General features: G+C 35.1%; 1 protein-coding gene and 1 pseudogene across 1 annotated transcript; one reads left to right on the forward strand and one right to left on the reverse strand.

Moving 5' to 3' along the window:
• Positions 1-6,529: 6,529 nt before the first annotated feature.
• Positions 6,530-47,791, reverse strand: LOC143611065 (dicarboxylate transporter 2.1, chloroplastic-like; annotated as a pseudogene).
• Positions 47,792-62,603: 14,812 nt separating this feature from the next.
• LOC143611066 (uncharacterized) lies at positions 62,604-63,197 on the forward strand. Its single transcript, XM_077085374.1, has one exon. The coding sequence runs from the start codon at positions 62,604-62,606 to the stop codon at positions 63,195-63,197; it is 594 nt and encodes a 197-aa protein (XP_076941489.1).
• Positions 63,198-72,089: the final 8,892 nt, after the last annotated feature.

Consider the following 72,089-nt stretch of genomic DNA (forward strand, 5'->3'; position numbering starts at 1 on the left):
ACAGGTTGTCTAAAAATCAAATCAACCATCCATAGTGATTGAGCTTAGATTTTATTAATTTTCATAACAAAACAAACATAAAGTAAAAATTTTCTTCTTTGAAATTTGAAATTCATTATCTTATCTGAATCAACGTGAAAATCGTTACTTAGACTATCAGGTGTGGGCATCGTTATACCGTTGAAGAGCTGAGGTGGCGGGCGGTGCCGGCGGCAAACACCGCCCCAGTGTTGTTGGTGCCGCCCAACGGCAAAACTCTTGGGGATATTTCACACCGCTCAAATCCTCTCCCTCCCTTTAATTTCTTAATTATTATTATCAAACCCAAGTTCAATTGACAAAAATTCATCTGCAATTGCCACAAAATTATTGAAGCTCCGACGACGTAAGGAATTGAAAGACGGTGGATTCCGGAAAGGTAATTAAGGAACTAAACCGAGATGATAAATTCCGGCAATTGTTCAAGTGGTAGCGTAAAACAAGTGGTGGCGAACTGAAGGTGGTGAACTGATGGTGGTGGCGAGGCTTTGTGGAAGATGGGTGAGTAGGTGACGGTGGGTGGATGGGTTTGGAGAAAACGTTTGGTACATTTAATATTATATTCAATATTATGTTTTTTTGTTTAATATTATATTTTTAAATTTATATGATGTTTTGAGAAGATCATAAAAAACGAAATCGATGGAAACATGCCAAATCTGGTTATAATCTGATTAAAGTAATGGTGGTTCCGATGGATAAACGATGGCAAATCTGAGGTTGTTTGGTTTCAGCTATTAACAAAGTGGATGGCAAATAGCAATACGTGGAAAGATATATATGAATAATTACTTGTACACGGAGATATGGCTGAGGGGAGTTAGCATACGTGTGTACACACGTGTAGGGTTAATAAGGCAAACAAATAAGCACAAAATATAAAGCCTTGTTTACAACATGTAAAGCAGTCAGATAAAAGGAATAGTAGAAACCCCTCGGATGAGATGTTTGCAATTTAATATATATAATAATTTAAATATAATTTAATGTCTTTGTTTTAAATTTAATAAGTATTATTTTTATATATTTTTTTTACTTTTCAAAGAAAGAGTATCATGATTTTTATTTAATATTATAAATATAATCTAATGTTTTTTAGATTTAATTAATATTATGTTTTTTATTTAATATTTTAAATGTTATATTAATGTTATGTTTTTATTTAATATTTAAACATATAAAATTATTTTATTTGAAAAATGAGAAAGTGATAAATTGGTGACCATTTCCATGATATTGTGGAAGATAGTGAAGTGAACTGAGATATGATATGGTGCTTACATGACACTGTAAAATGGAAAGTAAAATGGCATGCACACTCTTTAGTCTTATAAAAGCTTAATATTAATAACTAATATAATACATTTGTATAGGGTCCTGCTAGGGACACCCACCACACGCACCCAATACATCGCGTATAGCGCTATACGCGGCGTATTAGGGTACGATTTGACGTCCTAGCTAGCCTAATACGTCGCGTATAGCTCTATACGCGGCGTATTGTGTTTTTTATATTATTGGAGCCCGGCTCCCTCCCCTCCCTCTCCATCCTTTCTCTTTTATTTTTTTTTTTACCTCACCCTCACCTTCACCATCTTCATTCAACTAACAACGCAATTTTTGGTATATGTAAATGTCGTGGTTCAACCATTTATTTCGGAGTCGAACGAGGAGGAGCCGGGTTACGTCGGAGTCGGACGAGGAGTAGCCGGGGTACGTCGGAGTCGGACGAGGAGGAGCCGGGGTACGCCGCTAACGATCAGTCGGACTTGAACCAGGTTTCGTTTTATCTTTATTTAGTATGAAGTCAGTAGTTGTACATGTTAGGACAGAGATTTGGTGACTGATTTAGTTTTGTTATGTGAGATCAAGAGAGACGGTTTATACTTTATAGGGATTTTTGATAAACTAAACTATATTTAATTGGAATTTGGGTTCCGTTATGATAACGATTTGAAATTTTTCTAGGCACTGACTGTTATACTACACCATGCCTACTATATAGACACCACCTATATGAGCCTGAACAGTTTTACGGTAACCCTAGTTCGCTGGGCCTCCCAAATTTAAACCAGGTTTCTCGTACTATTACCGTTATTGTTAAATTTTTTATTATATTATTACTATTAATATTATTATTAAAATATTATTATTGTTTTTATTAAAATATTATTGTTAATAAAATATTATTATTGTATTTATTAAAATATTATTATTATTAAAATAATATTATTCTAAATATATAATCATGTTATTATTATTTTGATATTATGATTATTATTAAAATATTAATTTTTATATTAGTATTCGTATTAAAATATTATTATGATTAGGTATCTGATATAAGCCAGAGATTCAGATTAGAGTGCCAGGCGCCGACAAAACACGTTCGGAGGTGCGTTCTTAAAGTGTATTGTATTATATTATATTATATTATATTATATTATATCATATCAAACGGGTGCTGGTTATATTGGTGGGTTTTTTTAGAAAAACCCGGAAAAACCCACCAGTTTTGTTTTGTTATGTTTTTTTTTTCTTTCTTTTCTTTTCTTTTGTTATTATTATTGTTATTTATGATTATTATTATTATTATTTATATTATTTATTTATCAATAATATATTATTATTCGAAATTCGGCAAAGGGCGTTCGGTTGCATGGCTTATTTGGAAAAATTGACATTGCGAAACGAACTTTCAATTTATTGGATGGTTTCGTTGTGGGCATCTTGAATCAGTTACAGGGGCTTACTAGGAAAAACTGGCATTTCCAAACGAACTTTCAATTTATTGGTTGCTTTCGTTATCGACATCTTGAATCTCGCTCTTTGATTTTTTTCAAACTCCAACTGTCTTGACCGTCGGCCACCACCACCAACCGTAGTTGTCTTCACTTCAACACATATCTGTTGTTACTAAGCTTAAGCTTATTATTATTTTTATGTTTAGATGTGGGTATTATAAGTTGATCATCTTCTGTATATTAAAGAATTATCGGCTTATATATATACATATATATAACTCTTATACTAACAACGGTGTTTTAATATTCTTGTGTAGTAGATGTGCAGTATAAGAATTCATTGCTCCAACATAATCAGCACCAGATCGAGATATTACGTAAGGCCCCCGATACTTTCACACTGGTTAGATTTACTCATCCACATAATTCGTAAAATCAGAGTTAATTAAAACATTTCGCGGAAATAAAATTCATTCATTCATACATCACATAAACATCTTGTCTTAAAATATCATAACATAGGTCTTTAAACATAAAACATAAATGACACGATAGTCTTCTTCAAAGCGATGCCGGTCTTTCTCTTATTGCCACGTGTCCTCATCAAGGAACTTGTCTCATTCTACTTGCCTGCGTGCATACTAAAAGTCAACTACGCTGAGTGAATTTTAGTTAATTAACATACATTACGTTAACTTACTTACTAATACCTGTCCGAAGATACGTATTAATACTTACCTGTTCATCCATTATTCAAACATACATACATACATTTATATTCTTATTGACTACATACCTCGAATACTATAAAGATCCGGTCTTCACATACCCTGGATATTATAAGGGTCCAGACCCTACATACCTCGGAATTAATAAGGATCTTGTGTCCTACATACCTTGGATATCCTCATAGTCCAGTCCCTACTTACCTTGGATATTATAAGGGTCCAGTGCCCTACATACCTCGGTTATTATTAGGGCCCGGTGCCCTCTAACATACCATACAACTCTACCTTCGTTACATTTTCTTTCTACTTCCTTCAATCATAACTAATATGATAACTACGTGCGTACTAGTTAAACAATCCAGATTATTCATATTCATACGCAAACATATATCTAATATACACTTACCATTAGCTAAGTGTATAACTCTAAACACATCGTAGTATGCACACAGCCCCGAAAACATAACACATAAAAGGGGGCTAGAATTCACCTGAATCCTGTTACGTTCACCGTTAATAGTAATTCCCTTCCTGAGTTGTGAACGGCTAACTGTTTAACATATATATATTCATTAATTAACCGTTTGCTAACTAACATAATTATTTAAATTTGTATTTTATAAATCTAGCGTACTTGATCAGCTAGGCTCGTTTGTTTGGGCTAACGAATCAAACGGGATTACTCTGTTTAACGACGGTCTTTATTTCACGTTCACATTCTCCAATTATATATATATATATATATATATATATATTTCTACCCTTTATAATAATATGTTTCTTTCCTTTAATATATTATTATGTGTGTGCGTGTGTGTGTGTATATGTGTACCTTTCTTTTAATTTAATATTATATATATATAAATATATTTCTTTTCTTTACTGGATCATCTAGCTTAAAAATATATTGGGTTATACAGAGGTGACGAGGTTGGTTGGTTTATTTTGTTGGTTCATCTTGGATTAGCTAGAGAATAGGCCTATTTAGCTCTTGGGCTTGGCTAGATCAGGCCCAACAGAATTATATTAGTATCTGGTCCAATTCCATTCGCATGGGCCCATTTCGCATCGCATTTTAAAAATAATCTACTAAAGGTGGGATTTGAACCTACAACCTCTCATTCCAACATTAATGCCTTAACCACTCCACCAACTAAACTTGATGATTGAAAACCCTTCCATATTAATTATATACTCTTTTAATTGGCTTTCTTTCCTTTCCCTCTTTCTTTTCTTTCTCTTTTCCTTTCTTTTTCTTTCTTCTTTCTTCTTTTCTTCCTTTGTTACGAGAGTTATTATTATTATATTATTATTATTATTATTATATTATTATTATTAGTATTATTATTATTCATACTTTTGTTAATTATTTCTATTAATATTAACAACTAAAATATAAACTTGGTTAGATTCAAGCTTCAAATATTTTATTCAAGGCTTACAAAGAGCCAAACTCGCGTTAGATCTACAAGTCATGAACGAGCTGAACTTAACTAACGAGTTAAACATATTTGACCCTCCAAGTTCACATTTTTACGTCAAGTTTATATTTTTATTAACCCTTAGGTCCCGATTTATGGTTCTACCAATTTTCATGGAGAACCGACACCAAATGAACCATCTTTACACTACAAACGTATCTCTAGCGAAATTCGTTTTAGAGCTTAATCTTGACACGAGCTAGATCTTGATTCTACTTGTTGTTTGGATGCGAAAATCACTAAAACAACTTGGATCTCGTTCTCGGGTTTCCAAATAAGGAGAATGTGTGTTGTAAAAGTGGAAAGTATGGAATTATGAGATCTAGGGTTTTAGGAAAGGTTTAAGGGGTACTTATACCCTTAGCTTATGGACCTTAGGCCCATTAATTTACTAAGTCCATGTTTTATTGTTAAGTTCATATCCATTTAAGCCTACCATCTCTCATTTTAATTTATTGTTTATTCTATGGAAATTAAATAACAAAGTTTATTTAAATGTTACTTTATTTATTATTTCAAAAAAAGTCGCGTGTTACATATTAGTTTGATGAGTTTGAATATATCGAATCCGCGGTATTCGCTAACGGCAGCGATAACGGGAGTCCATAATTTGAACAGTGAAATGGAAATTTGGTCATTGCTCCAACATAACGAGCACCAGATTGAGATATTAGTTCGGACTTACCTGAACCGATTAACACGTTTGATGACGTGGATTTAGGTTCGGTGTAGATGCTAATATTAACACGTTTGCTTACAGCTATCATTATCACCGGCATATTACACAATAAAAGCACAAACTCAAACAGCAATCCATGCATTAGCATATCTCTCCATTCTTTTTCTCATCTTCATGTTCTAATGAAGAAGAGAAAAAGAATGGAGAGAATTGCTAATGCATGGATTGCTGTTTGAGTTTGTGCTTTTATTGTGTATTATGCCGGTGATAATGATAGCTGTAAGCAAACGTGTTAATATTAGCATCTACACCGAACCTAAATCCACGTCATCAAACGTGTTAACCGGTTCAGGTAAGTCCGAACTAATATCTCAATCTATGATCGAATTTCCATTTCACTGTTCAAATTATGGACTCCCGTTATCGCTGAAGTTAGCGGATACCGCGGATCCGAAAGATTCAAACTCATTAAACTAATATCTCGATCTGGTGCTGGTTATGTTGGAGCATTGAATTCTTATACTGCACATCGACTAGACAAGAATATTAAAACACCGTTGTTAGGATAAGAGTTATATATATATATATATATATATATATGTATATATATAAGCCGATAATTCTTTAATATACAGAAGATGATCAACTTACAATACCCCCATCTAAACATAAAAATAATAATAAGCTTAAGCTTAGTGAAAAAGGATATGTGTTGAAGTGAAGACAACTACGGTTGGTGGTGTGGCCGACGGTCAAGACAGTTGGAGTTTGAAGAAATCGAAGAGCCAAATTTGAGATGTCGATACTGAAAGAACCCAAGAAAGGGTTCGTTTGGCACTGTCAGTTTTCCCAAGATAATCACTGTAACTGATTCAAGTTGTCCATAACGACAGCAGCCAATAAATTGAAAGTTCGTTTCGCAATGTCAATTTTCTCAAATAAGCCCTGCAACTGAATGCCCTTTGCTGAATTCTGAATAATAATATATTATTCATAAATAAAATAATATTAATAATAATAATAATTATTATAAATAATAATAAATAACAAAAACAAAGAAAAGAAAAAAAAAGAAAAAAAAAAACAAACAACATAATAAGACAAACTGGTGGGTTTTTCTAGAAACACCCCATAATACGCCGCGTATAGAGCTATACGCGCCCTATACGTGTCGCGTATAGCTCTATACGCGGCGTATTAAGGGGGTTTTTTAGCAAAAGAGGGGGTGTCTCTAGAAAACCCGTTTATTTAAAACTAAAGAATACATTTATGTTTGGTATTAAAATTTTTAATTAAAAAAACAATTAGGTGGGTTCTACGTGACCCGGGTTCGATTCCTAGTGGTGGTGGAGTAATAATGAAGAGACTTGGTGTTCCATGTGACACAGGTTCAATTCCTACCTCCAGCATTTAGTTTCAGAGGCATCAGGGTGATGATGATAGACTAGGCGCTTAGGTGGCTTTCGTTAGTTGGATCTTTGAACTAACGAGATTTATCTCACCGCACCGTCGTGCCTTTGTGCAAGTGTTGGCGTTGGCCTTAGGCGAGGGTTGTTCCCAGATCGAAAAACGAATGCATCCTGATGTGTTGAATTTAGCCAGTAGCCTATTTGGAGGATCGTTGGCCAAAAAAATTATCAAAAGAGAAAAAATAGATTAAAAAGAAAAAGAAAAGTTAAATATAAAACTATTAATAAGAAAGATAAATGCATTTAATAAAAGAAGGATGTGAGAAAATTTTGTAAGAATGCATCTTGTGTGATACCATATGACATTGAGAAACCTTTATTTACTGTATAGTCCATATAGATTTATGTTTTCTTAGTTTATTTCATGTAAATTGTTGTGATATCATATGAAATTGAGAAACATTTATTTACTATATAGTATAGATTTATGTTTTCTTAGTTTATTTCATGTAAATTGTTTTTATATTGTAATCAATATTAATAAAAAGGGAAAATCTCATAGAATAGTAATCAACTTTCAAAAGTGTTCAAATTAGGCCACTGATGCATATTTTCCCCAAATCGGGTCACTAAATCTTCAAATCAAGTCTCACCGATTTTTGTGTACGTCAAGAAAGAAATGGATGATAAGATGTGGGTGTCGGAATTTGCAATATATGTAGTTAAATTTAAAAATTTTAAAAAAATGTTAATTATATTAAAATTTAAAAATAAAAAATAAAATTCACGTCGCCACTCAACGTCAACTTCAAAAAAAAGATAAAAAGATTTCCTATGTGAAACAGAAAAGAAATTAGCTAAAAAAACATGTTAAAACTTTTAATTTAATCAAACACGAAAATTGAGTGACCTAATTGGAACACTTTTTAAAGTTAAGTGACCTAATTGAAACACTTTTAAAAGTTGGTTACTATTCTATGAAGTTGCTCCTAAAACTTTATTATTATGCTTTAATTTTACGAACGGTGGTTCCACATAAAACATAGTCATGATGAACCCAATTCTAAATACACCTGGGAGCTCAACATAACCGGCTGTTGATTAAAAAAATAAAAAGTTAATTATAATGCACCAAAGGAACTTTCAAAGTCAAACATAATAATACTTCACTTGCTCATATGGGTAATGATCATAAGAGAACCATTGGCAAATTGAAAACTTTGAGAACCATTTTGGACCACTAAAAAATCATCTAAAAAAATATTAAAAAAATTATAAAACAAACAAAACCGAAAATTTTTAAAAAGTAAAAAAACCAAAATTCTTATATTTCATTCCGGTTTCATTAAAAAAAAACCGAATTTTTTTTCTTTTTAATTCGTATTATACATATACACATATGTATACTTTCATTTAATCTCTAGTTACGTAATATACACATATCTACATTATCATTTACCTTAAATTATACATATGTGTATAGGAAAAAACATGTGTGTACATATTATACATATATGTATAATAAAAAAAACCGATTTTTTTTCTTTTTAATTCGTATTATACATATACACATATGTATACTTTCATTTAATCTCTAGTTATGTAATGTACACATATGTACATTATCATTTACCTTAAATTATACATATGTGTATAGGAAAAAAACATGTGTACATATATGTACATATTATACATATATGTATATGTATAATTTAGCTAAACCGAGAATTTTTTTTTAGAAACCGGGATGATAAATAAGAACTTTGGTTTTTTTACTTTTTTTATTTTTATGTTTTTTTTTTGTTTTATGATTTTTTTAATTTTTGGGTTTTTTTATGGTCCAAAATGGTTCTCATAGTTCTCAATTCCCAAAAAGTTCTTACATGATCCTGATTGCTCATATTACACATGGATCTTATTGTTTTCGATATTAGTTTTCGCATTGAATTTTACTTCGTTTGACCTCAATTCAAACTGTAATCACTGCTTGGCAGTTGGCAAAATGCGTAAGTTGGGTAACAAGCCAAATCAGGTGTAGATAGAAACGAGCCCCTGTCATATCGGGTTGATACGTAATCACTTTTCTGGCAGCTTAAACTTCTATAATTAATAAATATCTACAATTATGAATAAAAAAGTACAGTGATTTTAACAAGTTTAATCTATTATCTCTAACCAACACTTCTAGATCTGACCCGTTAAAGTTTTGAAAAAAGAAAAAAAAAACAACTTCGCAGTCTCACAAAACCGTAAAAATAGACAGTTCGGTTTTATGTTTGAAAAAAAAAAGATTTTTCAAAGATTTTTCAGTTCGATTTTGATTTTGCGTTAACCAAAAATTGAAAAAACCAATTTCAACTTTAAAGTAATTTATAAAGAGCAAAGAATGGTGTAATCAAAAAAATTCCAAGTCCAAAGATGTAATAAGTATTAATTAACAAAAAAAACTATACTCAAGTTTCAAGCGGATTATTAGGGCCATAAAATTTCATACAAAAAATTTTAAGCTCAAATGGTAAAACCTAATAAATCGAAACCGAACCCATTACGGAAATTAAAAACCGAAACCAAATAGTTTTCAGAACCTCAAAAACCGAATTTTCGGTTCGGTTTGAGCCAAAAACTGATCCAAACACACCCCTAACGGACCCGCTCATAAGCAAACCAGTCATGACCGCTACTATAACTTTCCATCAACTTAATAAAAATATTACCATTACGTCCAATGTAAACCGCGGGTTGACCACTACTATAATGAGTCTGAGCACCAAAAGTTTGTATTATAAGCCAACGCAAGAGCCGCCAGCACACTTGGAACCCCGGCTGCCAAATGCATAGCAAGAAATGCCGAATATATGGTGCCTACGTGATCCGTTTGACTAGCAAACATGCAGTGGATTAAAAAGTAAGCTCCTTGAAGAACACTGTATGCATCGGGCCAACCTTAAAGAGAAAGAAGGAATTTGACGATTTGGCGACACAATTAGACATCCATGTTACTAATCCAAGATTTGTTAACTGGTCCGCCATCCCCACGAGTGCTGCAAACCAAGCCAATGTATCCCATGCGGATTTTTCACTTAGACAATCGTCCCAATTAAGAACTCCAAATAATAATAATATTGATAGTCCCAACATTGCGGTAACGACACTCGGTATTAAAATAGCATCCCTGTGTATTGAATAAACCACATTAGAACAAATGGGTAATTTTGCTATGGGTCTAAACTGGTCGGGGTGGATTGTGTTAGTCAAAACATATTTGTCCAAATCGTTTTTGTAAATAATTAGCTTGTCAAATATTTTTACAAGTAGCAATACAATTTCATGATCATAATCTACTTTTGTATCAAATGATTTAGGAGGTTAATTTTATGCATTAAAACTACATTTTTGGGTGAATTGTTACTGCATTCGACCCATGTGTTTTAAGAAATACACATTTTTATTTAGCCCGTTTGCCATTGACACATTGATAAGTAGCAGGATCGAAATTGCCACCTCAAGTCCTCAATACCCTAAAAAAAAAATACTATTCAGCCAATTACCTCTTAACTAGTAATCAGTTTGTCAAATATGATAACACTAATAATCTGCTTTTTGTATCAGATTATTAGAAGCCTTTAAGCATTAAAATCACGATTTGGGTGACTTTTTACTTATTTGACCCATTTCTTTTAAAAAGTACGCATTTTCATTCTTTTACTTCTAATTACCAAATGGGATCAGTTTTCTCATGTAACATAACCACATTCCACAAAATAAAAAATGTTAATAGTCTACCAAATGCCACATACACGAATACCCAAAGCGAGACAACAAGAAGCATAGTGCCAATCATAACCCACTCGTTAGTTGTAACAGGAGCCATTGCTTGAAGCCTCTTTTCAGCCATTGCTGGTGCTGCGGTGCATCAGGTGTATCTGTTGTTTCAGGTGGATAAATATTGTACAAAATGTATGAGGTTTAAAGATGAGGCAATAGCCGGTAAACTAGCAGCCTTGAACCATGAAACCCACAGGCTTGCAATCACCAACGCGAGTTCCTCGGCCAGCAGACACAACAGGTTTTGTTCTGCAGCCGTTAAAAAAAGCGCACTAGAATTGCCAGCACACTATCAATGCCAAAAATATGTACATAAATCATCAAGCTTTGTGCATCAATTCTTTACTTTCGTATTTTAAATTGTGCAACAAAACCTAATCGTTACTAGCGATGTGATACAAACAACTTTTAACGTGAGAAGTGTAAGAAGAATTAGAATAAGTATGCTAAAGCTAGAGTAGCTACTATTAGTGAAAATCCCCAAAATTGTCATTTTTTGACCAACCTTTTCCAATTTCAGCGATGATTTTGAAAAAAAAAACCCAAAAAACTAGCAATTTTTGTAGGAATCCGTTCGCGTATAAAACTAAAACACTTTTAATAAAAAGATTACAATACAAGGAATCAAACCTATCTAGGAAAGCAAGTAAATTACAATACGAATTACACCAGAAAAAATCAAAATTACAATACAATTGAAATAAAATAATGCAAGAAAGGTGTAGAAGAATGGTGTGGCCGAGGATTGTGTTTTACACGGGGCCCTTAAAACAAATTCCGGTCTCTTCCCGTTTTGTTTCCTAGGGTACAGCGGGCTAAGCAATATATACTGCCGGAGAGGGCTCTAGCACCCGAATAGTACCTTAAAGAAAATGATGAAGATGATCAAGAATGTTGGAATTCTTTAGGGAGAAAGTTGGAGAAAACACAAGAGAGAATGTGTTATTTGGTGTTTTTTGTGTGTCTGCAACCAAAGACCTCCTTTGGTATTTATACTAGTAGAAAGTTGAAACCATTCAACCATCATTAAAGAAAAAAGTGAAACACCCCAATCAACATTAATCAATGTATTTAAGTTTTGACCAAAACTTAATGACATGTTGAATGGTTTTGACTAAATCAAAGGAGTTTCAACTAATCATATAAAATAAAAAAATTCACAATTAAAAAATATATTATTTACACAAAATTTTTCAACAATCCCCACATGTGAAAATAAAACTCATTCATTTCCACACATTTTCCAACAACCCCCCACATGTGAAAACAAAACTCATTCATTTTCACATTGAGAGCAATCCATACATGCAAGTTTCTTAGATTCAATTCAACCGTTAAGCATTGCAAGATAGGTAGGTGTTACCATTTGAACCTTCCTTTGTGAAGCATACTTAGTCTTCTAGCGGTGTGTAGACACGATGTCTTTGAACATACCCCATTTATGTAGACGACAATACACTTCACACAACACTCTCCCTGGTCTGGCCAACCCCTCACTGTATATTATGGTCCTGGAACACTAGCCTGGTTCTGTGAGAGCTCTAGGATTTTTACCCCAAAATCCATTCAAACTGACCCTAGTTCTCTCTCACGTAGGTGATTCTCGCTCGAATCATTAAAGCAATAGGTTTGTTGATTTCCACAAATCATTAACCTTTATTATGCTTATCCTAAAAATTGTCACTACTTATTGTAGGTATAGACTAGGACATATTTAAACACCCTTATAGTTTAGGGGGTATATATTATAAAATATACTAGTTGTCCTATTGAATCTAGATCTTGGCATCTCCAAACAACTAGGTTAGGTTACCTCCATATATTTTTTTCCATGGGCTTTAGTCTCATTCCATAACTTGATCTCTCATCAACCCTCAGGTTGTTGGATCCATAGACATTATCTTTGACTTTGTAAAGTCAACAACGATAATTTGTAATTGAGATAAATTGTTTTAACGTGTTATTGACTCACAAGTCATTTTTGCCATTTGTCATTCCTAAGACTATAACTCATAATCTCTACCTGGATCTAGTTACATCGTTTAGTCTTTAGAATTACATGAAACGCTCTTCAAGGCTCAACACGTTTCCATCATGCCTTTGGTAAATTATATCAGAAATCTACCAAGATTCTGAATGTTACCAATTGGCATCCATATCTAATATTCTAGATAGACTTGTTATAACCTTGTATACTCCACTTGGTCACATGTTTGCAGTCTTTAATTGGATTACCAACATCTTTATTGCCAAACATTCCACATTCTTATCAAATTGCAAGTTACCCCCACATTTAAGTCTTATTGGATAAACTTTTCCAAGGATAAACTTATTCAATCAATAAGAGGGGTAATGAAAGGTTCTCCCTTTCACGCGAGGATTGAGAAAGCATTCTCAAAGACCATTTCAACATACCATAATGGGTTGTTTCTTAAATGGCTCATCCCCCACATTGCTTGCACTTTGATCCAGTTTAGGCAAATATGCCTTAATGTGAGCTTCCAACATTTACTAGCGTATACTCATGATTTAGTTATTCCGTTTTGACTTAATGAAGTTATACTTATGGTTTAGCCCATATAAGAATTCCTTCTTGTGTGTACCCATGTTATGAATGCTTTCTAAGTTAATTTAATCTCCACGGAGCATATAAATTAACAACTACTAGTCTAGCATGCTTTAGACTACAATACTTTAGCTTGCGAACAGAAGATGCATCATTCTGATTCTTCACAGCCTCAAGAGATACTGCACTATCTCTTGCCAATATTCATATCTTGGTTTAGACAAATTAATGAGACTTTATTCATCATCCCAACACCTTGGTATTAGGAAAGTCTCAAAAGTTAAAGTACATTACGCAAACATACTTAACTTCATTAGTCAAATTAAGATATATACTTTTGTTCTCCAAAAGCTTTACCATTACTCATAAGAACTTTAAACACGAGTCTTAAAACGAGTTAGTTTGGTGAACACATTCAACATAATGAATGTTACCCGTATAAGATCACTAAAATTTGAAATATAGTCAAGTATATTGACTATCAAACAAGATAGTTGCATGTGCCTAAAATGATGTATACATTTCCGCTGTTTGTTTCGTGGAACCCATGTATTGAGATACTCTCCTAAAATGAAGGATAAATCCTCTACATAGTTCAAACAACATTGATGGTGGTAGACGCAACTACAAATCCATCTTTATTGTAAGTCTCCTATAATAAATCACACACGGTTTATTAATCATTTACAATAGTACCATATATTTCTTTCATATGTTATAATTCACAAATGTGAATCTTCACAATGTTGATACTCTCAAAATATCTTGTATCCATGTTAATACACTCATCACATGGTGTGTGATGTCTCATCCTTGACATTTAATCATGGTGACAACTCACAAATTGTCTTTGTGCAAATATCTTCTTTCACTATTCGTTATACTATAAACATTTAATTAATTTCTATGTATGGGTAATCCGAAGATATTGAACCCAAACAATATTTGAAAGAAAATCAATAAACTGCTATAGTTCAACGAGTATCCATCTCTAGTAAGCTTACTAGAAAATATTATACCCTTTTGAGACGTTTGGGAACATATAAATTAACTCTCAAAATTAGGATACTTAATGTAGATAACCCAGTTCTACATTTTCCTATTGATGTCCAACGACCATCAATAAGTATCATGCTTCTCTTAGCAAGAAGATAGTTCTTAATTTTGAATCATTTTTCATAACAGAATACATGCTTCAAACAATAAGAACTATCCACGAACACCAAATGCCCACATGATTTCGTACATATCCGAAATCGTTCCCATGATGTCTTCAAGTGATGCAATTAGGCTCCCCCGCACAAGAGCTCTATGCAATCACAACATCACTCATTTGAGGTTCTCCCTAAGTGGTTCTCTCACATTGAACAACTATTAACTACATGCACATAGTTACATTTGAACAATTTAATTTGTTCACAACAACATCAAGTTGTTTAAAACCGTTCTAACGCCTTTGGGTTAATAAAAATTATTATGTAACGTGCTCGTTTTAATATTTATGCAACTTCTAACATGCTCGTTAGAATATTAACGGATTTGACAAAACCATTTTTTAAGACCCTTTGGTTTATACAATAAACTGCGTCTAACACGCTCGTTAGAAAATTAAACGCTTTAAACGAAACATATTGAAGCCTTTAAATCGTTTCTAACACACTCATTAAAAATAAAATAAACGTTTTTATAATTTTGGTTTTACAAAATCAAACCCTTCTAACATTAACATGCTCGTTAGAATATTAACCAATTTCTTATACAAATATAATTGTTTCTAACACGCTCGTTAGAGAATATAAATGCTTAGACAAAACGATTTTCAAGGCCTTTGGTTTATAAAATAAACTGTTTCTAATGCGCTCGTAAGAAAATAAGATGTCTTATACAAATATAATCCTTTCTAACACGCTCGTTAGAAAATATAATATATTTAAACAAAACCATTTCAAGGCGTTCGATTTATAAAACAAACCACTTCTAACCCGCTCGTTAGAAAATTAAACGCTTAGATAAAACATTTCTAAACTTTGGTTAATATAAATTAACCATTTCTAATATGCTCATTAGAAAATTAGCATTTAGATATCAACGTTTTAAAACTAAACCGTTTCTAACACGCTCGTTAGAAAAGTTAAATATTTAGACAAATATTTTAAGGCTTCGATTTATAAAATAATACTTATTTAACACTCCTGTTAAAATCGTTGACGTTTACACAAAACGTTCATTTATTTTATAACATTGTCAAACGTTTACAAAACATTTTAACCAATGTGGGTTATAAAAATACATAATTTTTAACACGCTTATTAGAGAGTAAAAGTGTATAAGCCTTTATTATTTTACAATAATGATATTTTTAAAATGTTTGTTAAAACTAAACGTACGCAAACGTTTTATGGTTTAGAAAATATCTTTTCTAAGACGCACATTAGAAAATACATGTTCCAAAACATTTGAAACCAATATTATTTAGTAAATAATAATTTCTAACACACTTGTTAGAAAGATAAAACATTGACAAATGTTTTATTATATGGGTTTTCAAAAAATACATTTTTCTAACATACTCATTAAAAAAAAACTCAATTGATTCAAAATGCATTTTGAAACATTTATATATTTTTATATATGATTCGACTTAACGAAACATAACCAAAACCCATAACTCGAATGTGTTTAATCAAAACATTCATTTTCGGATTCTATGTTGTTCTCCAATAGTTAATCCGACTCATTTTTATGCATACATGATTTATTTGAAAAATTATAATGAAAGCTTTTCAAATAACATATATTTTTAACCATTATGATAATCCAAGATCCTCATATTGTTATTACTTGAAAATAATAGATTGTTCTAAGAATTCAAGATCCTCAGATTCTTAAAATAATGTTACTCGATTACGATGACGTAATTTTTTCTGAAAAATAAACTATGCTAAGTTAGTTTTCGGAAATATTAATAGTGGTCGCTCCCACTAAATTAAGGTTACGCAAAACTTTTTAATCCGAACACTTGAATTAACCCACCGAAGGTGTTCTAAGTCCAACTTTGAAGGACCAAACAATGGGTTTTTCCTAGAGTTTAGCATTAAAAAATACGACTTGTAACCGGTTTCCGTTTCTACAAAGTCGCTCCTTTGATTAGAAACGAAAAAAATGTTTTTTAAAAACACAACCACGTGAAACAAAACTAGTTTGAGTCACACGAGAATGTTTTGAATACAAGAACGGATTTTTTTTAAAAAAAAATTTGTTTTAAGATTATAGGAATAAATTTGCGTATAAAAATAAAACACTTTTAATAAAATAATTACAATACAAGGAATCAAATGTATCTAGGAAAGCAAGTAAATTACAATACTAATTACACCGGAAAAAATCAAAATTACAATACAATTTAAATAAAATAATGCAAGAAAGGTGTAGAAGAAGAATGGTGTCGTGGTCTTTGTGGCTGAGGATTGTGTTTTACATGGGGCCCTTAAAACAAATTCGGGGTCTCTCTCCGTTTTGTTTCCCAGGGTACAACGGGCTAAGCAGTATGTACTGCCCGGGAGGGCTCTAGCACCCGAATAGTACCTTAAAGAAAATGATGAAGATGATCAAGAATGTTGGAATTCTTTAGGGAGAAAGTTGGAGAAAACACAAGAGAGAATGTGTTATTTGGTGTTTTTTGTGTGTCTACAACCAAGGACCTCCCTTGGTATTTATACCAGTAGAAAGTTGAAACCATTCAACCATCATTAAAGAAAAAAGTGAAACACCCCAATCAACATTAATCAATGCATTTAAGTTTTGATCAAACCTTAATGACATGTTTAATGGTCTTGACTAAATCAAAGGAGTTTCAACTAATCATATAAAATAAAAGAATTCACAATTAAAAAATATTTTATTTACACAAAATTTTCCAACAATTTTTTTCTCGTCGGGTCCAACATAAATGTCTCCGACGGATTAGATGGGCCTCTAAAATCTCGCAATATGTCATGATGTCTGGTCAACTGACGAAACACAAAGCTGTTTCGTCGTATGACATAAAACTTTTTCGTCGTTCGACGTAAAACTTCTTGTCTTCCGACGTAAAACTTCATCTTCCGACGTAATACTTCATATCAAAGGAGTTTTGACCAAAACTCCTTTGATCAAAACTTTTTCGTCGTATGACGTAAAACTTTTTCGTCGTCCGACATAAAACTTCTTGTCTTCCGACGTAAAACTTCATCTTCCGACGTAATACTTCATCTTCTGACGTAATCAATGCATTTAAGTTTTGACCAAAACTTAATAACATGTTTAATGGTCTTGACTAAATCAAACGAGTTTCAACTAATCATATAAAATAAAAGAATTCACAATTAAAAAATATTTTATTTACACAAAATTTTCCAACAATTTTTTCCCGTCGGGTCCAACATAAATGTCTCCGACGGATTAGATGGGCCTCTAAAATCTCGCAATGTGTCATGATGTCTGGTCAACTGACGAAACACAAAGTTGTTTCGTCGTATGACGTAAAACTTTTTCGTCGTCCGACGTAAAACTTCTTGTCTTTCGACGTAAAACTTCATCTTCCAACGTCACACTTCATATTCTACCTCTCAAACCCCTAAACCTTCATCTCCAAATTACTTATTTCTTCACATAGCCTTGCCTAGGATGGTGGATAATGGCCCCAAAATCGCCCAAATATGTTAGGGTATGGAGCATAATCGTTCTAGGGCTTTACCGGGCTTAAATATGGAAGAAAAAAACCTAAAATTCACGTTTTTCCGCCCAGGCGGCCATAAGCTACGGTCTCCCCACCGTAGGCTACGGTGGGACCGTAGCCTACGGTCTCTGCCCGCTGCCTTACGGTGGCAGTCCCACCGTACTGTTTTGCCCATAACTTCTTTGCTATAGTTCCGTTTTACGCCCCGTTTTCGGCCACGTCTTCGTCTTCAAATTCTCTATCATTCCATGCAATAAAATCTTCATTTCCACTCCATCTCATATGCTCCAATTTAGCTCCTTTAAGCTCCACTCACCTGCAAACATAAAAACACTCAAAGTAATCGTGTCCAAGACATATAAACACAGTAAATACACGATATAACTTACTTTACACACAATATTTCACTAACACATCATATTCCCACACTTATCCTTTTTCATCCCGAAAAAGATGTACAATGAAATCAGAACCGGAAACTGTTTTTACTAAATACTCAATTTATTTTTATTATTAGCAGATAACACAAAAACCGCGATTGTCGATATTGCTATCCACTTAAACCCATGCCCTAATTCTTACCGGGAAAAATAAGGTGCGACAAATTCATTAGTTTATATGATTAAGTGGAACCCACACATCAAAGCCCTGAAGCCGCCTTACCATGCTTCATTATGGTTTTACCAAGCTAAGCCACCCCAACTTGACTTATACCTTAAAGTCAGATGATCAAAACTATGCACAACCAGATGTACGATTTTAAGCCCATATGTAATAGCTAAAACAATCAAGGATATTATCGTCCAACCTAAACTTAAGCATCAAAGTTTACCAGAATGGCCATTAGATACAATTAAGGTGCAATTAGATAACTATTTAGCAAATGGTCCCCACTACATGGCATACTCCCGTTATCAAGCAACACCCCAAAGTCCATCTCCATAGGTGAATATGCACGAATTCATCTGTAGGGCTTACATATGATGTTTCCCTTGCGGTCTGTTTCTTAATGGTAATAAGACGCGAGCAAGGGTACCTCATATGACTAACAGCGTGGATGATCAAGTCAGTAGTGTAATTGTACTTTAAAAGCATGTAATGATCATGTTTAATGACTTATATTTGGAAGAAAAACTGCGGGTTTGCGCTTTGAGCTCTTTTAATATTCATAAATCCATTTAGGAGATATGAATACCCAGATGATATACCGCATAAAGACCCATGGTCTCCGTACCCTAGAGCATCCCATCAGTACAGGATTTAAGGTTATAAAACCATACATCTAAGAAGCGTTAACATCTTAAACTAAAAGCATTTTTATTTATGTTTATATCACAAGCCACCTGGCTACTCTAACGTTAAGCTTATCCAAGCATCGCTCAATAGTCTATTCATATTTAAAAATTTTCTTTTGGTGATCAAATCTAACAAAAGGCTTGAGTATGGCCCGACCTTTCATCCCAGTCCTTACACAGGCTTAGCTAAACAAACAAGACCCAAAGATGTTTCCCACTAAAATCAAACAATTAAAAGTTCAATTAAGCCAACAACCAAACCCTCCTTTCATTCTTAAAGGCTGAGCCTACCGACACATCCCAAATTAAGTGTATTATTGTTATTTTATTATTATTAATATTATTGTAATTTATTTGCTTTTTTCTTATTTTTAAAAATTTTGTTTTATATATATATTTTTTACTATTATTTTATTATATTTTTTACAAACAGTTCCATGTTTTCAATCATTTTCCATTGTGTGCACAAATTTAAATTCGAGACATTTTTAGCATTTTTCACATTTTCAACTCCAATCCCGTGTCCCCACACTTAGTTACATTGTCCCCAATGTAATTTTTCATTTAAAATTCGAGTGTGATACATGGGAACTTAAACATTTTAACAACCAAAGTAAAGGAAAGAGACACATGCACCTGATTCGAATCTCTCTTGTCAAACGGGTCCTGCTGAAAAGTATTGTTGCATACTTGACCCGAACTCCTTGAACTTTGATGCTACACTATATACTCCACCGAATCTTGACTAGACCACCATGAACTTCCCCACACATAGGGTTTAGTATGACTGCTAAACACAAACAAAAAGTAAAATGCAAAAAGAAAAACAAAAATAAAGAAAAACATAAAAAAAGGTCGGGTTGCCACCTGGTCAGCGCTAAGTTTTTGTTAAGGTTTTCAGCCAGACCGTTACCTGATTTGGCAGTTATGGTGATCTAATGGAACATTTACCTATCGAATTTCCTATAAAAGCTAGATAGTTGACGAGTCTCAACCCTGCTTCTTTCTTCGTGTTCATCAAGTCTGATGAATAAATACAGGCCGGTGTGAATGCTCATTTACCTTTGGAGTTTGCAACATATGCATGGTATTTAACAAGTCTAGCCCACACCCTCTTTCTTATCTTCGTAAAGTCAAATGTTGATTGGGGCTGAACCGAACATTTTCCCATCGAGTTTCCCATGCAAGCTCGGTATTTGACTTGTCGTGCCCAGACTTGCATCCTCATGCTTGACACATCTATAGTACCCATGTGAGACCACTTCTTACCATGTTGCCCAATATTCTTCATCTTCACCTTCCTTTTATTCGCATCCAAATCATCATACCATTCTTTATCAATATGAATAATGTGTAATGGAGGATGATTGGGATAATCTGAAACTATCTTAGTCTTTGATTCTTTAGCGGGTGATACCTCTTTGACTAGGTTTAAGTATTCAACTCTATGCTCCAACAACTCGGGATCCTCTCTTACTACATCATAATCATCAAACACGACCTGGGTTACTTCCATAACTAGTTCTTCAACAGTTTCTATGTCTTCAACATGGTCTAAACTTTCAATTTCATGCTCAAAAAAATCTGAACTCTCTCCCTCTATATCATCATTTTCAACCACAACCACGGCACTCTTTTACTCTTCAATGATTGACAGATTTGATGTGGTATTAATCTCCATAACCTCTTCTTCCACTTAGTGCTCTAAAATCCCTTGAACCTCATCTATCACTTCATTATCTACCATGGCATCACTAGCCAACTTCCTCGTTCTCGTTTAATTTGGGCCACCTCCTCTAATAGTTGACTCATTAGTTCATCTTGGGCAGCATTTGTTAGTACATGATTAACGAATGGGATCATGTAGACTTAACGAATGAGGGTGCATGTTGACTTAACGAATGGGCTGCATGATATGTAACGCATGGGATGTTAGTTTTAACGAATGAGCTTGTAGTATATATAGTGCCAGTTAGTTACACATAGTTACAACTGTTTTGTTTACGAGACACCGAATTGCACTGTAACTCTGCCGAAATTTCTAACGAGCTTCAACGAGTGATTATTTACATCTTATGCTCGTGCTCGATTTTTTTCGTTCATCGATTAGTACCGAAATGCACCGAAACAAACACCGTGCGTTTTCGGTTTCGTAGTTCAATATCGAGTTCATCGATCCTCATCGGGAAAAACAAGTGGTATCAAAGCTTTCGGTGCTCGATTCTACGTCTAATCGCTGGATCTCATGTTAAACCGTTGCTTTTAACGTGTTCGATTTTGATTCCGTGTATTTGTGTTCTTCGGATTAATTTTCGGTCGAATTGGATCAAAATCGGTTGATATTTTACGTATTTGATTGCTTAGGATTCACACACGATCGATTTCATGGCTGAATTGATGATCAATTTGATGTTTGGTGAAGGTTTTGGTTTTTCCGGCGAGATTCCGGCCTAATAACCGTTTTTCCGGCCATATAACCGTATTTTCCGATCAATTGCGTTATTCCGGCAGCGTCTAACAGAATTTTCCGGTGAGTTTATTTCTGACACAAATCAGTTTTTGTGTAATGTTCATTGTTTACGGTTGATTGATTAGAAACTAATTCAGTAACGATCGGTATTCCGGTGTAATATAATTTTCCAGCAACCCACGGTATTCCGGCTACCATTACTGTTATCTCCGGCTGAATTTGTTTTTCCGGCCAGGTTGTCTGACGTGTAACAGAAAATTCCAGCAGCGGCTAACCGATCGTTTCGGTGACACTTGATCTCAATTAACTTTTCCGATCACAAATTAGTGCAGGTCCTCACAAGTCAGATTTCGTTATAAAAAATTTGAGATGATGATGACGTCATTGAATGCCATGGATGTGAGCTTGGTTAATGTTTTACGTACAACTCAGGTGTGATTGAATACAATCTGGAAAGTTTTATTTTTAACAAAAGGAGTATTTTTGAAGTTTTGTCTCCAAGGGTAGTTTTGGCGTTTTAAGATTCAAAAAGTTTAAACGAGTAAAGTTCGAATTGAATTTGGGTTAGATATTCGTATTGAACGCCAGGGGCAGATTTGGAAAAGTATATTCGTGAGGGCATTTTCGTCCAAAATATTTGCTGTCCGCTGATAAACGAACTGTTTTAAGTGCTCAAACGGTCCAAAACTCACTGTTTACGTGCTGAATTTGGCTGATTCGTTGCTGAAAACGTGCTGATTTGTGCTGAAACGAGCAATTTTAAGTGCTGAAACGTGTTTTAAACAAGCTGAAATACACTGTTTTGTTGCTGTAACGTGCTGAAACGCACCGTTAACTTGCTGAAAGTTGCTGATTTGCTGTCAAAACGAGCTGATATTTGCTGATTTGATGTTAAAACGTGCTGAAAACGCACTGAAGTTGCTCTTTAACGTGCTGAACTTACTGAAAACGTGCTGAAACGTGCCGTTTTTAGTGCTGAAATTTGCTGACCTACTGTTAACGAGCTGCGGTTTGCTGTTAACGTGTTATTTTTCGAGTTCAGATCAAGAAAATATTTCGGTTTTCGATTCTCGTTTCGGTGTTCAGTTCGTTATTTGTTAAACTCCAAGATGACAAATTATTATGAGATTGGTCCTCATACTAAGTGCCCGAAGCTTTTTAGGTTGGATGATTTTTCAAAATGGGAACCGAGATTTAAAGCTCATTTCGGTTCTCTTTATCCAGAGTGTGTTCGCAATTTGAAAGATCTTTATAAAAATCCAACTGTTGGCAGTGATACTTCAGGAATTACTGAAAAGGAGTTCAAGTTTTATGATATTGATGAGAAGAAGAATCTTGAAAATGAGACGAAGGCATACTCCACTCTTACTATGGTATTATCTGAAAACATCTTTCATCAGTTTAACCATATCAAAAAGTGTGCTACTCTGTTTGCTCAACTAAAGGCAACAAGTTTGGGAAACACACTTGAAAGCAAGAAAACCATGTTGAAGTTTCGATTCAGAAACTATTCACTGCTGAAAAATGAGACTGTGGAAGATATGCTGAACCGGTTCTGTCAATTGATTGCTCAAATGTCAAATGTGAAAATGGAGCCGAGTGAATGTGATCAAATTGACAAATTAAAGAATGCATTACCTCCTTTCTACTCAACTTACTTGATGGGTCTCACAGAAAATGGGTATTTCAAAACATCAGATCTCAAATATATAGATTTTGTAGAAAAATTGAAGAAGTGTGTACTAGAATGTCAAAGCTCATCTAAAGCTAATCAAGAGCCTTCATTATCTGATGAGATTTCATCAGTGGAATCTTTTGATTTTGAAATGGATGAAGGGTGGTTAATGGATTTGAAGAAAGCTCATGTTGATGATGGTTGGTCTATGCTTGCAGATGAGATATCCAAGACCACCTCATCAATGAATGTTGATAAAGATCCAAATGCAATGGAAATTATCATGCCTACCCAGGTGATTCTTCCTGATAATCTTTATGAATCTTATGATTCCGTGCCAACATCACCTGAGGTATCTTCTAAACCATCTGAATCATTTGTTTGTGAAACTTGTGCTAATAATGTAAATTCATCTATTGTTGATGAACCTCAGAAAATTGATTGTTCTTAATGTGGTGAATACAACTCTAAACTTGAATCAATTCGTCACCACAATGAGCAATTAGTTTTTGAATTAGCATGTATTCGTGATAACTATCGACAAGTGGCTGAAAATAATAAAAAATCTAAAGATAAGATTGATGCCTTGTCGATTAGTAATCATGACTTGAAAGCAAATTTTGGATGTAAATTAAAAATCATCGAAATGCAGTTTCAAAAAATTTTGGAATTGAGAACCAAAATAACTGAGCTTGAAAATGAGGTGTTTGAGTTAAAGAATAAACTGGATAAATTTAGAAATTCATCTTTTCTTCTCAATGAAATCATTGAAGTTAACAGCAATCACTGAAAGTGTGGTAAAGCTGGTTTAGGGTTTGTTGAAATCCCTCCTCATTTTCAAAATGATTATACCATGCGACCAGACACGGTAGTTCTAAAAGAAGTGGACATTGACTATCCACTGACAGTAGATCCTCCTGTGACTGTTAGTAAGGTTAATATAATCAATGAGGAGAAAGTTAAACCAGATGATCCAAAAACGGCTGTTAAGAAAGAAATAAAGTGTTTAACTCCAAAATCTCATATTCAAAGCAATCTGGTTTTCTGTCAAACTAATGATGATATTCTTATTGAAGATGTGGTTGAACCAGTGGTGATTCACAAAAATGAAAATATACCTGTTGAAAATCATATTCTTTGTGAATCACAAACTGCCGAGAAATCAAAAACTGGTAAACCAAAAATGATTGTTACACCAAGGACATGTGAGAAGAAGGTTGTTTCTGAAAAGATATCAAAATTATTTTCAAAACCGAGTGTTAAGGGTAAAAATTAGAAGATTTATAAATTAAAAGGTGTTGACAAGATGTTTGCTGATGAGCTCTTTCCAATAGCTCTTGTTAAACCTGAGTGTGTTGAAACAGTTTATAATTGTGATCACTCGGATTTTCTTAATCGTGATGCATCAGTGATGCCTATTGGGGAAAAGACAAAGTTAAAATCAAAACCCCAAAAGGAATCCAAACCAGTTTTATTTCAACAAAACAAATTTGTCAAATCTACTGGTTCTGATGTATTGGAAAATTTTGCACAGTGTTCAAATCTTGAATTTTTCCAAAAGAAGAAAAGTGAGAAAATTCAACCCTCTGCGTCTAAGCTTGTAACAAAATCATCTTCGCCGTGGGTTGAAATGAGAAAATGTTTTTATTGCAATGTCAAAGGACATTTGATTGTTGATTGTCCTTATAGGAGAAAACTCAAATTGCCAGATGCTTTTAACAAGGTTTCATTAACTTTTGGGCAATCTGAGATACTGGAACAAAGGCTAAACAACAAAGAGTTTATATTAATTCATTGTTAAAGTCTCCTGAAATGTCTCACAGTTATGATAATGTTAAATTTTTGAGACAACAAGCTGATAAACCGTTACCAGCTTGGAAACCAAAGATTCCATCAGCCGTTGTTGATCATGTTGAGGATACTGGCCAACCCAAGACTATGGTCTGGGTTCCAGTTTCTCATTAAATTATCTAGTTTTTGTGCAGGGATATCCAAGAAGATCTATCAACGTTATATGGATTGTTGCTAAATCAAATTTGTTGATAGTGGATTATCTCGACAAATTGGTTTTGTTAACTATTGATTTGTTTGTTATTTGCAAAGTTTTAAAAATTCCTAAAATTTTCAATCGGCAAACTTGTTCACCATTCATATTTTAAATTGCAAGATTTCTTTTTGGTGAACAAGATCTTCAAAAGAGTTATCCATGTTGGAAGATCGTTTTCATTTTTTTGTTGTTTTCTACAAATATTTGTTATTGTTTATATTTTTAGGGGGAGAAATCAGAAAGTACCAAAATAGTGTGTTTTCTGTCTGAAAAAAATATAAAAGTACAAAAATATGCTGTTAATTTTGAAAAATATAAAATTTGAGAAATGTGATCCGACATATATGGGAAATGATAGTACATTGACTTAGCGGACCTAACACATGAATAAAGTAGACTAAAGAGTGTCGTAAGAGCAATTGCATGATATGTATGATTAGCTTAACAGATCGTATAAGTGCTGAAAAGATATAAACCTAAATGCTTGCCAAATCTAGTGGTGTTACATCTTGATGCATAGTTAATATCTGTATTAAGTATCAAAAAGTTTTAAGATTGCTGTGTGTACATGCGTTCATTTTTGAAGAAATTCTGCTTTGTTTTATCTTTAATTTTGCAAAGAAATTCAACTTCATTTTTTCTTTATTTTTATTCAAATCTTGGATCCTCTCCTGCGTGATAAGATTATCCGACCTGAGGGTTAAGATTTGGATATTCTGCTTTATTTTCTTGGTGTTTCGTATAAAATCTTGGACTTTCTCCGCGCGATAATACGGGATTATCCGAATTGAGAGTTAAGATTTTATGCAACTTCAACTTATTTTTATCTTTTTATTTTGTTAAAATGGAACCTTATCTGCATGTATTAATACCTATATTAAAGGAAAATTTTAACTTTCTGCTTTATTTTCTTTTTATTATTTTTGCATGAGTCACAGCTAATCATTTCAAGAAAGGAAAATTATGTACATGTGAAATTCACTGTATAAAAGATATAAAAATTGTGTCTGATAGGTGGGATCCACATAAGATTTGTGCTTAATTGAACCTTAATACGTATCGTAAAGTTACTGAAGTATCTGTTTAAAGTTTAAAGTGGACAATTATATCTGCAGTCATCATTGGGTTACGCGCATAATAATGTCAAAATTGAAGTGTCGTTTAGGACGTTACTAGTCAATATGATCCAATGTCGCGATCTTTCTCACAAATATATGTATTGCTTACATTTGCTGCTTTAATTTTCTTTTCATTATTTTGAGAAAAATACAAAAAAACTTTAGGTGTGTTTTGGTATAAATTTTGAAAAATCAAAAAATATTTTGGGTGTGTTTTAGCATAAAGTTTGTAAAAACCAAAAAGAATTTCTTTCCAATTTATTTTTGATCTTCCGACAAGTGATATACATTTTCAAATTGTTTTTGCCGAGTTACAAAAATGTTTTCACCGTTACACATTCTTGTTCATATATTTTGTGCTTAAATGCTAAATCAAGTTAAACTTTACGGTTTATTGATGGAATGTGTTGATTAACTGTAGTTTTGACTGAGTGATGATTATTCAATCCTTGAATCTTTTCAAGATGGTGAATTTAAGGTATGGCAGAGTATTCGAGTTAAGAGAGAGTGAAGATGCTGATCGTGTGTACAAGCTTGTTGTTGATAAAGATTGGAGACGTACAGCTAAAGCCAAGGGGGAGTTTGTTAGTGCATTTTCTTCATGGCATTATATGTATAAAGACATACGTGAAGACTAGCTGAAAGTTACAAAGACAAAATGCTAAATGAACTCCAGCAATTGTCAAGGGGGAGTTTGTTAGTACATGAAATGCGACAAGTGCTGGGAGTTAAACCGACGAGTCGCTTTGTCGATGCAAAAGTTAATGAATGGAAGAAAGCTTAACGAATGTGAATGTCATGTATGATTAACGAATGTACATGTATGCATGGCTAGTTAATGAGGAATGATTGAAGTGCTCAAGTCAACGAATGAGATGCTGAAGACTACATGATTAACGAATGAGATCATGTAGACTTAACGAATGAGGGTGCATGTTGACTTAACGAATGGGCTGCATAATATGTAACGAATGGGATGTTAGTTAGTTTTAACGAATGAGCTTGTAGTATATATAGTGCCAGTTAGTTACACATAGTTACAACTGTTTTGTTTACGAGACGCCGAATTGCACTATAACTCTGCCGGAATTTCTAACGAGCTTCAACGAGTGATTATTTACATCTTGTGTTCGTGCTCATTTGTTTTCGTTCATCGATTAGTACCGAAACGCACAGAAACAAACACCGTGCGTTTTCGGTTTTGTAGTTCAATATCGAGTTCATCGATCCTCATCGGGAAAAACAGCATTAGACGTTTCCTGAAGCTCTAACCTTTGATTTATTGCATTATTATGAGCTTCTTGATCTTTCTTCATCTCCTTCAAAAAATCCATAACGTCTTTCATAGACTCTTCATTGTTACCTGAGGAAACTTCTTGATCCTGCTGACAATTCATTTGATAAGTACCCCCATGATTATAATACTGAGGAACTTTTTCAAATATCAGTTTGGGGTACTCATCATAATATTAGTCTTCCTCCTCTTGGTAACATACAAAAGTTGGCATATCAGGTCCATCACTATATATTCACTTGATTCATAGTAGCTTTGAGGGTTGTATGAAGGTGGCTCATGGTAAGGAAATGAATGGTACGGATAAGCATCTTTCACGAACTCATATCCCTCATGTGGGTCATAAACCCAACTCCCTATCATTGTGAGTTACCTACACACATGAAACACATAGATACCAAGCGTAAAATCAAACAAATAAAAGAATAAACAAAAACAAAAACATAACAAAACACTAAACTAGCACTCTGCGCGTTGATTCCCTGGCAACGGCGCCATTTTGAAATTAATTTGGTTGTAAAACAATTTAAGAAAACAGTGACTACACTTCAGGTTCAGGTAATGCAATGAACTGATTGATGATAATTTATACCAATTGGGAAATCACATAAACATGATTCGTTTATTAACATAGAAAATGATTACTAGTCACAATAGTTTGGTTATGATGATTCACAGAACTTAATCCGAAGAATTGACACAAGTGATCACGGTCTACCTAATTATCAATTCATTAATACAAAACTAAACATCTATCAATGATTAATGGCAAACGGTTCAATGACGATAAGAACTTAATCCTAAATGGTGATGAACACAAACCAAATAATTGATGATAAACGAAAGTCCCAGAAAACAACTGTTAATTGGTTCCAATAAACAAATAGATTCAATCAACCAAAAGATTAATCAAAACTAAACCCCGATACATGTAATGTTCATAAAAATAATCAATTCATATGCAGACCCTACACCTGAAGTGGTCACAAGTGGTTTAGCCTTGCCTCTTCATCATGATTAGCTTGATTATGGATTGGAAGGATGAAACCATGGATGATTTGGTGATTGAGAGGTGTTAGGATGGTGGATAATGGCCCCAAAATCGCCCAAATATGTTAAATATGTTAGGGTATGAAGCATAATCGTTCTAGGGCTTTACTGGGCTTAAATATGGAAGAAAAAAACTTAAAATTCGCGGTTTTCTGCCCAGGCGGCCGTAAGCTATGGTCTCCCCACCGTAGGCTACGGTGGGACCGTAGCCTACGGTCTCTGCCCGCTGCCTTACGGTGGCAGTTCCTCCGTACTGTTTTGCCCATAACTTCTTCGTTTTGGCTTCGTTTTATGCCCCGTTTTCGGCCACGTCTTCGTCTTCAAATTCTCTATCATTCCATGAAATAAAATCTTCATTTCCAATCCATATCATATGCTCCAATTTAGCTCCTTTAAGCTCCTTTAAACTCCACTCACCGGTAAACGTAAAACCACCCAAAGTAATCGTGTCCAAGACATATAAACACACAAAATACACGATATAACTTACTTTACACACAATATTTCACCCACACATCTGGAATACATATTATTTTATTTAACTTTTATTATTTTAAGGCATTTTATAATATCATATTTCTTTTTGGAAAATTGGAAATAAATAATCCCACCTTTTGTGTATTCGCCGTTAATAATCCCACCTTTAAAAATCACTACCAGTGGTCCCAGCTTTCAACTATTTTTGTCACAATGGTCATTCTTTAAAAAATACTTAACGTCGTTAAGTTTTTTTCTAGTTTCAAATCGATGTTTTAGGGCTTTTGATCGGAAGAATGATACGAGTCGACCGATGTAAAACGTATCTCAAAATGATGATCCAAACAATGAAACAATGTTTCAATTCAAGTGCTTGAATTTCCAATTAACAAAAATCAAGCCATTTGAATCACCGTTTCGAGATAAGTTTTACATCAGTCGACTCATATCGTTCTTCCGATTAAAAGCCCTAAAACATCGCTTTGAAACTAGGGAAAAAACATAACGACGTTAAGTACTTTTTAACGGAGGACCAGTGAGACAAAAATAGTTAAAAGGTGGGACAGTTGCTAGTGATTTTTAAAGGTGGGATTATTATCGGCCAATACACAAAAGGTGGGATTATTTATTTCCAATTTTCTTTCTTTTTTAAACTTTACTGGCATTTTAATGAACTATTTTAACATTATTTAATTAATAATTTACACTATTATAAGAAGCATAATATTTGTGAATTACGGATTTTTATGATAGTTTTAACCCGAAGATGATTATGTTAACGAATTATAAAGTTTAACGAAATCGGATTATAAGGTTAACGAAAAGGAATTATAATATAATATTATTTAATGCTATTTTAACTATAAATTTAATAATGATATGAGAATTTATTATTTACGAAGCATGGATTTTAGCTCATTAGCGAATTATAAATATTAACGAAAAAGTGAACAATATATTAATCAAAATTTTACGAACTTTACGAAAATGAGAAAGTTGGGTTTTTGATGGAAATTGGTAAACTTAATTTAAAATTAATTTATTTAAGTTAAAAAGACTTTATTTGATTTATAATGATTTTTTTATAATTTTAAATGTTTAATTGGTTAATATAATTAAAGAAAATGGTTTTAAAAAAATAAAACCTTAAAACGGCCTGACCCAGGTTCGAACGCAGGTCTTTCGGGTCTAAAAAACGTGATATAACAAGTTGAACTAAGCTTGATTGATGGCTTAATATAGAAACAAAATATATAAATACAATTATTCACATTTATCTTTAATAATAAACCCTATCTTTTTAATTCTATGATTTGGTTCCATGTAAGCTTAAAATGAGTTAGGGATTTTGTTTAACGGCTAAAAACGATTCAAAACCAAATATTACTTACTTGGTATCGTTATGATTTGACGGAGAACTATGACTCGACGGAAAAACATCTTTAACGATCAAATGCAAATTATAGAGAGTATGTTAGTGTAATTGGATGTTAGGGATAGTTTTGTTGATGATTTAGACCCTTTATATAGTCCCAAATGGAACTAATAGGATTAATTGACAGTTATTTCATTTTGATTACAAGGCCGGAGATTCCGGGTTTAAATCGCACAAAATTAGGTTGTTATAATGTGTTTTTGATGATTATGATTCTCCGTTATGATCTATGGTTGTTACGGGCTATTGAATTAATAAGCGTTTTAATGAGGTTTTAAAGGTCGTCGGAAAGCTTGGCGGTCACCGGCGGTTACAGGACTCGTTTGCACAATTAAAGCCGTTAATACGCAATTTTGACAATGGTAACGAGTTTCCGTTAAGGTTTAAGTGAGTCACAAGCTTTTAATTGAATGAATTAAGCGAGTTTGAGTGGTTTAGGGAGTCGGCTGGAGCCATTTTCCGGTGGCCGGAAAATAGGGTCATGAAAGGGGCTGGGCTGCTGCAATTTTGAAAATATTATATTTTAAATGAAATTACAATTCTGGTCCCTCTAGTTCCGGGTTCCTTTTAAAGCAGAATTAATATTTATTTACCATTTAAACCTTAGACTTTAAAGTATTGTAGTAGGATTAGAAAAATCAAGCTAATCATGATGAAGAGGCAAGGCTAGTGTTTGTTTTTCGAGTAGAACACAACCATAGTGTTTGTTTTCCACAAATTTCTAAGTTTTTCGAGTAGAACACATCCATAGTGTTTGCTTTCCACGAATCACATTTGTTATTGAGAAATCTGCGTAAGAAAATGATGAGTTAGAATATCTTAGGATGGTGGATAATGGCCCCAAAATCGCCCAAATATGGCCCCGTAGCCTACATAATGCTTAATACCCTAAAATCAAGCAAATCCATAGCGTAAATCACTTAGTTTTTCGAGTAGAACACAACCATAGTGTTTGTTTTCCACGAATCACATTTGTTGTTTAGAAATCTGCGTAAGAAAATGATGAATCCTTGAGTTCAATTTAGAGAAATTCGATGAAAGATTAATCCGTTGGATCCGATGGTAACAGGAATTAAATCGTCGGACTCGACGGTTTAATTTTACATTGATTCATTACTTTTTATGCCCGACGATTTTTTACGTCGGCTACGACATGATATTTGTACACGTCGTGACTTCTAATAAGCTGAGTTAATTCGTAGGGTTGGGTCCTTTATATGTCAGATCCGACGTACAAAATGGCTATTTTAGGTATTTTTGGAAAACCATGACTGAAGTTGAAAATTTTTGGTAAAAAATGACTGTTTTGGAGATTTTCCCGTATTATTATTCTACAATACAATTTTAAACGACTATAATACTATTTACTCTAGTTCATTTTGAACTAGAGCAATAATTACAATCATTACTCGAGTTCAAAAAGTATAGCGTAATAATTATTACCTTAGCGTTAACACAATTACTTTAATTCTTTTTACATTTCTCACGTTAAAAGTTGTTCGTACCAAATTCCAACCTTGTTACTAAATGAAACTAACTTCTCTATAAAGACAATATTTTGGCAGAGCTAACCTGATATCGAGATTGAAGATACGAACTGAGTTTCCTAGAAGACGGATCATTGGATTTACTCCAAGCCGAAAGTGATAACAATTTACTAATCCGCAAAACCACACCACCCGCTCACGCAGTAGCACTGGGCATCAAAGGGGCAATCAAAGTCTCACTCAAGGCCAACACTAAGCCAACACCAACCACTTAACAAAATAGGCCGCAATCCGGTCCCCTAACCAGTTTTAACAAACCCATGAGCGAAAAAGAATGATATGACAATTAACTAAATGACTTCAATGGTGAATGTGTTGAAGGCTGCGGCAAATTTAAGTGTTTTGGTGATGATGGTGGTGGTGAGGCCGATCAGGGCCCATGTGCCGATGGTAATGGCATGAGGACGAGGTCGGCGATGGTGGAGAGGAGTTACCATGCAAGCATGAGGGGAGACGCGTCAGGAGGGGGTTTGGCGATGATGTAATGGAGGAATAAACCGATGGAGATTGATAGGGTGAGTGGGATGAGTTTGGCGCCCACGCCTAATCTTGAAAAGTGTGCGAGCTGCCCTTCCGCCAATGCACGTTTTTTCCAGGGGCCGAATATTTATATATATATATATATATGTGTGTGTGTGTGTGTGTGTATATATATATATGTATATATATATATATAGGTGCAGGTTCAAAAGAAAACTCCAAAAAAGTGAGGAACCATGCCTTTTACATATAAAAAAGAATAAAAAATTCATTTTTATATGTAAAAAACACATTTTTACATAATTCTTTTTTTGAGCTTTTACATATAAAAACATGTAAAAGCCATTTTTCATAAATTTTTTTATTAGTCAAAAAAACATATTTGTTATAAAATTAATTTTTTATTGGATTGCCTATATTTGTATTTATAAGAAAAAATTCCAAAAAAGTTTATGCTAAAACTAGTTTTTTACATATGAAATCGAGTTTATATTATTTTTTACATGTTTCCTTCCAATCCATGGTTTCTTCCTTCCAATCCAAATCATCCATGGTTTCATCCTTCCAATCCATAATCGAGCTAATCATGATGAAGAGGCAAGGCTAAACCACTCGTGACCACTTCAGGTGTAGGGTTTGCATATGAACTGATTATTTTTATGAACATTAAATGTATTGGGATTTAGTTTTGATTAATCTTTTGGTTGATTGAATCTATTTGTTTATTGGAACAGATTAACAGTTGTTTTCTGGGATTTTCGTTTATCATCAATTATTTAGTTTATGTTCATCAACATTTAGGATTAAGTTCTTATCGTCATTGAACCGTTTGCCATTAACTATTGATAGATGCTTAGTTTTGTATTAATGAACTGATAATTAGGTAGACCGTGTTCAGTTGTGTCAAATCTTCGGATTAGGTTCTGTGAATCATCATAACCAAAATATTGTGTCTAGTAATTATTTATCTATTCTAATAAACGAATCATGTTTATGTGATTTCCTAATTGGTATAAATTATCATCAATCAGTTCATTGCATTACCTGAACCTGAAGTGTAGTCACTGTTTTCTTAAATTGTTTTACAACCAAATTAATTTCGAAACCACTTGACATCGTTTGTCCACCCTAGTATAATTAATTAAAAAGAATTAAACTTGATTAGCACTTTCCACTGATTCCCTGTGGATTCGACACCTTACTTGCCCTAGCTAGTAAAGGTAATTTTATAAATGTTTTAGATTGGCCTTTCGACATCGATCAATTCCCAATAAAATTAGACAATAATTAACTTTATTAACCCCGTTAGATTAGTAATTAAATTTTCATATTTATTTTTATTTATAGTTCGTGTTGATCGTGCATTTCGGTTCATTTGACGCGCTCGGTCTTATCTTTATTTTCCCGTTTCAATTTTTAAGGTGAGTTTCTCACACCCCCTTCTTAAACGTCTTTACATTTTGGGGGTAGCATGTATATCATATTCAAACGTTTACTTAGTTATTCTTAATTCAAAGTACAATTCATATTATGGACTTGTGTATTTATTTGCTTACTTGCGTTGTGCGATTATCCAAGTACGTTGGTTGTTACCAACTGGAAAGGACCTTGCGTGTGTTGTGCTATTATCCGAGTACGTTGGTTGTCCCCAACTAGAAAGTACCTTGCGTGCATTATGCGATTTTTCGGTACATCGGTTGTTACCTACTAGAAATGACCTTGCTTGCGTTGTTACACATGCTCATAGAATTTTATGGTTTTTATGCATGTATATCAAAACTATGTGATTCTCACCAACTACTTGTTAGTTGACCTTTTATTTAATATACATGCTACAGGTACAAGCATTAGAGGATGATACTTGGAAAAGTCACTGTAACACCCCGACCAAAGGCGGATTATACATCGGGGCGCCACATATTGTTTTGTTACTCGTGACACTATTGGGTGTCAATATTTAATAAATACATTCATTCGCGCACGCGCAAAGCAAACACAAATAATATAAATCATCATAAATCAATATATTATAAATCATAATATCCGAACAGCAATAACTTGTCTTGATACATTTTAATCTAGGTCAAAAATAAAGAAAACTTCCTACGTGTCCATAAGCTCCAAAACAGCTACTGCAAACCTGAACATGTGTTAAAATAAACGTCAAACACTTGCGTGTTGGTGAGAAATCAAGTTTAATACAATACATAGATAACAATAAATCTGCGCGCAACATGTGTATGTCTGGGTTTCAACAAGGGTGTAATCAGATCGGGACCAACTCTAAGAGACAAGACTGCCAGTGCTCACAATTGAGCTCACAAACAAGACTAACTGTGCAAGTGTAACAAAAGAGAAAATCATAAACGATAGTTCTCCCGTGTTCATCTAATGGTACCATGAAAACTGCGGAATAGACCGACAAGACGGTTAATGATCCACACATACAAATAAACAGCCAAGTCTACGTCCTCAACACATGGGATACTGCGCGACTAAAGTTCATAAACAGTTTAAGACTCTAAGTTTGTATGAACACATGAACATCCCAAAACATTAAAATAAAAAGGGATTAGGTACGAGATTACTCACTTGATAATCGGTGCGGTGTAAGGTAAAGCAAGAACCAACAGAAACCCCGTGTCGACTTTGTAACCGATGTGGCCGTACTGGTCACACTACTGAGAACTGTAGAGTCCTTCCCGCCAATCCAATTGCGCCAACACCACCAGTCTACCCGCAGAACCCACAACCAACCTACCAAAACCAACGCGTTTTGGGCTTACTTGGCTGGAGAGCACATGAAAACTCCACGGTTAAGCGTGCTTAGGTGGAAGTAGTACTAGGATGGGTAACCTCCTGGGAAGTCTCCATCTGAGCAACCAAAAACAAATCCGTGAGCTCTTCGTGGGCAGAGCGGACAATATTGGTGGTGCGAGGGGCCGGATGTTACAGGTGGTATCAGAGCCACTCTTGTGCCGTTCAGGATGATGGGACATGCCTCATCGAGGACGATGAGTCCAAAGGGGGGTTGTTTGTAACACCCTTGGCAAACACATCGTCCCACTCTTAGGCTATCCCACATCGGCCGTGGACAAGAGAGATACTTGGTTCCTAAAGCTGAGGGCAACGCGTTTTGGGCTTACTTGGCTGGAGAGCACATGAAAACTCCACGGTTAAGCGTGCTTAGGTGGAAGTAGTACTAGGATGGGTAACCTCCTGGGAAGTCTCCATCTGAGCAACCAAAAACAAATCCGTGAGCTCTTCGTGGGCAGAGCGGACAATATTGGTGGTGCGAGGGGCCGGATGTTACAGTCACCAGATTTAGGTTATTCAAACAAATGGACAAACTGTATAGTTGTATCATTTATTGTAATTATTTGTTACAAACTTGTGTATATGATGTCTAAATCAATTAATGATAATATTGTCACTTCATAGTGTCACATGTGTTGTGAGCAATCCGTACGTCACACTCGGGCGTTTCCGCTTAAGCCGGGGTGTTACAGATTGGTATCATAGCCGTGACTATAAGATAGGACATAGACGTAGTATTCTAGTTAGTTATAGCTTATTTGTTTTATTGGTTTAGGTTGCATGATTAGAAATTACGTGGGCCTTACTTGATTGTTCAAATGCACATGTTATATTACCTTATTGTTGTTGATTCAATTACGCCTCATTTACACAAGCACACACACAAGTCCAAGGCTTATGCCTAAAATAAAGATCTTCAACATTTGCAATAATTGATTTTATTTCAGTTTTTCGACATTTCTTCTTCTTAAAGATGGTTCTACGTGGCGGGTATGTAGTAATTGGAAGGAGGACGTACTTGTTTTCCAAACTCTTGTCACCAAGGTTATTAAAGCCTAAGGTAAGCAATGTATGCAAATCCCAATCAAACGTGGGACCCAATTCCTTACCTAGAGAGTTCGGAAAGGGCATGAAACCTATTAAGCCAAGGCATACCACACCAAATGCCATACGAATCACAACTTTATGCTTTCAAACGTGACCATGTTCTCTTTGTTAAAAGAATTTGGTTACACTCCTAAGGATGTCACACAAGTCATGGTGGTTCACCCGACGTGTGACTCCAAACCTTAATGCTTTACAATGTGTTTAACTAAAAGTCTGACAAGTCATGGTGATACACGAATACCTAGCTTTTGGTTCGATTTGATTACGCATTTTGATTTGTGTGTTTTAATAGAAAGTCTGTAAGGTCGTGGTGATACAAGAATACCCAACTTTCGGTTCGATTTTATTACGCATTTTTGATTTTTTTATTGGAACATACAAGTTATGATGATTGATACAATGTGTGATTCCGAAGACTTAATTGTTCATATTGCGATTTTGGAAAGTCATTGGGTTAAGTGAATAGCCAAGTTTTAATTCGTTTTCTGTTTTTATATATTCATAAAAAATTTTAAAAGTCGTGCTATTACACGAATTGTCATGTTTCAGCCCGTTTTCTTTATTTATAAATTCAATTAATATTATAATTTGAAAAATTCGAAAGGTCATGGTGATGCATGAATAGTCGATTTTCAATTCGTTTTCTTTATTTGTAAATACCTACTATTCTTATGTTTTGAATTGAAAATACGAAAAATCATAGTGATACATGAATAGTCGATTTTCAATTCGTTTTCTGTATATAATTCGTTTATTATTATGAATTTAATTGAAAATTAAAAAAGTTATGGTGGTACATGAACACTCGATTTTCAATTCAATTTTACTTCTTATATTAAGTTCATATCCATATTTTTATTTCAAAAATTTGATATATTTTTCATATGTTTATTCAGAGATTTACGAGATTATTATTGGAATGCGAAAACTCATGCTGACTCATGAGCATTCAACTTCAATTTCAAATTTTGTTTCATACAATTTTACTTCTTTTCATGATTATGTAGATGGATTCCAACTTTAGGAATCCTTCATGAATATTTTTTTTGGTTGTTATACGAATATCATATATACGTCCCATCCTTCACGCTCCGCAGCATGTCTTCTCGTTTTCCATGGCGTCACACTCGAAATTTAACCCACAAAACGATAACCCAGATCATCAAGCAAACAACCGCCGTGATCCCGGCCAAGATCATCACTAACCACAACAATACATTCAAACCTCAAAGCTATTCTTAAGTCAATCCAAACCCAACATAACTCTTGGATACTCAAATCTAACCCAACAAAGGTACTTACACGAGAACCCAACCTTTTTTTGTAACATGTGTAATTCCACCACTCCGCTACCGCGATGTCGAAAAGGCTCCAAATTGTAATAATTTTGGTCATCTCATAAACTCCTACCATGGAATTTTACATACTCAACACCACAAATTTATTCCCATGACCAGTTACCCAACCATTCATCACAACCTTCTCCCTTACCTTATGCTCGTGCTTCAAGTCTTCTATCGTTGTAGTGACCCGATCACATCCACAATACTCATAAATGCCTAACTTGTTTCCGCCATGCCATACTTTACCCTGCATCCTTGTCCACCAAAATTCTATTCATTTTCCGAATCAATACTTAATCTTTTCAAACTCATCAACCATGCTTAAATTTTTAATTTTTCTATGCATAATTTTCCACGTTTATTTTATAAACACCTTTTACTAATGTAACGCCCAAAAATTTCGTTAATCAGCTCGATCGTTTATAGAAGTTTGTTTAAATGGTGGGGTTTCATCTTTCTAATTTATAATTTAGAGCCTTGTAGTATGTTGTAAAAGTCCATTTATCCATCCTTTTGCTCAAGACATCACCTCTTTTAAATTAAAGGACTAGATTAGTTTGTAGCACCCATTAATTTTTATTTAATGGTATGCATGTTGTAGCGTTTGTATGTCGAATGGGATTTGATTTTCCAAGTTTAGGGGCTTCTTGGTACTTCTTAAAAGTTAATTTATTTATCTCTTGGTTCAAGTTATCACAATTCCATTATATAGAGGCCAAATTGTAAAATGTTGGAAAGCCAATTAACCTAGGCTGCCCTTTTTTCCTTGTCTGCGATCGGCCCTCTCCCTACAGCCCTCTTCATCGATTCTTCCTTCAATCCCAGCCATTATAAGGAGCATATCAACTAATTCCAGGTTAGTACTACATCAAGGAATGTCTTTTCACCATTAAAACGTTTATTGAACCCTACATTAGGGTTTGTGTTTTGATGATAACAGTTTGCTGACAGATTCGTACTCGTTTATTGTTTGGTCTGTAACTCGATGATGATTGATTGTTTATGATCTATTCTTGTTTCCATGATGTTCTAATTTGAGTCTAGTTTCCAGAAAAGTATAATTTGTAATTTTTGGACGAGATTTGAATGGGTTTTATGGTTTTATAAAAACATATGTCAAAGCTGATGTGGGGAGTCAAATTCTGGTCTATCTTCCCGACATCATAACTCTTTTATGACATGTCCAAATTGGTTGGTTTCACATCTGGAACTTCACATATTGAGTTAGGATTCCAACCCAATTGGAATGGTTTAATTTGGTTTGGAATTAGTCTTTAAACAAATAAAACCCTTTTGTTGCGCACTGAAATAGCTGCACATACCTTTCTGTGTTGGATGAATTTTTATGATTTTTGTGTGTACTGAACAAATATAACAAAAATATTTTTAGAAACCTAAGACATTTATGCAACTCTGGTAAAAGTTTCATAATTTATTTCAATAATTTTCATATGTAATAAAATACATCTTTGCATGCTAAAATCTGCATATTAGACTCGTTATTGATCGATTCTTTCGGTTTAGGTTAAAATCGGCGGCTGCCCAATTAACTTATTTCCGGGGCTGTTTTGACCAAGGTTTTTGTTCCAATAGCTCCCTGGGTATGCCATTACTTCATACTAAAATGTCTTGGCCAATGGATTTGATTTGATGGGTCAATCTTTAATGGTTCAAAAACTAGGATTTCGGTTGTAATTTAAATTGTTAATTGTTGTGTTTCGCGTGTTGTTTGAGGGGATTAACAACCAATTCAGTTTGTGTATTGTTAATATGATTAATGGGCTGTTGAAACATTAATTTTTAATAAAAGGGGGCTGAAGGAATGGTCGCTGCTTTAGTCGGTCGGCTTGGCTCTCAGCCGTAGCCAGAGAAGCCATCTGTTGTTTCCGGTGGTCTGGTCAAAACCCACAAGCAAGATTGAATCAGATCCAGCTTCACCTTGATTTGGGGTTATTGGTTTGATTGAAATTGACCTCAAATCTCACTCTATGACTTGAAACCCTAGTCCAGTGACAGCGAGCTTTGAAGAGGATGATCGAAATTTGGGTAGAGAGTCGGAGTTTTTGTTATGGTGGTGGTGGTGGCGTTCATCAAAGACGGTGGTGATGGTGGCGTTCGTTTGAGATGGTGACGGTGGTGTCCGTTATAGATGGTGGTGGTGGCGTTCTTCTTAGTTGATGGTGGTGGTGACGAAGGTGAAAGATGGTGACGGGGATGGAAGGGTTGGAGATGGTAACATTGAGGTATTTTATAATATATGTAATATATTTATAGATATTTTAGTTGAATTAGTCTTTAAAAATAAAAGGTATATATCTTTTAAATAAATTTAATTTAAATATTATAATAATTTTTAAACAAATGGGTAAAATGACTATTTGCCCTCATGTGCAATGCATGTGACCTGACTTAACAAGAAAAACCAACTGGGTTAGGGCTAAAGGACAAACGTTGTTGTATTTATAAACATAATGGATAAAACATATCAATTTTAAAGATAAAGGACCATGAGTGAAATTGGGTGCAAACATAAATGACAATTTCTGTAATTCTGTAAAAGAAAAAATTGATATTAATTTTTAGTATATCCCTATTTTATAGGATTTTCATATCAAATATTTGGTAAGATTAATTTTTAATATAAATGAGATGTTATGACTCATTTAAGGGTTATCTGGGTTTTGTGAGACCCATACCCGTAAATTCGGGCCAAATGCATGAGAAGTGTTTTACCATTAACAAATAAAACAATTTGGTTACTTTAGAGAATAAAGTAAACAATCAGAGAGCTTTTATTTAGGTTTGTGTTCAATCGAATTCATCCAAATAGTTAGTCCAACAAAATATTCTTTTTGACAGTAGGTCCCACACGAAACAACACATACAAACACGAACATGTATATTTTGAGTTAAAGTTATCATCGTACCAACCCGTCAAGATTGACAACCCTTAATAGACACGGATGTAACAGTCAAATCAGTGACTTCACTTAATGCCAACTCTCTAACATCTCTTCCATGTCATCAAAAACTACCAACAGTATTCTAGTGAGTTTTTCATAACCCCTCTAGAGTCACCTTTCGCTAAAATGCCAACGTCACATTCCCCGTTCAATATACGATCACATAACTTGTGTTTTGAGTCCCACAATCCAAAGACAAGCTAAAACTTGATTCACCGATTAACTACTCTAATGAATTTAATTCTAGTCGAAGTTTCTTACAAACATATAATTAGAAATACCAAATGCATGTAAATTAACCTTCAAAAAAACCATTACAATATCCGGTCAGTGATCACTTTCATAAAAGTTCTAACAGTAGTTATATCCAAATCACTAAATTAAATACAGCATGCATGTCTTTATAATTGTTTCAATTTGAAAAATTGATTTGTTTGGTATGGAAATATTATATTACATATATTACTGTATTAATAGTCAGGAATATCGCTATCAATTAATACTAGTAATTAATTAATTAATTACATTATGGCTTTGATTTTTCATCATCATGTTTTCAAAAATGATACTTTTCCTTTCTTTATTATAATTTAACTTCTATGTTAATTAATCTATTGCAATATATTTTCATATATACGCATAGGATGTAAACATCCATTGAGACATCATAAGCTATAACAATAACTTAAATCCTTAAAGTTATATCCTCTTCATTTGATGTCTAAAAAAGTTTTTATTGAACATTTAACCATAAACTTTTTTTTTTTTTAAAAAGCACCTTCATTCACTCTCATATATTGATGCCAAAGTATTCATGAGAATTAAATTTATTTCTACATTTACATTACCAATTTCAAAACAATTTTTTTTTAGAATAGCGATGAATTGATTTTTTTAAATGACGTGTTTCTTTTAATCTTTTTCGCTTGTGGACTTGAACCAAAAACATCTCCACTCAAATCTAGATTTTTAAATGTTTTGTCTTTCCCAATGAACCACCACTTCATTGTTAGTTTAATAAATAGATAAAATATAAAACAAACACTTAAAACGTTAAGAATAAAAAGAAACATAGTAAATTACTCGGATGCATTAGAGGTGTTCAAAAAAACCGGTTACGGAACCGGTTTGGGCGGTTAACCGGAAAACCGGTTTTTTAAAAACCGGTTTTTTTAAAAACCGGTTTGACCGGTTTACGTAACCGGTTTACGTATCGGTTATACTTTTTGGAGCCAAAACCGGTTTTATAACCGGTTATAAAAAAAACCGGTTTTTTTTAATAACCGGTTATTAAAAAACCGGTTAACCGGTTTTTAAAATAACCGGTTTATAGCCGTTATAAAAAAACCGGTTAACCGGTTTTTTAATAACCGGTTAACCGGTTAAACCGGTTTTCGAACGTTACCGCTTTATAGCCGTTTTTTTTTTTTTTGCCCGTTTTTTTAGCCGTTTTTTTGGTTTTTTTACCCCCACAAACATCTATATATAGTTTAGGTTGGGTATTGGTTAGATCACACTTGATTATACAACTCCAAAAGCTCTAAACGTTTATTTCATACGCGATTATAACTCCAAACGCTCTTCTTTCGTAGTCGTTTATTTCATACTCGAGTATACCACTCTTAATTCGTAGTCGATTATCATGGCCTCCCAAAGTGCTGCTTCATCGGTCAACATGGGTGCCTCGAACACGGGAGAAACCGTCGTTCGGGTCATCCCCACGAAACGAAACCAAGATATTTGGCAACATTTCGACCTATGCGAAATGTCTAACGGAACCCAAAAAGCTAGATGCAAACATTGTTTGAAGTTTTATAACAAAGAAGCAAACTCCAGTTTAAGAGCTCATGTAGAAAGGCCCTCTTGCAAGGTCTTGAAGGACGAATCCGGAAGTAGTTCGCAGCCGGAGATGACGAATCAAGGAACGGTGTTTACGTACGACCTTGAAGCGGTACGTCAACAGTTTGGCAACTTTGTGATTCAACAATCACTTCCTTTCAACCACTTCGACAACCCTCAATTCACGGAGATGATGCAAAAGTATGTTCAACCACGCTACCAACACGTAAGTCGTTCGACCCTTAGAAGAGATATGCTTAAAGCATGGAAAAACGCTAAATCCGAACTAATTTCATACTTTTCAAACTTACAAACTGGTGTGAACTTAACAACGGATGTGTGGTCGGTACCTAATGGTTCGCCCGACTCATACATTTGTGTGACGGCTCATTGGGTTGACCCCCGGTCGTGGCAAATGATGAAACGAACCGTTGCGTTTCAATTGTTTGATTACCCGCACACGGGTAGAAATATTTTTAAACTCTTGGATAAAGTCATTCGACAATACAAGATTGAAGATAAAATCTTTTCAATATCGTTTGATAACGCGTCCAACAATACGGCCGCGGTTGGCCATTTAAAATTAAAGTATAAACCTATTTGTGATGGAGCGTTTTTTCATAGCCGATGCATTGCACATATTATCAACTTGGCCGTGCAAGATGGGTTAAACGTGATCGAAACGCAAAGAAACAATTTTAAAAGAATGTTACGAGATGTTTTTAGCAACAATAAAACATTTTCAAGATACAAAAAATTTTGTGATGAAGCTAATTGTCAATGGTTGGGGCCCAATTGGGATTGTCCAACAAGATGGAACTCGACTTGTGATATGTTTGAGAAAGCCATCCAACAAAAAGAATCACTAGTTGCGTTTCATCAAATAATGTCAAGTAGGGGTAAATGTGCACCGTACGATCCTAGAAACTGGTTATTGATTGAGATCGTTACGGAGGTTCTTCAAATTTTTAAATCTTGCACAACTAGTTTATCCGGGGTTTACTATCCAACAAGCCCCATTGCTTTACCAAAAATTGCTGTCATGTGCACAAAGTTGACTGAAATTCATTGTAGGGGTGCACCTTATTTTGATATGGGTGCAAAAATGAAAGAAAAATTTATAAAATATTTTCAACAACTACCCGCTGTTTTGACCTGTGCGGCTGCGTTAAACCCTTGCATCAATGTTGGTGGTGTTGAAGCTTTAATAGAAAAAATTTGTGATGAGCTAGGGTTAAACGACGATCAAAACCCCTATTATAGCCAAACTTTAAAGAATGATTTCAACACCACATTGGCAAACATGTATGATGTTTACCTTACAAAACACGGGTCGTCTTCCCAAATTCATGACTCGTTAAGAGCTGTTGCCCAATCCCAATCCCAAACCGACCTTGAAATGGGGATGTACTACATGATTTGGGAAGACGCCGGTAAACGTCAAAGGGTAAACACCCCAAGCAGTGAACTTGGAAGGTATGGTGGTACCAACTTTGTGAAACACATGACTCCGGATGAATTTAGAAGTCTTGATTTGCTGGCTTGGTGGAGAGGTAAGGAGGATGAGTTTCCGATCCTCGCCGCCATGGCCAAAGATTTACTAACGGTCCAAGCTTCCACGGTAGCTTCGGAGTCTGCTTTTTCTGTTTCTGGCAGGGTTATATCGATTAGGAGGACTCGACTCACTCCAGCAGCTGTAGAGATGTCGATTTGCTACAAGGATTACTTGGACTCTTTAGACAGGGCACAACATCAACGCTCACTCGAGGGGGAAATGGACTATGAGGCGGCCTTGTATGAAGACGAGGTCAATCAAGGACACATTCAACCAATGACCGATGAAGAAGCCGCGTACGACGATTACCTAAGGAATAGCTCGGGATCGGGTAGCGAAGAAAATGAGTAACAAACATCAACTTGTTAATGTAATCGTGTCTAAGCATTCTTTAATGTTTGTATTTTTGAGTTACGAATATGCGATAACGATTTAATGTTTGTATTTTTAATGTAAAAGCTATAAATGAAAGTTATGTGTTTTTAATCTTCCAAGCAAAGAATGCTAACAACGAAACCCTAAACCCTAAACCCTAAAGAAAAAAAAAAAAAAAAAAAAAAAAAAAAAAAAAAAAACCGGTTAACCGGTTAGACCGGTTATTAAAAACCGGTTATAAAAAACCGGTTTAATAACCGGTTCTAACCGGTTTTTAAACCGGTCCAAACCGGTTTGGCCGGTTTGAGTTTTCAGCAATAAAAACCGGTTAATAACCGGTCCGGTTATTAACCGAACCGGTTTTTTTCTGGATAAAAAAAACCGGTCCGGTTAATAACCGAACCGGTTTTTTCAAAAAAACCGATTTGTGCACCTCTAGGATGCATGGTCATGTCTAAGGCCAAATTAAATTTTATCGAAAAAGTATTTATTGTTTTAAAAATTTAACAAAAAGACAACTCATATACACATTTACATGATGTCAAAAATAAATTTATAAAACTAAAAGAATGTATAATGATATTAAATAAATCCACTAACAATAACAAATAACTGAATAAGGCACAACCCTTGACACCGACACTAGACTCTAATACATGGTTCAACCACTAGTGTACTTTTATTATCGACTAGATTGAACAATTTCTTTAATTCCTAGAACTACTTGTAACACTAGATAGTTTATGGTGCTAATGGTTTCCTTCATGAGGGGGTAGCTTGTAATATTTGATATCCCACATTCACCATGGACCAACATTCACCATCCGTTGCACCTGTGCCATCTTCACCATAACCAGGGACAATACCCTGATGGCAAGAGAGCCACCAAAGAAGTGTCTTTGCCATACAATGGTAAGGACACTGTTGGGGAATCCACGGTTGCATAGACAATGAGTGATCCTGTCATGTCACTCGAATTCTCTTGGAAAACCATAATTTGATCATCTTGTGCGAGTGTCTACATGAGAAAAAAATATAGCGTTAAAAATAAGAATTTGATTATTAAGACTAGTAAGTATAAGTAGAAAGTAGCTTTTTAAACTTACGTTGGAATTCAAAATCAAGATGCAGTTGGAGTCAGCTTTATCTTGGCCCAATGGGAAATGGATCATATCATTTGTAGCAATCCTATGGCATATCAAATCCCACATACACTTCAAGGCTTGTTTAAGCAATAAACCTAACAAGTGTTGATGATTTGTTGGTATCCACACCGAATAGGTTGCACTAGTGATTAGTAATGGTACGCTAGAATCAACTATGCACTTGCGTGCCATGATCCTTGGTCTTCCCAATGCTTCCGAAATCAGATCCAATCCTAGACCATCATTCAAATTAATCCTGGCACAAAAAAATGCTCATCATGCGCGTGCTAGGCATTTCAGGCTTCTTTTTGTATCTTTAAGTAAGTGGGTGACGTGGTGGCTCTTAAGCCCTCACAATGCCGCAAAAGTGTGCTACTCCATCATTTTGCCTCAAAGCCAAGACTAGAGCTAATTAACTTGCGATATTGACAGGGACTGATTGCTTGTTGTATTCAACATGTTCGATCCATGTAATCTACACATATATAATTATATCTTAGTTAGAGATTATGCAATATATATATATATATATATATATATATATATGTGTGTGTGTGTGTACCTTTGATAAACCATTTGGCATATCATGTATGATACAACCAGATGGACACCTTCTTGTTACGTGGCCTTCCATTCCATAATTAATGGATAAATCAGCCACAATCCATAGTCCCTCTGCTTGTTGTTTGGCAAATCTTATAAACTTCAGGGCTCGAACTGGTACTATAGGTGAGATGACTTGGATTTCGGCTTTCATCTGCATAAAAATTTGATCTTTTAGCATTAACTAGACAATAACTTTAATAGAGGAGATTCAAAGCAAATAAATCCAAGAAGGCTTACTAGTTGAAGAGCACCGCTTCTTGAATCTCCTATGCCTTGAGAAATCACTTCCGTTGTAGTACAACTTCCGATTTAACCCGTAAACATATCTTTCCCTTGATCCGGTAACATACAAAACTAATCAAATTTTCCTATAACTTAATAAAACCAAGAGATTTAACCCGAAACATATCTTTCCATTGATCATGTAACATACAAAACTAATAAAATTTTCCTATAACTTAATAAAACCCTTGGTTTTCTATTAAACTAACAAAGACAAAAAACGAAAAGTTACCGCATTGAGTAATGCTTCTACAAGGGCTGAACCACTTATTGGTACTGCGCTGCTAGCCCTTGTAGCATTAGACACGAATCCAAGTGGTTTTGCACCAAGACAAGGAGTAAAAGCCTTTACATATTCGACGAACTCAAGGGTTTCTCCTCCATCTTCCTTGTTTTGTTTCCATAGTGGAGCATTAACTAGCCCAAGCCTCAAGATCTCTTCCATGGCCCTTGATGCTTGCTCAAGATACCCATTCCTTTGAATATCTATTTCCTTGCGTGTTTGTGATTGTGACTCCATTGGTTTTGTACTATTATTGTTGGAGCTTCCTTCTATGAATTCAACATTATTATTTGTTAGTAACAAAGCTAGAAATAGTAGAAAGTTTAGAAAGTGAAACATCTATAATTTATGACATGTATTAAATATGTAAAGATTTATGTATACCTGTTGACTCTTCCATGTTTGTGTCATTAGAAATTGTCATTTGTTTGGCAATAGACTAGAAAGTGTCGAAGGCGTGCCAAGCATTTTATTCAAGACACTCGTCACTCTACTCATCTTCTCTTTTAATCGCTCGTTCTCGATTTTGAGCTTTTGTTGTTCAATGAAACTATCCGAAATTGTTGCTTGCGCACCACATTTGCTGCAAATTAGGTTCTTTATAGCTTCTTTCAATGCTAAAATCTCAAGCTAAAGTTTCTCATTCTCTTTCTTTAGAGAACTACTTTTATCACGCTCCATTTGAGCCTATGCAAACGTAGTTGATGAATTTTAATACCAGTTAGTTATATGTCATCCAAATAATAGTGAGTCTAGGTCTAGGAATATGGTGCAAACGGGCCGAACCGCTTGCGAGCTACTTAAGATCGGTTCGTTACAAAGCTCGATCGAGCCGAGCTTAATCGAGCTCGATCCTAAAAGTGAGCTCACTTAACAAAACGAGCCTGATCCCGAGCTTCACTTATAGAGCTCGAGTCAGCTCACGAGCCTAACCGAGCCTGTCATTCATATAATTTTATAAAATATAAATTTATTAATTACTAATTAGTATAATAATATTATGAAAAAATAAATAAAAATAACTAAATAATATATATTATTTTATACATAAAATTATAATGGAAAAAAATAATTAATAATAGTAAACAAGCTGAGCTCAAGTTTAAAAATCTACTCACGAGCCGAGCTTGAGCTTTGAAAGAGCTCTAACCGAGCTGAGCTCAAGTTTCATGTAAGTTAAACGAGCTCGACTTGTTTGCACTAGGAGTGAGTGGTAGAAGTAACATTTTTGTTAAAAAAGTAATGGGTTTAGGATTTCTTTTCCAAATCCATATATGTTAATATAAGAAAATTATTTGAAGTTTATGCATTAAAATGTCAGATATTTGTATATTTCTTAAATTTAGAATTTTCATCATAGAGTTTTCACATATCTCACTGTTCCAAAAGTAAATATATAATAAAACATTATCTTTATTAGAGTTCTTCTATTTTGAAACCAAAATTTGAACTTTTTCTCTTTGATGTTGAGCTTCTTTCCAATACTCAAATTTAGTTTAGTAAATATTGGAAAGAAAAAATGAGTATTACTTTTCGAGTTCTTCAATTTGATATGGCGAATGACAAGTGTATTGTACCCTTTGTGAACTCGAAGAACGATGGATTTTCTGCTCGTTACTAGATGCGAATACTGAATTCTCGTTTCCACCAGATGCGGTTGTAAGCACTATTTCTTTCCCATAATAATTATAGCCTTCCATTTTTTACTTTCGTCTAACGCAAAATGCACTTAAATTAAAATCCTCTACTAATAAAGATGAGTGGATTCTCAAAAAAGAAAAAAAAACACTCTATGAGAAGACCATAATAAAAAGATGTATGTTTCTAGTTTTTTGAAAAATATTTATTATAAATTAAATCATATATATTAATCTTGATTTTTTAAGCTTTTGTAATAAACACCTTAGTCGTGATAATATTTCTTGATCTGTTATGAAAAGTCAAAAAAACAAAAACTTTTATTTTCATGCAATTAAAAATAACAATAAGCAATAAGTCGTCGTATAATTTCATCACCAAAAAAATCTAACCAACAAGAAAAAGTAATAAGTTTAGATGTTCAATCAAAAGGTTTAGAGTTTTCTAATATGTACGATTCGTTTAAGACTTGATTTTTCATGGGTCATATAATCAAAAAGAAAAATGGTGTATTATTTATAAAAAATTAGATATATATTAATATTTATAGCAATTCAGATTCGGTTTTCTAGCATGCTTAGTTCAAAACTCAACAATAAAGGATCATCAACTTTCTTCTTAAATTCTTTTAACCAACCAAGTAATAATGCAAGTGATGTAACGATGTAGAGATACACACACCAAGAAATGGGTAAGTGTAAATAGAAATATGTTTGGAATTTTATTTTAATTCTTTTCTATTAACTTCAAATTTAAGATTCCTACTCATGAAAATATATCCCATTTCACATAATCACTGAATTTAACCCAACCTAATTTTTGAATATAAAACAAATCTAATAAATTAGCTCCTTAAATCTTCTATGAGAAATAAAATGAAGTCTAAATTGATTATGTAATATTATAGAGATTAATTTAATACCTCTAAAACAAATTCGGGAGTAATTATTTATCGAATTCATTTATACATTAATGTATATTTGACTGATTAGGTTAAATAAAATGTTGCCACCATCACTTTGGTGGGGGTGGTTAGAGAGGTTTACCGAAGGTTTTTTTTGGGTTGTCAGGGTTTGAGTTATCTCAAGAGAAAATTTGTCAAAAGTACCTTTCAAGAACAAAGATGTATGAGTTGTTAAAACAAAAGATTAAGTCAAATGTTGTAAGTCTTCAGAAACATAAGTATTTAAGTGATTGCGTGGTTAATATAAACAATGAAATAAAACAACGATTTAAAAAAAAATGTTGAAGTTTATCGTGTTGTATCATATTATAGCTATCATACTAATAATTCAATTCATATATGTGGTTAAATTTTCTTTACTTTGGGAACTTTTTTGTTTATTAAATTATCTTAAATGTATAAACCACTCAATTTCTTGTATTCCTATAAATAAATTAAAATATGAAATAGTAAATATTAAATGGTGAATTTTTTATCCAGTAATTAGCTGTAATCCTTCGAATTAAGATATTGTTAATTTATTTTTTATTTTTTTTTATCTTTATCATCTTATCAAAACTAATTTTTTTTCTATGAAGTTATTACACCATAACATTTTCAATTACTACTTTTTTTTAAGGAAATGTAAGATAAATATAATATATTTTTGAAGAAAAATAGAATTTTTAAGGTGCAAACTACTAAAGATCATTTTTTTAGGAAATTTAAGTTAAATATAATATATTTTTAAAGAAAAATTGAGTTTTTAAGGTCAAACTTCTAAAGATAAAATAAATAAATCAACAAATAAAATGAAATAGAAAATTGTAATGATATAAATATAATTCCATCTCATAAACCGGAGATCGTAATAACATTTTTGAAACAATTATAGTTAATTATTATTTTCATTGTATTATCATTTGTCCATTAACTATGTGAAATAATTTTTAAATCAGAATAAGAAAATTTTGAGTTACTTATGGAGGAAAGGGATCATGAGGAGGATGAGGTGTGGTGTGGTGTGAGAACACTGTAAAAAGGGTATAGAGGATATTGAGGCTTTAGGGACTAAAGATTTAAAACAAAAATCCAGAGTTAAATGGGCGTCCTTCAGTGATGATAACACGGCCTTCTTTCATAGTATGGTTAACGAGAGGAAAGTTCAAAACGCTATTCCAGGTTTGGAGATTGACGGGGAGTGGATTTCTAAACCCACTTTGGTTAATAAACATGTTTACAAGTTTTTTAGAGAGCACTTTCGAGAACAATTCAAAATTCGGTCAGAGTTGGAATGTGAAGGGATTAGAACCGTCCCTGCGGACCTTAAAGATAGTTTGGTGGCTCCTTTTTCTAAAGAGGAAATCAAGTCCGCGGTGTTTGATTGCAGGTTGGATAAAGCTCCTGGACCAGATGGTTTTAATTTTAAGTTTGTAAAGAAGTTTTGGGGTTTGTTGGAGAATGACTTTTACAATATTCTTGTAGCCTTTCATGAGTCCGGGGTCATTAGTTCTGGTTGTGGATCTTCTTTTATCACTTTGATTCCCGAAAGTAAAAATCCTTGGGGTCTCAAGGATTAAAGACCTATCACGCTTATTGGGATTATTAGTAAAGTGATTTCTAAAATCCTTGCTAATCGTCGCAAAAAGGTTTTTGGGGTGTTGATTTCTGAGTCTCAGTCGACGTTTCTCAAAGACAGGTTTATTTTGGATGGGCCTCTCATTGTTTTTGAGCTGGTGGATTGGTTGAAGAATAACAATATGAAGGCATTCCTTTTGAAGATAGATTCTGAGAAGGCGTATGACAATGTTAATGGGAATTTTCTGATTAATATTATGCTACAGATGGGCTTTCCTTTTGTGGATTAAAGGGATTTTGGATTCGGCTAGGTCGGCGGTTCTAGTAAATGGGTCGCCGAATTTCGAATTTAAATGTGAAAAGGGGCTTAGCCAAGGAGATCCTTTGTCCCCTTTTTTATTTTTGATCGTGATGGAGATTCTTTCTTGGATGTTGAATAAAGCTAGAGAGATAAGGGAATTGCCAGGGATTCGCATTTCGGACGGGGATATCACTCATCTTTTTTATGCCGACGATGCTCTTATTGTTGGAGAGTGGTCTCGAGAGAATTTGGAAAAAACAGCTCGAGTCCTTCGGTGCTTTTATTTGTGTTCGGGTATTAAAATTAATTTACATAAGTCCAACTTGTTCGGAATTGAAGTCGAAGACGACGAAGTGGATGACATGCGGGCCGTGGTGGGGTGTAGAAGGGGACTGTTGTAACACCCCGACCGATGGCGGATTATACATCGGGGCGCCACGTATTGTTTCATTACTCGCGACACTATTGGGTGTCAATATTTAATAAATACATTATCATTGCGCACGCGCAGAACACGAAATAAAGTAACATAAATCATATCATAACTTAAAATATTCAAATAACATAATATGTCTTGTTACATTTTAATCTAGGTCCAATGAAAAAGAAAACATCCTATGTGTCCTTGAGATTCCCAAAAGCAGCTACAGCAAACCTGAACATGTGTTAAAATAAAACGTCAACACTTGCGTGTCGGTGAGAAATCAAGTTTAATAGATATAAATAGATAATACAAACACTGCGCGCAACATGTGCTTAACTGGGGTTTAACATAGGGTGTAATCAGATTGTGATCAAGCCTTAGATCATAGCTCATAGTTCAATCCGTGCTCCCAATTGAGCACAAAAACGAGAAAACATTCGTGCATGTGTAATAAAACAAGAAAACCGTAAACGATAGGTCTCCCGTGTTCATCTAATGGATCCATGAAAACTTCGGAATAGGCCGTCAAAGCGGTTAATGAGTCACACATACAAATAAACAGCCAAGTAAACGTCCATAACACATGGGGTTTTGCGCACATAAGTTTCATAAACAAGTTTAAGACTCAAGTTGTACGAACACATGAACATCCCAAAACGTTAAAAATAAAAGGGGATTAGGTACGAGATTACTCACCTGAAAAAGGTATGTTGAAAGATAATGCAAGAACCGACTTTTAAACAAGCACAAGTTATCCTATAAATAAGAGGTTATTGGTTTAACGATTGGTTTTTATGTCTTTAATATATGCAGTAAGTATCGATTTTTGTTAGTTAAACAAATTAAAACAGAATATATATTTATATTTACCGAGATTCTGGGCAGAACAGAAGAGAAGACGGAGGCAAAGAGAGGAGTTGAGGATCTTCGGCAGAGAGCAAAGGGAGAGGGATTTAGGGAGAGTTTAAGTGTAGTGTGTGTAGTGTTAATAAAATAGTTTTATTTATAGGAAAACCCTAGGGGACACAATCCCTTGAAAGAGGAAAAAGATCTTATCAAGTCAGGCAAAGATATAAAAAGTACAAGAAAACAAAAGCAAAAGATATTAAAAAGATACGCCGGCAGCTGCAGGGGATGGGGAAAAGCTGACAGGTTAGGTCAAAGCATGGGAGGTGTCAGATTAACACTGTTCAAGGCATGCAAAAGAAGATTTCAAAAGATTATGTCAGTCACTTTTTCTGTCAACCAATAGGATTGGTGCGCATGCTGCGCCGAAAGTGGCTTTTCGGATAGATGTCGGAACTGACCTAAAGAGCTCAAACAAAAGATAAGATATTTCAAAAACATACAGACTGACCTAAACTGAAGAAAAGACTTAAGGTCTAGCGCGAGAAGATTCGAGCGCACGCGCGAGGGCGAAGGCAGACAGAACAAACCTTAGCGCGCCGCGGGAAGAACTACAAATCCTTGGCGCGCCGCGGGAAGAACTACAAATCCTTGGCGCGTCGCGGGAAGAACTACGATCCTTAGCGCGTCGCGGGAAGAACTACAACTCCTTAGCGCGCCGCGGGAAGAACAACAATCCTTAGCGCGTCGCGGGAAGAACTACAAATCCTTGGCGCGTCGCGGGAAGAACTACCATTCTTAGCGCGCTGTGGGAACAGTTCGCCTCGCGTATCGCAGGAACAACTGGTATTCACGCAGGCTTCCTTGTAAGGAGTCTGGCGCGTGGAGCTGCGCAGACATCCTTAGGCAGGAAGAACCAAAGGACAAGCAAAGAGTTAAGAGAAAAAGGGGTTCAAGGCTTAAGGGTTAAGCAGAGGGGCGGGACGGCGACAAGAAAGAGAAAGAGGCGGGACGGTGACAAGAAAGAGAAAGAGCGGGACGGCGACAAGAGAGAAAAAGGAAGGCGGAACGGCGGAGGGAAGGAAGAAAGGGACGGGTCGGCGGAAAAGAAATTATTATTATTAGTAAGTAATATAAAAATATATGTATATATAATTTATTTAATGTTAAATTTACAAAGATTAATAATCAAATTTTAAAACATAAAAAGAATCGGATTCGAAAACGGGTACCTGGGTCGGGTCGGATAGGGCAGTTGTCACAGTCTCCCCTACTTTAAGAAATTTCGTCCCGAAATTTATCTCGAAGTAGGTTGCGCAGAGAAAAGGTGCGGGTACTTGATCTTCATTTGATCTTCCCTTTCCCAAGTGAACTCGGCTCCGCGCTTGGACTGCCAACGAACTTTAACAATAGGGATGCGACTGCGCTTGGTTTGCTTTACCTCGCGATCCATAATCTCAACAGGCTTCTCAACGAAATGCATAGACTCATCAACTTGAACTTCCTCAAGTGGTATGTGGAGGTTCTCGTCAGCTAAACATTTCTTGAGATTGGATACATGGAAAGTTGGATGCACATTGCTGAGCGCGGGCGGTAGGTCAAGCTTGTAGGCAACTTTTCCCACCCTCGCAAGAATCTTGAATGGACCAACATAACGAGGTGCAAGCTTACCTTTCTTCCCAAAGCGGACAACCCCCTTCCAGGGCGACACTTTGAGGAGAACAAGATCACCAACTAGAAATTCGAGAGGCTTCCGCCTGCGATCTGCATAACTCTTCTGTCGGCTTCTGGCAGTCAGCAGATGATCACGGATCTTGGCGATTTTATCGGTTGTCTCTTGAACTAGTTCGGGTCCTGTGATTTGAACTTCACCCACTTCGTTCCAACAAATCGGTGAACGGCACTTTCGACCGTAAAGCGCTTCAAATGGGGCCATACCGATGCTGGAGTGATAGCTGTTATTATAAGAGAACTCGATCAGAGGTAGGTGCGAATCCCAATTACCTCCAAAATCAAGAACACAAGATTGAAGCATATCCTCAAGGGTTTGAATGGTTCGCTCAGACTGTCCGTCAGTCTGAGGATGATTTGCAGTACTCATGTCCAAACGAGTTCCTAACGCAGATTGGAGAGATTTCCAAAAGCGAGATATAAAACGGCCATCGCGATCGGATATGATGCTCAAAGGAGTACCATGACGGCAGACAATTTCCTTGACATAAAGATGCGCAAGTTGTTCAACACGGTAGGTTTCACGTATGGGCAGAAAGTGGGCAGACTTGGTCAATCGGTCCACTATTACCCAAATGCTATCATGTTTGCTTGCGGTCAAGGGTAACTTGGTGATAAAGTCCATTGCTATACTTTCCCATTTCCACGTAGGAATTTCAGGTTGTTCGAGCAAACCAGATGGGCGTTGATGTTCAGCTTTTACCTTAGAACAAGTTAGGCATTTAGCTACGAACACAGCAATATCCTTTTTCATACCAGGCCACCAATAAGAAAGGCGCAAATCTTTATACATTTTGCCAGCACCAGGATGAACGGAATACCGGGTTTTGTGCGCTTCACTCAGTATGACAGAGCGAAGATTCTCATCATTGGGGATCCAGATGCGATTGAGATAACAGAGAATTCCATTCAGGTTAGGGACTAGATGTACTTCTGCACCACACGCTAACTCGGCGCATAGGTTGCCTTTGCTGATCGATGCGCGCTGCGCATCGCGAATGCGCGATTCAAGATCGCTTTGGATCGTCGCGAAGCGAAGCTGCGTGCGCGGCAATATACAGTTGAGTTGGCTGGGTTTTCGGCTGAGCGCATCGGCTACCACATTAGCCTTTCCAGGGTGATACCGGATCTCACAATCTTAATCGCTGATGAGTTCGTTCCATCGGCGTTGTCTCATGTTAAGTTCCTTTTGATCAAAAATGTGCTGAAGGCTTTTATGGTCGGTGTAAATGATGCACTTAGTCCCATAGAGGTAGTGTCTCCAGATTTTTAAGGCAAATACAACTGCCCAAGTTCGAGGTCGTGAGTCGTATAATTCTTTTCATGAATTTTAAGTTGCCTAGACGCGTAAGCGATAACCTTGCCTCGTTGCATAAGTACACAACCGAGACCTTGGTTGGAGGCATCGCAATAAACGACAAAGTCGTCAGTACCCTCAGGTAACGCTAGAACAGGAGCTTCGCACAACAATTGCTTGAGCGTTTGAAAAGCTTCTTCTTGCTTAGAGCCCCAAAGATATGGTTTGCCTTTGTGCGTTAATGCTGTTAACGGCAAGGCGATTTTTGAGAAGTTCGCAATGAATCGCCGGTAATAACCAGCTAAGCCCAAAAAGGAACGGATTTCGGTAGGAGTGGATGGTGTAACCCAGTTCTTGATTGCTTCAATTTTGGATGGGTCAACATGAATACCCATCTTGTTTACAACATGACCAAGAAACTGTACTTCATCCGACCAGAATTCACACTTGGAGAGTTTGGCATAGAGTTGTTCGGTTCGAAGCTTTTGCAACACCAACTGAAGATGTTGTTCATGCTCGGCCTTGGTTTTGGAATACACCAGAACGTCATCGATAAACACAATCACGAATCGGTCCAAGAAAGGCCTACACACCCGGTTCATTAGATCCATGAAAACAGCGGGTGCGTTGGTTAAACTGAAGGGCATGACCAGGAATTCAAAATGACCATAGCGGGTTCGAAAAGCAGTCTTGGGAATATCCTCTTCGCGGATACGCAACTGGTGATAACCAGAACGGAGATCGATTTTGGAGAAACAAGAGGCACCTTGGAGTTGGTCAAAGAGGTCGTCAATACGCGGTAAGGGATACCGGTTCTTAATGGTGAGCTTGTTCAGCTCGCGGTAATCGATACACATGCGAAACGAACCGTCTTTCTTTTTAACGAACAACACCGGAGCACCCCATGGCGAAGAGCTAGGGCGAATAAATCCTTTATCGGTCAACTCTTGAAGTTGACTTGCTAATTCTTGCATTTCTGCGGGTGCAAGTCGATAAGGAGATTTGGCTACGGGGGATGCACCAGGGACAAGATCAACACGAAACTCGACTTCCCGAGCGGGAGGTAAACCAGAAAGATCATCGGGGAAGACTTCAGGAAAGTCACGCACGATGGGGATTTCAGAAAGTTTCTTCTTTCCTTCATCGGGTTTGACCACATGAGCTAAGAACGCGACACATTTCTTCCGCAAAAGTCTCCGGGCTTCAGAGCATGACATAAGTTTAAGACCGTTAGATGGTTTCTCGCCGTAGATATGAAGATTTTCACCATTTTCCCGAGGAATGCGAATCAACTTCTTGGCGCAGATTACTTCGGCGCGATTTTGCGAGAGCCAGTCCATTCCAATAATCACATCAAAACTTCCAAGAGGCATGGGAATGAGGTCGATTAGAAAATCATGTTCGTTAAGGTTAAGTGTGCAATCTTTGATCACGGAGTTTATTAAAATAGTTTCACCATTAGCCAATTCAACTGAAAAGTTTTCGTTTAAGTTTACTCGCGGTCGCGCGAGTTTTTGTTCAAATGCGCTAGAAATAAAACTTCTATCGGCGCCAGTATCAAAAAGTATAGATGCATATTGTCCGTTAAGTAAAAATGTACCATTAACCACGTCATTATTCGCTTGCGCTTGGTGCGCGGTTATATTAAAGGCTCGGCCGCGCGTCACTTGGTTTGAAATTTGGTTAACCGGATTAGCTTGCGTAATTTGTACTTGTAGTCTCGGGCACGCGTTCCGGAAATGACTGGGGTCACCGCAGTTATAGCACGACCTGGGTCGTGGATTAGGGTATGCTGGTTGTGGGTTTAGCGGGTAAGTTGGTGGTGTTGGCGCGATTGGGTTGGCAGGAAGGACTCTACAGTTCTCAGCAGCGTGACCAGTACGGCCACATCGGTTACATTGTCGACACGGGACTTGAGTTGGATGGTGAAGTCTACAGGTTGGGCAAAAGGGTTGGTTTCCTGTGTAAGGTTTCTTAGTTGACGGGGTAGGGAGTGCGGGATTGGTTAAGGCATAGTTATGGACTACAGGGGGTGTTGGGTAAGTTGACAGTGGGTTAGGAGCGTGTACTAGAGGTTGGTAGGCGGGTTGCTGAACAACGAGCGGGTTGGTAAGCGCGTAGGTTTGATGATTGGATTTGCGCCTACGCTTGAGGTTGTTACGGTTTGAGGGTTCTGGCTTGGTTTCTGTTGGTTCTGGGACAGTCTTGGTGAGTTTGGTCTTTTCGGCTCCCCGCAGGAACAGGGTTCCTGCCCTGACATGGTTGTCGCTGAGCACAGCGGCCAACTCGATGGCGTCAGAGAGGGTTGTTGGGTTCCTGGCCCATACAGAATCTTGAATTTCCATGGGGAGACCCCCAAGAAACTTCTCGATGGCTCGGCGGGAAGGGGTAACTAGGTGTGGGACAAGCAAACTTAGTTCGTGGAAGCGCGTAGCGTACTCGCGCGCTTCGCCACTGTACTGCTTCAAGTTCCAAAATTCCTCCTCAAGGCGCTTTATCTCGTTGGGAGGGCAGAATTCTCTAGTCAAAAGTTCCTTGAATTCCTCCCAGAGCATGCTAGAAGCAGCCTCTGCGCCACGCGCATGAGCTACTCCGTTCCACCAAGTAAGCGCCCTTGATTCTAGGACACTTGAGGCGTATAAGGTTCGTCGGTCTGGAGGGCATTGGGTATGGAGAAAGGTGTTCTCAATTTTCTCGAGCCATTGGAGCATTACGGTGGCTCATTCAAGCCATGTGAATTTCGGAGGGTTAACCGCATTAAAGGATTTAATATTGTATCCGGAGGGGTTGGGATTATTTTGGTTTAAGGCTTGGGCTATCGCGGCGGCCATTTCCTGGGAACGTTGCTGCCTACGTCTGCGCGAGGCTTCTCTCCTCTGATAACGGCGAGATAGCGGAGGCATTCTATAAAAGTTTTAATTTTTGTTAATATCTTGGTATGGGAAATCGTTTTAGCGCAAAGTATATCGTCGTAAAGCTTGTTTCGCGGAGTTAAATGCTATCAAATTTTGAAGTAAAAATATGAATTTAAATGCAAACTTAATACAGGTAATAAATTCGAATTGAAAATCGACAATTCATGTATTACCATGACTTTTCAAATCTTCAATTTAAAATATCGAGTAAATGAGCATTGAAGGTTGACCATTCATGTATCACCATGACTTTTCAAATCTTCAATTTAAAACATAAAGTTAATGGTAATTGAAAATCAACTATTCATGTACCACCATGACTTCTCGGATTTTCAATCCCCACAACAAACGAATATGTAAGTAAAGAAACGAATTGAAATTTAACAATAAAAATCGAAAGATCGCGAAATAAACATGAAATCAAGTGCTGCGTAAGCGCAAGCATATTTTATAAATATCGAGTAATTAACAATTAGCGCGCAAACATGAGATATTTCTCATGCGCGAGAAGGGACTCTTAGGTATTCTAGGTCGTTACGTCTAACCACCTATCCTAAAGTCACGGAGCTCTGATACCAATCTGTAACACCCCGACCGATGGCGGATTATACATCGGGGCGCCACGTATTGTTTCATTACTCGTGACACTATTGGGTGTCAATATTTAATAAATACATTATCATTGCGCACGCGCAGAACACGAAATAAAGTAACATAAATCATATCATAACTTAAAATATTCAAATAACATAATATGTCTTGTTACATTTTAATCTAGGTCCAATGAAAAAGAAAACATCCTATGTGTCCTTGAGATTCCCAAAAGCAGCTACAGCAAACCTGAACATGTGTTAAAATAAAACGTCAACACTTGCGTGTCGGTGAGAAATCAAGTTTAATAGATATAAATAGATAATACAAACACTGCGCGCAACATGTGCTTAACTGGGGTTTAACATAGGGTGTAATCAGATTGTGATCAAGCCTTAGATCATAGCTCATAGTTCAATCCGTGCTCCCAATTGAGCACAAAAACGAGAAAACATTCGTGCATGTGTAATAAAACAAGAAAACCGTAAACGATAGGTCTCCCGTGTTCATCTAATGGATCCATGAAAACTTCGGAATAGGCCGTCAAAGCGGTTAATGAGTCACACATACAAATAAACAGCCAAGTAAACGTCCATAACACATGGGGTTTTGCGCACATAAGTTTCATAAACAAGTTTAAGACTCAAGTTGTACGAACACATGAACATCCCAAAACGTTAAAAATAAAAGGGGATTAGGTACGAGATTACTCACCTGAAAAAGGTATGTTGAAAGATAATGCAAGAACCGACTTTTAAACAAGCACAAGTTATCCTATAAATAAGAGGTTATTGGTTTAACGATTGGTTTTTATGTCTTTAATATATGCAGTAAGTATCGATTTTTGTTAGTTAAACAAATTAAAACAGAATATATATTTATATTTACCGAGATTCTGGGCAGAACAGAAGAGAAGACGGAGGCAAAGAGAGGAGTTGAGGATCTTCGGCAGAGAGCAAAGGGAGAGGGATTTAGGGAGAGTTTAAGTGTAGTGTGTGTAGTGTTAAGAAAATAGTTTTATTTATAGGAAAACCCTAGGGGACACAATCCCTTGAAAGAGGAAAAAGATCTTATCAAGTCAGGCAAAGATATAAAAAGTACAAGAAAACAAAAGCAAAAGATATTAAAAAGATACGCCGGCAGCTGCAGGGGATGGGGAAAAGCTGACAGGTTAGGTCAAAGCATGGGAGGTGTCAGATTAACACTGTTCAAGGCATGCAAAAGAAGATTTCAAAAGATTATGTCAGTCACTTTTTCTGTCAACCAATAGGATTGGTGCGCATGCTGCGCCGAAAGTGGCTTTTCGGATAGATGTCGGAACTGACCTAAAGAGCTCAAACAAAAGATAAGATATTTCAAAAACATACAGACTGACCTAAACTGAAGAAAAGACTTAAGGTCTAGCGCGAAAAGATTCGAGCGCACGCGCGAGGGCGAAGGCAGACAGAACAAACCTTAGCGCGCCGCGGGAAGAACTACAAATCCTTGGCGCGTCGCGGGAAGAACTACGATTCTTAGCGCGCCGCGGGAAGAACTACGATCCTTAGCGCGTCGCGGGAAGAACTACAACTCCTTAGCGCGCCGCGGGAAGACCAACAATCCTTAGCGCGTCGCGGGAAGAACTACAAATCCTTGGCGCGTCGCGGGAAGAATTACCATTCTTAGCGCGCTGTGGGAACAGTTCGCCTCGCGTATCGCAGGAACAACTGGTCTTCACGCAGGCTTCCTTGTAAGGAGTCTGGCGCGTGGAGCTGCGCAGACATCCTTAGGCAGGAAGAACCAAAGGACAAGCAAATAGTTAAGAGAAAAAGGGGTTCAAGGCTTAAGGGTTAAGTAGAGGGGCGGGACGGCGACAAGAAAGAGAAAGAGGCAGGACGGCGACAAGAAAGAGAAAGAGCGGGACAGCGACAAGAGAGAAAAAGGAAGGCGGAACGGCAGAGGGAAGGAAGAAAGGGACGGGTCGGCGGAAAAGAAATTATTATTATTAGTAAGTAATATAAAAATATATGTATATATAATTTATTTAATGTTAAATTTACAAAGATTAATAATCAAATTTTAAAACATAAAAAGAATCGGATTCGAAAACGGGTACCTGGGTCGGGTCGGATAGGGCAGTTGTCACAACTGTTTCCTTTTGATTATTTAGGGATCAAAGTGGGGGCAAACATGAATCGCATTGGCAATTGGTCTTCTGTTATTAATGTGGTGGAGAAGCGGCTCGCCTTGTGGAAATCTAAACTTCTATCTATTGGTGGAAGAGTAACTCTTATAAGATCGGTTTTAGAGAATCTTCCCATTTATTATTTCTCGCTCTTCAAAGCTCCTTCGGGGGTGATTGAAAAGTTAGAAGGTATTATGCGACGTTTTTTATGGGGAGGATCTAGTGAAGAAAAAAAGATCAATTGGGTTGCTTGGGAAAGAGTGGCGAGGCCGAGGAAAATTGATGGGTTGGGTTTAAGTCGATTAAAAGATAATAATGAAGCTCTTCTTCTTAAATGGAGTTGGCAGTTCAAAAAGGATAGGAATTGTTTATGGAATAGACTCATTGCGGTTTGTCATGGTGGTACTCGAAGTTGGTCCTTCTTACCGCTAAGGTCGGCGGCTCATGGATGTTGGAGAGATATAGTGAAGATTGAGGAGCGTTCGATTGGTAATGGTAAAAAACTTAATAGTTTCTTGCGTGGCGTCACTGGGGATGGTGTAAACATTAGATTTTGGTGTGACCCATGGCTCTTAGAATTTCCTTTACGGTGTATGTATCATAATATTTTTATATTGGAATCTCAAAAATGATGCAGCGTGGCGGATAGAGTGAGTTTCTAAAATAATGATTGGGTCATGAGATGGGCTTGGTGGCAGGATCCCAGATCATCGGTAGAGCTGGATGAGTTATTTGGGCTTCTGTCTAATATATATGAGTACGAATGGGCCGCTGGTTGTGATAAATGGATATGGCTGGATCTGAAGATGGCATGTTCTCGGTTTCTGCTGCAAAAAAACTTATTATTGATAGCCGACAATATGACCCTTTTTTAAAGTTTAAATGGGATGGGTGGATGCCGATCAAGTGTAATGTATTGGCATGGCGAGCGGAGCAAGATAGGATTCCTACTAAAATTGCTTTAAATAAACGAGGGATGGGTCTTAGCGAGGACAGTTGTCCGTTTTGTGAATTGCATCAAGAATCCGCTAATCATATTTTCATAGGTTGTATTTTTGCAGCTGAGATATGGGATAGGATTGCCGTGTGGTGCCGTTTGGATCCTATTTTTGTGTTTGAAGTTCGGGATATTCTTGTGTTAGCGAAATGTTTAAAGAAGCCGAAACTCAACAAAAGGGTGGCTCATTGTATAGTGGTTACGGCCTTATGGAGTATGTGGAATGCAAGAAATGAGATGATTTTTCAGGATAAAGAGGCTAAAGCTTACGAGGTGGTATCCAAGATTAAATCTTGTTCGTATTTTTGGATTCAAAATAGGTCTAGATTTAAATCTATAGAATGGAGCGATTGGTGTAAATATCCTTTTGGGTTGATGTAACTTGGTTTTCCTTGCGACCATCGTTTTGAGGACTTGCAGGTCGTTTGTGTTGAATGACGCTTATTTAAAAAAAAAACTATGTGAAATAATAAATGATAATCTTATGGCTAAATTTATTACCATAAACTATTGACTTTTATTTAGTAAAGAAAAAAAATATTTAATTATGCATTGAAGTAAAAAGTAAAATCTAGCATGCATCTATTAATACATTTTCTAATTTAGTGAATGTTAATTTTGGTTTTTGTTTTAATCATCTTATCAAATTTTTAGAAACTAGAAAATATTTCAATAAGAATGAGATCTGAGCATGTTCCATTGAATATGAGGTAATGACGACTAATACAATATATTAATAACAACAAAAACAATATATTAATGTCAACCCAATTATATTAATTAATGCTTGAATAAAGAGAATATCACATATTATACTTTTACACTATTTAATAAAAGAATAAATATGCAACATTTAAATTATCAATAAAATATACACCATGTAGCATAATCAATAATCCTAGAATTTATTTATTTATTTAGTTATTATTATTATTATTATTATAAATATAGACGTTTCTGGTTTTTTATTATTATTTTTTTATATGTGGTTTAAGTTCATCATGACCGTAGGTTTGAAACATCCTATATAGAAACCGGTTTGAAACCGACTAGAATCGTAAATTTGGAACCAGTTTGTAATTCTCTCTACCCAAACCGGTTCCAACCGGTCCAAAACTAGCCAAGACTCGGTTAAAAACCGATTGTAAAGCGTTAAAAAAAACTGGTTTAACTCGAACCGAAACCGGTATTAACACTTCTTGGCCTAGCGAACAAGGTTCAACCCGAACCGGTTAATGGATTAAAATCGCTTTGTGCATCTCTACGCATAACAAGTGAAATACTAATGCATTTTCTAAAGATCAACTCACAAATAACTTTGATATGATATCAACACGTTAATCTAGGAAAGTAGTCATAACTATGATTTGTTTTTAACAATAAATGAAAGCCTAAATATTAACTTAGATTATGATTGCCATATAAATGTCTTTTCGATCAATATATATATGTAAATGATAAAGAAAAAAACTCACAATAGATTTTTTGTATGCATATAAATAGAATAAAATGAATGACATGTGATAACCTGAATGATCAAGTATTTCATGGCGGAAAACCATATCGATATAAAGAGGCCTTTGTTGGAGTCTTCAATCAGACGATAAACTGACAAAGGGCTTTGATCGCATTTTAAGAAGTAACAAGAACTTGATTGTATTACAAATGGTGGAATATTATAAAATAATAGGTGAAGAAAGAAACTTTGTTTTAGGGTAACGAGACTGACAATTGAATATTTTTTTTCTTTTGAGTACCGACGTTAATATATAGAGTGTTTTTATAGAGGTTATAATCTTCTGTGTACGCAGCGTACCGTAGTGTATTGAAACGCTAGGAAAATAATTAAATAAAGAAGTTGCATATTTGATAAGCCTACTTTTATTGTATTATTATAATTTATATCTCCATTAAATAAATGAGTAACTGATGCTTGTGTCGCGGAGTGGTAGAAAAAGTGTTAGTTTTTCAAAAGTGTTTTGTTTTACGCAAAATCGAGTTTTAAATTTATAAAATGATTTTTATATTAACTAGACTATACACAAATAGGCAATTGTATCTATCGTATATGTAGTATAGTATGGGCAAGAACCAAGTAACAATCCATGAACACACTTGTTTGATTTTTACTAATAAATAATTATATTTATTTTAACCAGAAGTAAAAATCATATTGGTTTTGGTTTAACAAGTAAATTTCAAAAGAAGTTACAAGCCTAAATTAAAGACAATATTTTTAGATTTTATATTTTATAGAGATGATCAAGGATAAAAGTGTACAATCTTGGTTAAAACTCCTCTTATCTTGGTTTAACAATTAATTATTAAACATGTGATATAAACTCGCTTTGGTAATTAAATGCGGGAATAACACCTTATTCCTAAATCATGTTCTTCCATTATAGTTAAAAAAAGATATATGCAAAACTTCATGACCTCCACAAAAACATCATTTTGTGTAAGCAAGTTGATTTATATTAAGTAATCATGAGGTAACTTACTTTAAAGATGAGACAATCTCTTAAATTACTAAGTGAATTGTTTTTGATATTTTAATAAAAATAACCTTTGTATTATACTTAAAATACAATTAGATTAGTTAAGTTGTAAATGATTAACCTTGAATTACCAAGTATTAACCCACACAACTCTTGGACAGTTATAGAACTTTGTAATAACCACCCAAGAGTTCTTTAAAATAGATTATGTTGTACATTCACTTGACAAGTAACCAACCAATTTTAGTGGATTAACCTCAATAACCCGTTTTCACATCATTGTCAATGTTGTCATTTTAAAGATGATTAGTTACTACCAATACTTTGTTTGGTCCATGTTCATATTAGAATTTGTGTTTTATCAACCAAGGTCTCACAAGAATGGTAGTTCACCGGCTTATCATCAAGATTGGAACTCGGTATCTCTTTTAAAGGTGATATAACATTCCTCATCAAGTGATAATTACAACATAATCTTTACTTTTGTAAACCAATCACATGTTTAACTAATATTATTAAACCATAGTTAAGAATTATTATAAACCAAGATAGTACCATGAAAGTTTAGCCAATAATATGCATAGTGTTATACATTAAAGTAATAGATACAAACATGATCAAATTGAAACAATCTAACCAATCTAGATGACTAATCTTTGATGCAATGACTTCTTCCAAGAGCTTAATCTTCCTAATCTTCAAATGATTTATTAATGGTGGTGGAAGGAGGTGGGTGAAGTGGTTTAATGAAGTATTTGTGGTGATCAGGCCCTTTCATTCAATGAAGATAGACAACGTATTTATAGGCTGGTCAGAGCGTCGCCATGTTGAGGGTTTTGTCGAATAGTGTTAATTTCATGTTGTTGGAAAGTACATTAGGTGAGAGAACACGGTCCGTGTTGGGTCTGGGCATGACTCATGGTGAGCTTCAGAAGCTTCTATTTGTCTTTTCTCTTAACTATCACCATGGGGCGTGCTGACATCAACATGGCCAGTGTTTTCATCAGTTTTTGTCTTTTCTCTCTTGTACTTTCACCACGGGGTGTGAAGGTGTCAACATGGGCCATATTGGGACTTTTTAATGTTGTCCTTTCTTCATATACTTGTAACATGGGCCATGTCTTCCTTCAACATGGGGTGTGTTGAGTCGGTTTTCACTGTTTTTCTTTGTATATTAGATCGTTTTATTATTTAAGGCAATAATTACTGAGAAATTGAAATTATAAACATTAGTGGTTATTTATTCTAATATTGTTGCTGATATTATGCCTATTTTAAGATATTTTAGTACTGAAAAGATGTATAAATTCGTATACATCAGTAACACCGATAGCTAATTCCATCAGCGTATCATCAGTGAAGACATTTACAATGGAAATTCGTTTGGTGGAAAAATGATTGTCAGGTGTTTCATGAAATACCCCGAATCCAAAGGTCTGAACGGTCGGGTTTACATATGCAACATATTTCATAAAAATGGAAAATTTATTGAAAATACACACACACACATACACAAGAAGAATAAAAACACACCAGTCATCAACTTGTCCAAAAACTGGATTACAAATCCTTAAATGAATTACACTTGTCTAAAACATAAAGGCTATGGATGCATGTCTTTAGCTAGGTAGCCCTTTTTCGATGCTATCTATACCCATACTTTCTCATAATAACTTGCTTAACCTGATGTGTATACGTAAACTTAGCATTGCTGAATGAGTTATAAATTTTATAATTAAATAAAAGGGATTCAACATAAACATAATGTAACATCCATATTTTAAGAATATTAAATAAGAAGAGGTTTTTACTATTTATCGTGTCGTTATTTAATTATGTTAAATAATAATGGGACGTTGTGGTAGGCTTAGGATTTGCAAGTAGATTTGAGAATGGCTACGGGCCTAAGGTCCATGGGCATGGAGTATTTAAGCTCATAAATCTCCCTAAAACTCTAAACATTCCCATTATTCATCTTCTACCTCCATACATACTCTTTATACACACAAACGCTTTCTTCCTTCCATATTTCATTCAAGATTTAAGATTAAGCAAGGTGGATTCTTATTCAAGCAACCAAGAAACCCGTTTGGAATCACAAGAGGTTCAAGATCCAAACCAAACCAAGTTCTAGAAAGGCATGTCTTAGATTAAAGATTAGGTTTTAATGCCGGCTTGTGTTAAGATTCAAATACTAAGATGAATCAGGTCTTGTTGAGCAAGAAAAGTGTAAAATTTATAGTAAGAAAGTTACTTGGGTTAGACGGTATGAACAAGTGATGTTTGGGCCGTATCGAGCAAGGAAGTGGAGTTGTTATGACCCGAAACTTGTCCTAACGTTAAAACGGGTGTAACGAGACGTGCAAAGTGGCAAAAGGAAAGGACCCGAATCGATCTGAGCCGGAACCCAAACGAGTCGAGTGGTTCCATTCGACTCGAATGGATCCCATTCGAGGCGAAAGTGTGTTTTCGAGCTAGAACCCCCCCCCCCCCCCCCGGGTTCATTAAGGGTTTTGTTAACTTGGAAGTTAGGGGTAGTTAGAACTAGATGATTGATACTTGTAATTGTTATTTAGTTAGCCCTGCTCAGCTGTAAAAGGGGGTGACCATAAACTCTGAAAGGAACCGACTCTAGGTGAGTTCTAGCCCCAATTCTCTTTGGAAATGTTTTCGGGGCTGTGTGTTTACTTGTAAGACTAGAAAGATATAAATAATATATATATATATATATATATATATATATATATATATATATATATATATATATATATTGAAGAATATATAATTAATGCAAGACTGAAAGAATGATTGTAAGACTAGAAAGATGTGAATATATATATATATACACACACACATAATATGAAGAATATGATAACTATTGTAAGACTGAAAGAATATTGTAAGAACTTGTATGTAGTTTGTTAATTAAATGTGATTGAAGAGTCAAGTGTAAGAGTCAGAGTGACGGGCCCTTCTAATACCTGGGCAAGAATAGAGTGGCCGACTCTACGATATCGGTGCAAGAGGTCGGGCGGTAGATTCTTATAATATATGTGCAAGATGTCGGGCGGCAGATCCTTATAATATCTGTGCAAGAGGTCGGGTAGCAGGCCCTTATAATATTTGTGCAAGTATGTAAGAATAAATATGTATTATGTACGAAAGTGTAAGAATAATGAAAGAACATTACAAAGTAATATATGTATGAATATGAAAGAACATGTATGAATAAATATATGTATTCGAAAGAATTAAATATGTATATGAAAGAATAAAATAATGTGTATGTAAGACGAAAGAAACCAAGTACAGGATAAAAGTAAGAACGGTACCTACGGTATAAATACGTAAGATAAATGTGTAAGAACAACCTGTAACTTGTTAACCTAGAAGTCACTCAGTGCAGCTGACTTTTAGTATGTACGCAGGTGAGTAGGATGAGACAGTTAGCTTGAGGAGGGACACGTGGCATTCAAGGGAAGACCGGCATATGAAGAAAGGAGAATCACACGTCGTTTTATGTTTATTGTTGAGACTTTTGTTCTGTGTTTAAGACAAGTACCTTATGGTTTGTAAGAAATGATTGACTTTTATATTTTCGCAAAAGTTTTAATTAACTTTGATTTTAGAATCATGTTTATGAGTAAATCCAACACCGAATGTATGGCAGCCGGGATCGGGACCTTACACATAACTTTAGCACTATCGCACACATTAAAAAAGACTTTTGCAAGCATGCCACAAGAATATGCTACTTTCAACTATCAGTTTGTCACAACTATCAAGCTATCATCATTTAATATAAGTCAAAATAGTTAACGGTTTATGCTTGCAGCTATTGTATACTATAGAAAATCGTCATCAAACCAAATATCAACCAATTGTACAACTGTGGTAAGCTACATAGGCATTGCCCTATCATTGCAGCTCTGTCGGTAACCGCTTATATTGTACGCCTCGGAGGAAACTGATTATTAGGTGCTCCCCACATGAACGTTCATGATCATGGTCCATGTGACAAGACCTGCTTCCTCGAAGGTAACTGCATTATCACTATATATCACTTAAGGATATAGCAGAGTTGACATTTTACGGACTTTTTGAAAACTTTGCCCTTTTTATTCACATTCACATTTGCACTTTTTGAAAACAATACTTTACTTTGGTAAAATGCTTTACTATCACGTACTCTATCAAGTATGCATACCATCCCAAAACACATATAAGAAGGGTTCTAGAACTCACCCAGTCTTTTGGGTTTTCAATCACTTAGACTATTCCTTCTCGTACACAAACTCTTTGATGCCTGAACAAGGTTCACTTGTGAAATGAGTTAAGTTTCATTTTACATGACTTCCCTAGTCCTTATACATCCATTCAAACATTCAAGCAAAATATTAGATACTTTGCTTACATCATACTTTCACCTAGGGGTGTTCATGGTCCGATTCGAAACCATGAAACCGTCAAAACCGGTCATCGGTTCAATTTCACTAATGGTTTTATTCTTCTTGTAAGTTTCTATCGGTCGGTTTCATAAATTTCAAATTGTAGCGAGTGGTTTGGTTTTACAATTTGTGTCGAAGACCAACCATATAAAACCGGACCAGACTGTATAAGTTAATTATATTTATTTTTTATATTATATAAATCAAAATAGTGTTAAACTAAAACTGATACTCTGATAGTGTATATAATACACATATTAACTAAATACTAAATTAACTTTAAGTTTTGGTTCAAAGAGAAAAACAAAATCTAAAATTAGGCTAAACCCAAATCCCAAACACACAAACAAATGAGATCGGTCTTTAGATTTTTATATTAACCAAATAAACCCTAAATCGATATACATCTCACTATCTCAGAATACCAGAAGTTTCTCACTCGTTTAGTCTTTTTATTTGGACTAGCTATCTTGTTGTATTTGACTAGTTATTTTGATGTATTTCGTGTATATGGACAACTAGTTGTGACCATATGTTAAAATTTTGCAAGTTATTCACAACTTGACCATAAATATATCATATGTTAATTTGGACACTTAGTTTAAAAACCCAACTGGCCCAAAACCGTGAAACCAAACCGTAACTAACGGTTCGATTTAAGAGTTTTACGGTTTAGCTTTGGTTTACAAAAATCAAAAATTGTTACTAACGTTTCATGGTTTGACCCAAAACCATAATAACCGGACCGTAAACACCCTACTTACACCTAGACCCTACTTGACCCTACTTTAGTCTAAATCGTTACTTTCTCCTTGACCAAACCTTCTATTAAACTTTGTCTTGGACAACTTTCTCTTGAGTTTCTTTTTCGTTTAAATTTTAAGTTTCTTTTATTTTTTTCTTTACTTTCATTTTCTTTTATTCTTATTTTATTCTGTTTATCACTTTTGTTTTTTAGAGTTGACAAAATTTATTAATTAAGTAATAATTTTTTTTCTATTTTTTACATATGTTTACTTTTAATACTTTAAAATTTAATTAAATTATTTTGCTTCTTTAAATAAGCTATATATTTTTGTCACTTTATTTTATAAATTTTTTAAAAATCTTATTAATTAATTAAGCAGCTTGTTTTTATAAAAAAATAGTTTTACAAAATAAGACTATAAAAAAGTGAAGAATTAAGGAACACACTCAATCACCTACGTCACATCATTTTTGTAAAACAGAAAAACCTTTCAAAAAAATAATAAAATGAACACTATTTTTCTTCAATATATATATATTTATCTTGCGTTCATTAGAAAAATAGTAAATAAAAATATTATTGTGTAATAACTTCAAATAACAAAATTTATTTTTGATAAGATGATAAAAATAAAAAAAAAATAAATAAAAAAAATCAAAAGACGATTAAAAAATAAAATTAAATAAAAAAATCAAAAGCCAACTTCAATTCGAAGGATTACAGCTAATTACAGGATAATAAATTTTAATCACCATTTAATATTTACTACTTCAGATTTTCATTTATTTATAGGAATACAAAAAATTGAATGCTTTGTACATTTAAGATAATTTAATAAACAAAAAAGAGACCAAAGTAAAGAAAATATGACCACATATATGAACTCAATTGTTAGTACGATAACTATAATATTATACAACACGATATACTTTAATTTTTTTAAATAATTGTTTTGTTTCATTGTTTAGATTAATCATGTAATCACTTAAAATACATATCGTTTCAGAAGACTTACAACATTTGACTTGGATTTATTATTTTTTTCACAACTAGTACACCTTTGTCATTGGAATGTACTTTTGGCACATTTTTCCTTCTGTGAACTCAAACTTTGAGAAAACCTTTCTGATTACCCTTACCAAATTGGTGATGACAACAATTGACTTAATCTAATCAGACACACACACATATATATTAATGTACAAATGAATTCGTAGATAAATAATTAGTTCTAACTCATTTTAGAAGTATTAAATTAATATTACACAACAATAAAGTTGGAATTAATTTTATTTCTCATAAAAGATTTAAGGTAAATCATTTATGAGATTTATTTTATATTTGAAAATTAGGTCGGGTCAAATGCAATGATCTATGAAGTGAGATATATTTTCATAGTGAGAAGGAATCTCATATTCAAAGTTAAAAGAATATCATTACAATTATAATTTTAACATATTTCTATGTACACACGTAAGGATACAAGTTCTCTTTCTTCTTTCCCACCCACCCCCACCCCCACCCCCCCCCACCCCTTGTTTTTCTTGGTGTGTGTATATATACCTCTTCCACCTTCCGC

Source organism: Bidens hawaiensis, unplaced genomic scaffold (assembly GCF_021521415.1).
Source record: "Bidens hawaiensis isolate Kalapana, Puna unplaced genomic scaffold, B.hawaiensis_p1.1 tig00029054_1, whole genome shotgun sequence".
NCBI classification, from domain to species: Eukaryota; Viridiplantae; Streptophyta; class Magnoliopsida; order Asterales; family Asteraceae; genus Bidens; species Bidens hawaiensis.

Bases quoted from the DNA above. Each gene is read 5' to 3' on its own strand.
- LOC143611066 (XM_077085374.1), top strand. From the start codon at position 62,604: ATGGATATGGCTGGATCTGAAGATGGCATGTTCTCGGTTTCTGCTGCA.